The sequence below is a fragment of the Manis javanica genome, chromosome 5 (genome assembly GCF_040802235.1).
Source record: "Manis javanica isolate MJ-LG chromosome 5, MJ_LKY, whole genome shotgun sequence".
Lineage (NCBI taxonomy): Eukaryota > Metazoa > Chordata > Mammalia > Pholidota > Manidae > Manis > Manis javanica.
Window position 1 is genome coordinate 68,001,587 of NC_133160.1, and position 72,089 is coordinate 68,073,675.

The window sequence follows — 72,089 nt, forward strand, 5'->3', positions numbered from 1 at the left end:
GAGCATAGAGGGAGTAGGCTGAATGCTTTTGTACAGTGAACAGAGTCCTCTAAATTCGTGACATAATCTGAAAGTTTGCCAGCTATAACTATTTAAAGGAATTACTTTGTAACTAAACCTGAATGACCTGCACCAGTTAAACCAAAAGACTAAAATGAGTCCTCTGAATTTTCATAGCATTTCATTGAAAATCATCCTAACTGTAAAATCAAAGTTTTTTACTTTTGCAGCTTTTAGGTATATTAATTATTGAAAACAAATGTTGCAAATAGTAAGATACTGAAATTTACCTCTGCCGATCAAGGAAGGAACTGGATATACTCATGATGACAGCACAGTTATTGTAAAAGACCCAGTTTTCAAATATGTACTTGTACTTTGGAATACCTCAACATATGGCAAGAATATTCAATTGAATTGCTGTTTTGGGTTGTATAAAATCATATTTTGTATCCAAATGGATTAAAAATGAGAAGACCTATAATTTTGCATTATCTAAATTTGATTTGAACTATCAAAATAAACATAAAGGAAATTATATAATAAACTTTGCCTTGTGAAAATATTTGTTGAAGGATGTTACTCAGAGTGAGGTTAAAAAAAGGACACAATTATGCAAAGATTGGGGCTGAAAAATGTGTGTATTTCAGTATAAAGAAATTAAAATTGAGGCTATATTTTGTTTATCAGAGTTTGCTTTCAACTTACCAGTATGTTGGCACTTCTGGAAAAAATTTTCAATTAAAAATACCATGGTCTACAGAGAACCATTAGTTGAAGGTGTCAGTAATTTCAAATGTATGCAAATGTGAGGAAGATTTCAGGCAATCTTTATGAACAAATTGAAAAAAAGGAAAACCATGTTTAAGAAATGTGTTATTTGGAAAAATACCAGTATGTAATGTTGAAGAAAATATGCTAAAAAACTGATTAAAGTTTGTGAATATGTACCAAGAGTAAGTACATTGCTTATGCCAGTTTTAGAGTACACATAATTGATAAAAAGAAGTTTTGTAAAATTTGTTATCTAAATATACACTTATGTGTTAATATATATGTTATTATTGTTTTGGGGGAACTGATGCTTGAAAAAAGTATTCAATATTGCTACCAAATATAACAAAGTTTTCAGTCAATAAATATGTGCATCTAAGAATTACATAATTTTAATTATTTTTCTCTCTTTCTTGTTCTCAAAAAATGTACTGGTTTGGTCCATAAATAGGCCCACTAAGTGATAATATATGTGTGTGTGTGTGTGTGTGTGTGTGTGTATAGATGTATATGTATATATATTTACTATATAGTAATTTTTTTTTTCAACAGCAGAGATTTTAGACTTTTGGTGAGAGAGACTTAAAAGCAGCAGTCTGGTCATCTGGAAGTGGAAAGGACTTAAAAAATATAATTTCTTCATGTTAAACATTGGGAGATAGACATTCTGAAAAGAAAGGATGGCTAAAACAATCCCAAATTTCCTTTTGCCCTGTGATAGCCTACCAGACCTGAAGAAATTATGCTCATCGATCTTTATAACCTGCCACTATGCTCAGCATAATGCCATGTGCATAGAAGTTTCTAAGTAAATGATTGTGCAATGAAAGCAAAGAAGTGCTTTTGTGCAAGGAACCTTGCTTAATGTCGAGAACGCAAGATTGTTTAGGGCACAGTGTCTGCTCTTCAGAAGTTTTTCTATGAGGGAAAATAAAAAGCCAAAAATGAAATGTGAAATAAACTTTAAAGCAAAAATAAATAAATAAATATTCTAAATTAGTCTGAAAATTACAGCTTCATTATCACTGATGTTATTTCAAACAGCAGTGACTGTTAGTTATACAAGAAAAAATACTCCCCCTAAACCAAAAGTTTCTGTTTCTCTCTCTACTGGACACAAATTTTAATTATTATATTAGCAAATAATTTAATGGAAATGATAATATGATGTACATATTTATTTAAAATTTTTCTTTAAACATTATTTTACAACCATGAAACTGAAGGAATCAATGACTGTAAAGCTGCGTTGCAAAAAAGCTAAGTGGCAATTATATTGCTTAAACAAATGTAAATCAAAATTGTAGTGTTTCAAAAATCAATTTTCATTCCTAATTCTGTAGAATTTTGCTCGTGTTTTAGAAATTCTCAGAATTCACAGTAAATGAATTAAATGTCAAGATCAACAAGCCTCAAACGCCATGGATAGGCTGGGAATAAACAGAACGGAAGTGTGGGCACAAGCACAAATTATTTGGTTATTCATTTTTTAGTAAGGGGGTTAGCTATACTTTGAAATTTCTAAAACCAGGTGGGAGACTGGCTTAATATTTGGGAAATAAACACATTCAAATGAATGGAGCACGGGAGATGGAGAGCTCATGATTTTGGCATAAATAATAAAATAATATAGTACATTTTTTACTCTATCAGTTGACAGTACATTTACTTTCCCAGTAGAAATTTGTAATCTAAAGAATCCAGGTCCATGTGAGTGCAAACAACTGGGCTCTCCAGTTCAATAGTAACTGCCCATGGTCAGGCCCACTAGGGTAGTTCATCTGATTCTACCTTCTGATCTCGACCATGGACATCTTTCCCAACAGTGGCCTCTAAGGGTCATCAATCTGTCCAGAAGAGCAAGTGTCTGAGACCCAATCATGACTTCTTTGAAACTCCATCCGGTGGAGGCCAACTCTGCTTCATGAGGCGGGTGGGGAACGTTGCTCTACACTTTTTTTTCCCCCCTACTATTTTTATTTTTATAACATTCTGCCCAGACCTTTTCATGCTTCTTTCAGTGACAGGCTGAGAAAGTAAAAGCATCACCGGAATTCTACGGCTTGAGAGGGGACCCAGATGATCCTGTAGAATGGTCTCAAGTGGCCTTTGGGGCAAGAGGGTTAAAGGAGGGGCAAGGGGCAACTCTTCCAGCTCAACTGCCACTCCTAGGAGCGAGCGGATACTGCCCCAAAAGCCAGCGAGTCACTCCGGCCAGGAAGACAAAGAAAGGCTCAGGGCCGAGTGGTGACGGGGTGGGTGGGGGCAGCGACTCGCGTGAGCTCAGGGACGTGAGAACGCAGCCCCCGCCCCCTTCTCCGCCCCGATCCCCTAGAAAGGCGGGGCCCAAAGCCAACCCCAGAGGGTCTCCCCGCCGCTTGGGCAGCGGGTCGCAGGCGGCCACACACGCCCAGGCACCGGCGGGGACGGAGGGCGTGGGGGCGGAGCCTGCGTGCGAAGAAAGGCCAAGCGACTGGCTGGGGGCGCGGCTTGGCCCGGCGGGTGAGGCTGCGGAGTGGGCGGGGCGGAGCCGGCCGGGTCCGGGCTGCCCGAGACAGTCACTGCCCTGACGGCGGCGGCGGCAGCGGCGGCTGCCCGGTGGGGGCTGGGAGGAGCACGACCGAGGCTGCCGGAGCAACTGGAGCAGGCAGTTGCCGGGGGCCAGCAGGAGGGTTTGGAGCTGGGAGCATGCCCCAGGCCGGGCGGTGGAGGCGGCTGCAGCTGGACTCCGGGTATCGCTGGCGGCGGCGGCTTTTCGGCGAAACAAGTGTCTGAGGCTACGGGTCCGCAGAAGCGGCGGCAGGGGCTGAGGTAACCGAGGGGTGGCGGCGGCGGCGGCGGCGGCGGCGGCTGTGGAAACGAGGCCCCTCCCTCAGGTCGGAAGCTTGGGGATTGCGGCCAGGGCTCAGCCCCGACCCACCTCCTCACCATTCCAGTCTCGTCCCCAGACCCGACTTCTTCCCTCGCTCCGCCGCGGGCCGCGCCGGGGCAGGGAGCCGGACGCCGACCGGGAGGCGACCCCTCCTCAGGGATTGGCAAGGGCACCCCTCCCCCTTCAAAAGACACACCCCAGTCTCGGGGCGGAGCGGGCTGTCGAGGCGTTCCCAGACTTCTGGAAAGGAAAACCTCAGTGTGGTGGCGGCCTCTCTGCCCGTGGCCTCTCCGAGGTGGCCCCCCTGTGGCTCCTTGGAGCTGCTCAAATCGAAGGTGGTTCCTGCCGCCGGGAATCCCGGAGTCCCTTTTGTCTGTCAGCTGAAATTGGAGGCCGGAACTGTAGGCAAACACCCACCAGCCCTGAAGCACTCTGCTCCATCCCTTCTCCGCCTCGGAAGGAGCTCCCCCAGCAGCCTTTCTTCAGCCACAGTAGTAGATGCCATCCCTCAGCCCCGTCCGGAACCTTCCTCTTTTTGACTCAGAGAAAGGAAAGCCTCACGTTGTTTTTGTGTATGGATTTACTATTTGTGTAAAATCACCCCGCTGCTCCCCTTCTTTTTTCTTTTAACCCATTACTATCCAGCCGCAACCTTGGTACTCATTCCCTAGATTTTGCAAACTACCGACAAAGAAGTGTGGCTGGTTGATTAAAGAAGAGTCCTTGACTGGCTTAACTATTTTAAGTTAATAGAGCTTCCTTAACTGGCGCTGTTCTACCAAGCTAGTCCGAAAGACCTTTTTGGCTAGAGTTAAGGATGTTACTACATGTTCATAAAGCCTTTTTTTCTCCCTTCCACAGTAAGATTTAAAAATCTAGGGTAACTTGGTTAAAATGTAGCTGTTTGGGAAGTATAATTATAGAGGAAGGAAAATAAGGAAAGGAAAATGTAATTTTGATTCTGGGATAATTGTCCAACCATTTGAAAGTGCCAAAGATGAAATATATGGATTTTTGAGATTAAACTGGCAAATTGTATCCTTTGGTAAGTAAGCTTTTAACATGATATTTTGCACTAAGATATTTTTGTTTGTTTTATTTTAGTCACTTGTGGAAATTGTTGATTGCCCAGACATCTTAATAAGAGAAAATTATGAACAGGTTCATTCAGAATCTTCTATCTTGAAAAGTGCATTTTATGAATGCTTTGAATTCAGAAGGTGTTAACACTGAGTGGACTCACTTCCGCCACATGAAAGACCGTAATCTGAAACATTTCCCTCCCTGGCAGTTGCCCAGATGCCAGAAACTGACATGGTCTAGTGCTTTGAGTACTATCCTTCAACAAGAGATACAGAGCTACCTACCTACTGTGTACATGTAATCTCTGATGACATTTACTGTAATGGACACCTTTTCTGCATCTAATTTTCAGATACAGAATTAACACTTGGAATCTGGAGACGCATTTTGTACAAATTGAAAGATTGGACTTTCTCTTTAGTTTTCCAGATGTATTGTCTCATCCACATACTAGAAACATCCACAGTCACTTAAACTCTAGATACAACCATGGAGTTATGTGACCCATCAAGATATAGGAAAAGTGTTGCCAAGTTTTGGAACCAGGCAATTTTCTACCAGTTCAACAGTTAAACTAATATATTCTCTGCTGATGATCAAGAATAAAGAACTAAATAAAGTCATGCACATTCTTTTGGTAAATGGACTCTGTGGCAGTTGAATTTTACTGTAACTGGTTACTCTGTCATTCAAAGTCTCAACTTAATGGACAAGTTATGTCCTAATGGATAATAAAGACCTGTGTTGATGTATCCAGATTCTAGTAAATGTTGAAGATAAGGAATCTATTATGACTAATCCTTGGGAAGAGAAAATCTGCGAAATGGCTCAAACGAGTTTACTACAAGGGAAGCAGTTTTACTGTAGGGAGTGGGTTTTCCACAAGCTTCAGCACTGCCTGCAGGAGAAAACTAACTGCTGCAATAGTGCTGTCAACACACCATCCCTTGTAATGAATTCTGGGAATAATACTAGTGTTGTCTCTGGAAAAGGAGCTGCCTGGGGTGTGTTGTTGGTAGGAGGGCCTGGCAGTGGCAAGACAGCCCTGTGTACTGAGCTTTTGTGGCCAAGTTCACCTGCAAGCTTGCAGAGAGGCTTGCATCGCCAAGCTTTGGCCTTTCATTTCTGCAAAGCCCAGGACTCCGATACTTTGTGTGTTGGAAGGTTTGTTAGAGGTCTGGTTGCCCAGATCTGTCGCAGTGGACTACTCCAAGGATATGAGGACAAGCTAAGGGATCCAGCAGTCCAGAGCCTCTTACAGCCTGGGGAATGTGAGAGGAACCCAGCTGAAGCATTTAAAAGGTAACAATAACAGTGTAATAGTGTTCTGGTTTCTATGCAAAAATGAAAGTGTTTTTTATATTTTTTTAAGGTTTTCTGTTTGTTTGCTTTAACTTTGTAGGGTACCTGTACTACTACTGTACATGTAGGGATAGTCTGTCGTTGTGAATACACCTGTTTACTTTGAATATTTAAGGAAACAAAAATTAAGTTGTGTATTAACAGGATATTAATTAAAACTATGTCTTTTACTTGTTTAGTAACAGAATGTGAATCTGCAGAAACTTTTTTTTCAAGTTTATGACAATTATTTATTTAGTTTTCTCACATTATCTATAATTGGTAAGGAGTATTTGTTCTTATGTTAGAGAACATCATTTAGTTATCTGGAAACTAGGCTACTTTTTCAGTGAGGGCAAATGATACATGGTACTGAACTTAGAGGAACTCACCATAGACACTATCTTTTAGTATTTATAGTATTATTTCTTTAAATAAGAAAAGTTCTCTTTGAAAAAAGTCATTGGCCATTGAGAATCTGAAGAAAATCTGCTAATATGTTTTGGGATTTATTCCCCTCTCGTGAAAAATTGGGCAATACTTTGAAATATGAAATTTATAAAACAATTAATATTTGGTATCACTTTAATACATTTAGTGAGTGATATAAAAAAAAATTTTCCTAACCTCAGTTAAACATTTTCCATGGTAAATGGATTGGTTTAAGAGGTGAGCAAGTTGCTCTTCAGAGTGATTGCAGATTCAAAATGTGTTCAAGAAAAAATGGTTTTGAATGTCACTACTTTGCTCATTATAAAAGAAGCAAGTGGTTACTTTTCTCTACTTGCTATTGCATCATTGCTCCTTGCATTACTCATTTTACTATATACTTTTTTTCCATCCACAATAAGTAGCTTTTAGCAGGCAAAAGTTTGTTTCCTGAAGATTCAAGTATACTTTGTACTGGGAGTTGGTGTGTATGTTTTTGTATATGTGTGTGTGTAGAAGTCATTTTAGCAGGATTTGGAAATTGCTATGAAGAGTGATGTTTTTAAGATATCCTCAAATCTAATGATATGAAATCTATGAATTTTGAAGTTGTACTGAAATAATATTAGCAAGCACTGTTAGTAACTGTTCTAAGCGCTTTATAAATATTCAATCATTTAATCGTCAAAACAACCTTATGAGGTAGGTACTGTCATTATTCCCATTGTGCAGATGAGAAAATTGAGGCACAGAGAACCTAAGTTAACTTATGCAAGGTTACAGACTCTTAAGAGCCAGAGCTGGGATTTGAATACATTTGAAATACATGTGTATGTATACAGATTTGTAATCACAGGAATTCTAGAGGAGTTGAGGGAAAGAGGAGGAGTTTAGAAGTTTGTGGAAGACAGAGTCTGTCTCACTTGCGGTAAGTGTAATTTTCACACTCCCCAGGTAAGTGATAGAGTGGTAGTCTATAATGATCATTATGGATAGTGGTATAGAATTCAAAACGTGGGAGGAGGAGTTTATTAAAAGTCAGCACAAGGGAAGTATTTAGAGGTGTGATACTGCAGACTTCTTCATTTATAAGTGCAGTCCAGTAAAACTCAGAACAAATCTATTACCTTTTGCTGTTGGCCATCAAAAACAGGGTGGAATCTATTTTGTCATTCTTAAATTAACCAGGAAATCTGTTGGGCAATGCCTGTAGCACAACTATAGATACCAAGTTTGATAGGCAGTCTTCAATATGGAATTACTGTTCATGGAATCAATAATGTAGTTTAATATAAAACATTACTTTTTAAGAGACTTAAAGTCTGTACATAAACATCTGTTCCTCTTGATTTTCTGCACTTTCTGAAGAGACTATCTTTAGTTGAAGAGCTGAATTTTCATTCTTATAATTTCATAAGCTACTTGGAGTTTTTGACACCTTAGAAAATCAGTTTGAAAGAGCTTAGTCTAAATAGAACTTAGTCTTACTAAATTATGTAATTGTACAACTTATTGAAATTCGTATGTAAATTTTAAATACCTTTAAACATTTAAAATTATGTTTGATAAACTTTTAAAGTTATGTCTGATAACTGTATATTTTTATATATTCCAATGTTGAACAGATTGATTTTTGCAGTATGATAGATTTTCCTATAAAAAAAAATGCTTCTACTCAGATGCTCTTCCTATTTTTTGTTCCTGTGTGAATTTTAGTTATTCATTGAAGGGAAATAAGAGACAATTAGAGCTGTGTGTAAAATCCACACCAGTACTGATTTTCTGATTGACAGAGGAGCTCATCACTTTGTATTCCCATCTGTATTGTGGTAGAGAAAGCAGAATCTTTCTACTTGGACCATTTTGGTGCTCTTATTTTATCTACTGGATCTTCTAAAAACCTGGGTCACTTTTTTTCTTCACCATTAAAGCGGTTAAGCATTAAATAAATTAGGCACTTTAGTATTGGAACAACTGTTCCTGACAATTCATAGAGATAATTTTTCCTCTTAAGATGTGAAGCTGTAATATAACCATAGTCAAATGCGAATATGAGAATACAACTGAAAGTTTAAAATAAATATTTTTGAATAGTTAGTGGCATAGATCATGTAGACCTGAACTTTGGACAAGTTGTTAATATTTTATTGTAGGTTCTGCTAGTCACTGACTTGCTAGGTAAGTCCTTAAGATAATTTTAATAGGGATATATTTTATTTAGGCAGGGATAGATGTAATTCAACAAGTAGACAATGGAGCAGATGATTGATTTCAAGAAGTTAAAATATTTTTAAGAGGCACAGAAATCAGAATAGCTAATTATAACATGACTAATGAAATATAAGCAATAAGTAAAATCTTTTCAACTTTTGATAAAAAAAACAGTCTTGTGTTGTTACTTTCTTAACATCTAACACCTGATAATATTAATGGTTTTATATATTCATGTGTGAAACAATTTAATAGTATTAGAAAATTGGTAAAGAAAAATCTCAGTTGTTCACACATCCACAAAGTTGGGGAAATTGCAGAGAAGTGATTCAGTAGTGAATACTTTTTTTCCACTCCTCTTCAATTTTACTTCCTAATGTTTTTTTCCAATTTTGTCCTTAATGATAGTAAATAGAATATGTAGTATTGCAAACTAACTTCTTATGTGAAGTCATATACCTAAGTGGCAACTTGTTAATTACCAGTTTATTGCAATCACTTTTTCTTTGTGGTAATTAAAAAAGAGTAAAAGAAACTTCATATTCTGGTTAAGAATTGCTATTTTCTTTCCCTTCTGACGTGGTATAATATACTCATTTGAATCTTAGACTTACTTGTCACAAGATTTCTTCTGACATTCATTCATTCATTCATACAGCAAAGCCTTTTGTGTTTTAAGTGCAACTCAGCTATCGATATTTCCTTGAGAAAATTCTGTGTGTTAGGCATAATTTAGCTGTGCACAAATCAGTTACTAGAACAGACAAAATACTCTGCCTTCATGGACCTTAAGTTCTTATACTGATATTTAACTATAAAGAAAATAACAGAGTAAAAAGATGTTATAATGTTCATGTAACACCTGAACATTTTACTGCTAATAGATAATATTATAATTATTTAATAGTTCTATATAATTTACTAAATATATTTGTAAAGGGAATGATAAATGAAGAAGCACATTAATTTCTATAATTTTTTTCCTTTCCATGTTTCTTAACTGGGTAAAGTGCAAAGCTGTGATTACTTTGTTTAAATTTTTTTTTCCCCATTTCTATTGATGGAACTAAGTTAATGACATTTTTACTTGTTTTGAGACCCAAAGGCTAATTTCTTTGATTTTTTTTTTATTCTGCCTCCCCCTTCAGGCTTTTATTGCAAAACTTTGTATATAACTTTGTATATTTTCTGTTGATTTGTCCTTTCTAGAGTTAAGAGTTTCTCAGTAGCCCTATAACTGTAATGTAAATTCCACTTATTTTTTCACAGAAGGATCAAGTTGTCCAAGTTAGGGAATAAAGGGGGGAAAACTAGTTTTAGGTCTTTAAACTGGAAGATAGTTAGTTTATCCAACCAGAAACTCCTTTCTGAACCTTATTGTCATGGTCCTTAACCCCAAAGGTGTTCTTTGGAGATTAGGGTGTAGAGCTGGAAAATACACAATTTGTTCTTGGTTGATATCATTCTCTAACTTACATTTCTGGTTAACAATTTGCAGGACAGTTGTGAGTTTTCTGTGTGTGATGTCAATTTTCCCAAGATGAGTAAAAAGATTTTGTTCTGTGTAGTGTTGATAGGAATGAATTAAGTATCTTTAGAGGTACCACAAATTAAATGTAAATGGAACAAAATTGTGATGAACAATTAGGATTAATGACTCTAACATTTGTGGGTTTAGCAGAAAATTGTATTAATGCTGAAAGGCTGCAAGGCTAGTTAGAAAAGGATTGGAAACCTGGAGAACAAATTCTGACATTTGTTTTTTGTTAAATAAGGATCTTTGAATGGTTGAATCTTTTTTCTAATATTTTTATCTTCTTGACTGTTACAGTTCTTCACTTGTATCTCTTTAAATTTTTAGCTTCTGTTGTATTTATCTATGCATCTATCTTCTGTTATCTTCATTAGGCATATGCTTCTTTGTGACATTATTCATGACTTATTAATTTTTTATATTTACCATAGCATTTTGAACAATGCTTTTGCATATAATAAATGCTAAATGTTATCATTTGAAAGTGTAGATAATGCAACGTATCTATCTAGAATATGTTTGAACCTAATTGAAGAACAGCTGAAGCTCTTGCATAAGAAAAGAAATTGAAATGTTATATCATTTAAGTCAGTTGTAAGTGCAGACCAGACTGGTCTGTGATTATTAATTGATTAACCTGCTGTCTGCTCTTCAGCATATATGAATATGGCATTGGTCCAAATAATTTTAAGTGACCAGATGTCTATCTTCTGTCTCAAATGGATCCAAGTATTTTTGGCAAACTCAACAAAGGGGCTAAGAACAGAATGGAACTGGAATATGTGCTTTCTTTTACCCTAAGTTGTGGAGTATTTTTAAGTCAATATAATCCCTTCCATTCTCTGTCTTATATAACTAATACTATTTTAGATAACTGTAATTATCCATTCTTATATATTGTCAGATCAAAAGATCTTATAAAAGTATCTTTATTCACCTTTTGAATAAAATAAATAAATAAAAATAATTTTTATGATCAGAATTCTATATTTCTTTTAGTCTAAAACTGTCACTTTTTACTGACTGGGTTGTCTGTTGTATCCAACATTTAACTGTTATCTTTTAAGAAAGACTTCCATTCAAGTGCTCCTACCTTCTCCTCCTAAAATCTTTTCTTTCTACTCTAGATGGGTGCTCTCTTTTTTATACTTCATATCTAACTGCAGCTTCTGGTTCCTGGCCTTTCATTCGCTGGACCAGTCTTCAACCTTTAATCACCTCTGCTTTAATGGTGTTATTACTCCATTTTACACTGCTTAATGACAGCCACATTCTTGTTCTGCTTTGCCATCATCCTTTTGTTTATTCCTTGATAATTCTGACTTTTTTTTTAAGAGCAGATTATAAACTGGTACCCTACAGGTTGAATATATTTTTCACCCAGTTCAGGAAAGTTCACACTCCTATCCAGACTTTTGTTTTTTCTTTAAAAATTAAAGTTTCTGGCTGTATTATGTTTTTATTCTTTTGAAACAATACTCTTGTGGAGCTGAGTTAGTTACTGTCCCTTTAGATGGGACCTACACACTTTTAATTTGATTCAGTCCCCCACCTCTCTGTTACTTTATGCCAAGACTGCTTCATTTGTTTATATATGCCAGCCTGGCTTCCATAGGCATTTTCAAACATGACCATGTTTCCTGTTTCTCCACTGTGTTTTTTTTATCTCCCCCAAAATTTGCCTTCATATTATCTTGAATTTGTGTATGTAAGTGCTCAATTTTCAAGCTCATGTAATTCTTACCTATCACCTCATTTCTTCTTCACTTACTCTTGTCTCCACATATGCACAGAAAGATGTTTATGCAGAGTAGCTTCTGAACTCATTGTCCAGTCTGTCAAAGCCTTAGGTAGTGTATTTCAGAACTTTTTTCATTATTTGTACCTTCTTCTTTTCAGAATCCCCTGTCTAACTACATTGTTTGGTGGCTCTTCCTCTAGGTTTTCTTTGGGTGTTTGTCCAACAAAACTTACTAGATCTTCTCCCTTTATACATACTCCTTCAGTACTTTTATTTATTTACATGGCTACTACCAATGTTTATATCTAGTATGATAGCTGTCAAATTTGCATCAACAGCCTTTGTCTTTACCCTAGTATCTTTTCACTGCTGTGCTCCTCACTAACCTTCCTGTGGTCTTAAAACCAGCATTTCTAGTCATTGAAACATTCATTTCTTAAACACATACACTGTGCCTTCTAAGTGCCAAACATGTGCTAAGTGTCATGGGCTAAAGTTGTGAGCCAAAAAGGATGCTGAGTTAAGGGCTGGGAAATATCCTGAACAAATACACAAAAACAATTGTAAAAATGCAACTTTGATAGTGCTGAGAAGGAAGGACACAGGATGATAAGAAAGTGTGTATTATGAAGTTTTATCATCTGGAATTATAAGAAAACTGCCTCTTTTTATGAAAGTTAATTATTCTTATTTCCTAGACCTTTACTACATAAAGGTATGATTTTAAGATCAAGAATATTGGCATCAACTGGGAAGTTATTAGAAATGCAGAATCTCATGTCTACTGAATCTAAACCTGCCTTTTAATCAGATCCCTAAGTGAAGCCTATGAACATTGAAGTTTGAGAAACAGTACCCTAGGCTAGATTCTAGGGTTTTCTCTGTCACTTTTCTATTATATTACTCTATTCTAAAGTATTTAATCTTTTCCTTGGAATGTTTCTTGAATTCTTTTACCCTAATCTAGAATTTTTATTCCTTTATTCCTAGTTGGTCTACTTAATTTTAGCCTCTCTATAGTCTAATTCATTGTGCTCACAGCTGGTCCATTAACCATAGTGAAACAGTCCTTTCTTTAGGTCATGCCTCTGAGCGTGTTCTAACCTGTACAACAAATTTGAATTTCTCAGCTTAGCTTTAAAAGCTCTTGATAATTTGGTTCTGCTTCATCTAAAGTTTGTGTCATGTTTCCATAACTTCAGATCATGTTAAGCTCATTTATTCTTTCAAGAAATATATTGAGTATATGAGACAGTGTTAAAGCTAGGAGGGAATATGATTAAGTAAGAGTATTCTTTTTTTTCTTAGTATTTAATAAGAACTTCATATACATAATAAGACTTTTTTGTTAGTTACATATATTATAGATACTTTGTTTTTGCACTTTGATTTTTATCCCTTCACTTTATTTTTAGCAATTTTCCTGATTTATGAAATTTTAGAAGGAAAATGGTTTCTATACAATAAATAGTTTGATTTTGTGAAGAGCTTATTTTTCTGCTCTTAAAAAATCTGTAAAGTATATTCTGATAGGTTGCTTATCATTACCTTATAATTATAGTGGTGTCTTTGACCACACTATATATAGTTGTCTTAAATTTGAAACCAAATCCACTTCCATGTTATTCTAATCTCAGAAATATTCTAATGTCATTTTTTTCTACTATATACATATATAGTTAAATATATTCTTTGGAAATAAAACAGTATGAAAATAATTCACGTAATTGCTTAATAAAAGTAAGTATTAATTAAAAGAACTTATTATATCTTACATGTGTTTATCTTAAAGAACAATTTGGAGTTTTCCAGAAACTGGTGATCTTTTATAATTATGATTCATGATTTGAATACATAGAAACTGTGGTGGGTTGAATTATTTGCTTTTGTTCTTCATCTCTTCATGTATCCTGGGTCTTTGCCGCATGACATTGCAGGCCCTTCTACTAGGGGAGAAGTATACTTACCTGCTTCTTGATTTTGGCTTAGCCATGTAACTTGGCTTTGGCCAATGGGATGTTAGCAGACATGACCCAGACAGAGGCTTAAAATGTTTATGAGCAGTTGGCTTGTCCTCTTCGCTCCCACCACCATCATGAGAAGGACATTTTTTGGCTAGCTTCTTGGTCCAAGGAGGAGAAGGATGTGGAGCTGATCAGACCCCACCATAATTTGACTCCAAGTCTAGAGTAGATCAATAAATATACAAACACATAAGAAAATATAAGTGATTGTTATTTTAAGCCACTAGTTTTGGGGTGGTTTGTGATATACTACTGTTGTAAAAATAGCCAACAATACAAAAACTAAGGAAATAAAATTTAAAACAGGAAATCAGTAATTCTCATAAAAAACCTAGGAGTCATCATTGATTCCTCAATTTCACTCATTCCCTACACAGTCATCCATCAGCTACTTTTGTTGTCTTCACCATAAAACAAATGCCTCTACTTCTCTCCATCCCCATTGGTTGCTGCTACTCCTATTAACTCTTCTCTAGACTCCCAGAGTGGCCTCCTCACTGGTCTTGTTGCTCTTGTTAGCAATTCAGAGTGCCAGATCACATTCCTTCTCTGCTTAAAACCTGCCAGTGGCTTCTCACCACCTTTAGAATAATATCAAAGCTCTATGTGGTGTAGCCTTTGACCTCAGCTTGTACCTCTTTCACCCTTATTCATTGCTTTTCATCCACATCACCCTTGCTATGTTCTGAAATAGGTTAAGTTCCAACCAGCAAATTTTTGTATAGCTACTTGCTCTGCTCTCACTTAGGTACCAGCTTTAATGTGACCTCCTCAGAGAGCTTTCACCAGCCACAAAGTCTTTAGAAGTCTCTTCACTCAGTCATTTTCTTAAATTGTATCATCCTACCTTGTTTTCTTTATTTCTTAATTTTCAGTGTATATCATTATCTGTAATTATCTTGTACATTTGTTTACCTTGACTTTCTTCTTACCTCTAGAATGAGCAGAGTTCTTGCCTGTCTTATCCCCATTTATATCTCCAAGGCTTGGGATATAGTAGAGACTCAGTAACTATTTCTCAAATTAATGAATAATGGTATTTTAATTTAAAAATATTAAATTCGGTCACATTGATAATTTCTGTTGCTAATTTGTATTCAATTTTGAAATATCCCATGTTTTTCTGTGGAACATGGATAAAAATGGTACATTTCTTCTATAACTACCATCTGTCAAACCAGTATTTTTGATACTTTTGTCTATCTTTTACAATTCATGCTGAAGTCAATTTTTATTAAATGGAAAATCCCTTTAACAGCATCAGATTTATGTTGTGTGATGTGGAGCCATACAAGGTCATCTTTTACCACTCTTCTATAAACTCATAGTTTAATCTGTGTTTCACTTTCATCCCAATCACTCTTTCCAAGATTATCATTTAAATTCATTTTCACTTAGGAGAAAAAAACTTTTGTAGCTTAAATCTCAATTCATATGTTGTTCAGTTGCTTTTTTAGAGAGAGCAACAGCTTGCAAACCATAGACTTAAAGGAATTGGAAATGAAAAGTTAATGGCACCAAAAAGAAATAAATAGTTGTAGAAAAAATACTGTGGAAGAAAAAAATAGGTTTTCTTACCCCTGAAGAGTTTCAGTTATAAAAGGAAGATAAATAATATAGGAAAACAGACATGCATGTACATACCCATTTTGCTATGTTTGCTTTATATCTGAGTTTTCTATTGTTCACATTTGAAGCCCTCCCAGTTATAATTTCCTGATTCGGATCTACTCACGTACTATAGGTGACGTTTTCTGTGAATTTCCTTTTTATATCTATACACATTGTGTATATGTATCAAGTTTGACTAATGTATATGCAGTTTGACTATAAACAGAAATATATATGTATAAACATACTTGTTAAATGCTAGTTTTGTACATTTTTGGTTACATATCTGCGATTCTCAAACTTTTTAATTCTAGATCCCCTTTATATTTTTAAAAATTATTAAAGATCTCAAAGAACTTTTGTTTATGTGGGTTATATCTATCAATATTTGCTGTATTTGAAATTTAAGCTGATAGATTTTTTAAATTAAGGTGTCATTGATGTACAGTCTTATGAAGGTTTCACATGAGCAACATTGTGGTTACTACTTTCACCCATATTATCAAGTACCCCCCACACCCCATTGCAGTCACTGATAGTGACTTACTATCAGTATAGTAAGATGTTATAGAGTCACTACTTGTCTTCTCTGTGTTATTCTGCCTTCCCTGTGACCCCCTACATTACGTGTGTTAATCGTAATGCCCTTTAATCCCCTTCTCCCTGCCTCCCTATCGACCCTCCCCACCACCTTCCCTTTGGTAACCACTAGTTTCTTCTTGGAGTCTGTGAGTCTACTGCTGTTTTGTTCCTTCAGATTTGCTTTGTTGTTATACTCCACAAATGAGTGAAATCACTTGGTACTTGTCTTTCTCCACCTGGCTTATTTCACTGAGCATAATACCCTCTAGCTCTGTCCATTTTGTTGCAAATGGTAGGATTTATTTTCTTCTTATGACTGAATAATATTCCATTGTGTATATGTACCAATCTTTATCCATTCATCTACTGATGGACACTTAGGTTGTTTCCATTTCTTGGCTATTGTAAATAGTGCTGCAATAAACATAGGGGTGCATGTGTCTTTTTGAATCGGGGATCTTGTTTTCTTTGGGTAAATTCCTAGGAGTAGAATTCTTGGGTCAAATGATATTTATATTTTCAGCTTTTTGAGAAACCTCAATATTGCTTTCCACAGTGGTTGAACTAATTTACATTCCCACTAACAGTGTAAGAGGTTCCCCCTTTCTCCGCATCCTTGCCAGCATTTGTTGTTCCTTGTCTTTCATATGTTGTCCATACTAACTGGTGTGAGGTGATATCTCATTGTGGTTTTAATTTGTATTTCTCTGATAATTAGCGGTGTGCAGCATCTTTTCATGTGCCTGTTGACCATGTGAACTTCTTCTTTGGAGAAGTGTCTGTTCACATCCTCTGCCCATTTTTTAATTCGGTTATTTGCTTTTTGGGTGTTGAGGCATTTGAGTTCCTTAAATATTTTGTATGTTAACCCCTTGTTGGATGTCATTTATGAATATATTCTCCCATACTGTAGGATGAATTTTTGTTCTACTGATGGTGTCCTTTGCTGTAACGAAGCTTTTTAGTTTGATGTAGTCCCATTTCTTCATTTTTACTTTTGTTTCTGTTGCCTGAGGAAATGTGTTCAGGAAAAAGTTGCTCATATTTATATTCAAGAGATGTTTGCCTATGTTTTGTGGTTTCATGACTTACATTCAGGTCTTTGATCCATTTTGAATTTACTTTTGTGTATGGAGTTAGACAATAATCCAGTTTCCTTCTCTTACATGTAGCTGTACTGTTTTGCTAACACCAGTTGTTGAAGAGGCTGTCATTTCCCCATTGTATATCCATGGCTCTTTTATCATATAATAATTGACCATATATGCATGGGTTTATATCTGGGCTCTGTATTCTGTTCCATTGATCTGTGGGTCTGTTTTTGTGCCCATACCATATAGTCTTTATTACTGTGGCTTTGTAGTAGAGCTTGAAGTCGGGAAGTGTATCCCCCCAGCTTTATTATTCCTTCTCAGGATTGCTTTAGCTATTTGGGGTCTTTTGTGGTTCCACATGAATTTTAGAACTATTTTCTCTTGTTTGTTGAAGAATGCTGTTGGTATTTTGATAGGGATTGCATTGAGTTTATAGTTTGCTTTAGGCAGGATGGCCATTTTGACAATATTAATTCTTCCTATCCATGAGCACGGGATGTATTTCCATTTATTGGTGTCTTCTTTAATTTTTCTCATGAGTGTCTTGTAGTTTTCAGGGTATAGGTCTTTCACCTCCTTGGTTAGGTTTATTCCTAGGTATTTTATTCTTTTTGATGCAGTTCTAATTGGACTTGTTTTCCTGATGTTTCTTTCTGTTAGTTCATCATTAGTATATAGGAATGCAACAGATTTCTGTGCATTAATTTTGTATCCTGCAGCTTTGCTGAATTCATTTATTAGTTCTAATAGTTTTGGAGTGGATTCTTTAGTGTATTGCATGTGCAATATCATGTTGTCTGCAAACAGTAACAGTTTAACTTGTATCTTACGAACCTGGATACCTTTTATTTCTTTGTATTGTCTGATTGCCTTGGCTAGTACCTTCATACTATATTGAAAAGAAGTGGAGAGTGTGGGCATCCTTGCCTATTTCCCAATCTTAGAGAAAAAGCTTTCAGCTTTTCACTGGTAAGTAGATGTTGGCTGTAGGTTTGTCGTAGATGCCTTTTATTATGTTGAGGTACTGGCCCTCTGTACCCATTTTCTTGAAAGTTTTTATCATGAATGGATGTTGAGTTTTGTCAAATGCATTTTCAGCATCTATTGAGATGATGATGTGATTTTTGTCCTTTTTGTTGATGCTGTGAATGATGTTGATAGATTTTTGAATATTGTACCATCCTTGCATCCCTGGAATGAATTCCACTTGATCATGATGGGTGATCTTTTTGATGTGTTCTTTAATTCATTTTGCTAACATTTTGTTGAGTATTTTTGCATCTATGTTCATCAGGGATATTGGTCTGTAATTTTCTTTTTTTATGGTGTCTTTGATATTAGAGTGAAGCTGGCCTCAGAAAATGAGTTTGGAAGTATTCCCTCCTCTTTTACTATTTGGAAAACAGTAAGGAGGATGAGTATTAGGTCTCCTCTAAATGTTTGGTGAAATTCCACATTGAAGCCTTCTGGTACAGATGTTTTGTTCTAAGGTAGTCTTTTGATTACCGGTTCAATTTCATTGCTGGTAATTAGTCTGTTTAGATTTTCTGTTTCTTCCTGAGTCAGTCTTGGAAGGTTGCATTTTTCTAGAAAGTTGTCCATTTCTTCTAGGTTATCCAATTTGTTAGCATGTAATTTTTCATAGTATTCTCTAACAATTATTTGTATTTCTGTGGTGTCTGTAATGATTTTTGCTTTCTTATTTCTGATTCTGTTTATGTGTGTAGACTCTCTTTTTTTCTTGATAAGTCTGGCTAGGGGTTTATCTATTTTGTTTATATTCTCAAAGAACTGGCTCCTGGTTTCATTGATTTTTTTTCTGTTTTACTCTTCTCAATTTTATTTATTTCTGTGCTGATCTTTATTATTTCCCTCCTTCTACTGACTGTGGGCCTCATTTATTCTTCTTTTTCTAGTTTCATTAATTGTGAGTTTAGATTGTTCATTTGGGATTGTTCTTTCTTGAGGTAAGCCTGTATACTTCCATCTTAGAACAGCCTTCGGTGCATCACACAGATTTAGGGGTGTTGAGTTGTTTTAATTGATGTCCATATATTGCTTGATCTCCATTTTTATTTGGTCATTGATCCATTGATTATTTAAGAGTTTGTTGTTAAGTCTTCATGTGTTTGTGGGGGTTTTTTTTGTGTTGTTTTCTTTTGTTTTCTTGTTTCATACCTTTGTGGTCTGAGAAGCTGGTTGGCATAATTTCAGTCCTTTTGTATTTACTGATGTTCTTTTTGTGGCCTAGTATGTGATCTATTCTTGAAAACATGCCATGTGCACTTGAGAAGAATGCAGATCCTGCTGCTTTTGGGTGGAGAGTTCTGTAGATGACTGTTAGGTCCATCTGTTCTAATGTGTTGTTCAGTGCCTCTGTCTCCTTACTTATTTTTCTGTCTGGTTGATCTGTCCTTTGGACTGAGTGGTTTGTGAAGTTTCCTAAAATGAATGCATTGCATTCTGTTTCCCCCTTTAATTCTGTTAGTATTTGTTTCACATATGTAGGTGATCCTGTGTTGGGTACATAGATATTTATAATTGTTATATCCTCTTATTGGACTGATCCCTTTATCATTATATAATGTCCTTTGTCTCTTGTTATTTTCTTTGTTTTGAAGTCTATTTTGTATGATACAAGTACTGCAGCTCCTGCTCTTTCTCTTTGTTGTTTGCATGAAATATCTTTTTCCATCCTTTCACTTTTAGTCTGAGTATATATTTGGGTGTGAAGTGAGTCACTTGTAGGCAGCATATAGATGGGTCTTGTTTTTTTATCCATTCTGTAATTCTGTGTCTTCATTGGTGCATTTAGTGCATTTACATTTAGGGTGATTATCAATAAATATGTACTTATTACCATTGCAGGCTTGAGATTCGTGGTTACCAAAGTTTCAAAGGCAGCTTCTTTACTATCTAACAGTCTAACTTAACTGGCTTATTACACTATTTCAAACACAATCTTAAGTTTTTTTTCGTCCCTTCTTTTTCTTCCTCCTCCACTCTTTATATATTAGGTGTCATATTCTGTCCTCTTTGTGTATCTCTTGACTGACTTTGTAGGTAGTTGATTTAATTTTGCATTTAGTTAGTAATTGGTAGATATTGCCTTCATGGTGGTTTTATTTTCTCTAGTGACAGCCTTAGGAGCACCTCCATCTATAGCAGTCCCCCCAAAATACACTCTAGAGATGGTTTGTGGGAGGTAAATTCCCTCAACTTTTGCTTATCTAGAAATTGTTTAATCCCTGCTTAAAATTTAAATTATAATTTTGCTGGGTAGTGTATTGGGTTGAGACCCTTCTATTTCACTGCATTAAATATATCATGCCACTCTTCTGGTCTATAAGGTTTCTACTCAGAAGTCTGATGATATCCTGATGGGTTTTCCTTTGTATGTGATATTTTTCCTCTCTCTGGCTGCTTTTTATACTCTGTTCTTGCCCTTGATCTTTGCTATTTTAATTATTATATGTCTTGGTGTTGCCTTCGTTGGGTCCCCTGTGTTGGGAGGTCTGCACACTTCCAAAGCCTGAAATACTATTTCCTTCCCCAGATTGGGGAAGTTTTCAGCAATTATTTCCTCAGACTTTCAATACATTTTTCTCTCTCTTCATTTTCTGGTGCCCCTATAATGCAAATATTGTTCTGTTTGGATTGATCACACAGTTCTCTTATTATTATTTAATTCCTGAGATCCTTTTTTCTCTCTCTGCCTCAGCTTTGTATTCCTCTTCTCCAATTTCTAGTTCATTTACTGTTTACTCTACATCATCTAATCTGCTTTTAAATTCCTTCATTGTATGTTTCATTTCAGGTACTTTAATTTTCGAAGTTTCTATCTCTGTTGAAGTCCTCTCTGATAGGCTGAATATTTTTCTGTAGCTTTGTGAGTGTGTTTATCATTTTTATTTTAAAATCTTTATAAAGAAGATTTGTGATTTCAGTTTCACTTAGCCCTTTTTCTGGTGTTTGAGGGATTTTGGTTTGTACAAGATTGTTTTGCCATTTCATATTTCTAACTATTACTGTGGAATAACTTTGTGTCTGCAGTGCCCAGAAGCTCCACTCTCTGGAGCTGCCCAGCACCTGGAGGTATGGTGGTAGTTGCAGGTGAGTGGTGCTGGTGCCTGCTGGGAAGAAAGAGCTCTTTCCTGCTTCCTGGTCATGCTGTGGTGCCTGCCTCCACTGCCAGTGTCAGTGGGCTGAGAGTGCAGGGAGGAGGCTTTGTGTTAGCTCTTGTAGCTGCCATAGGTGGGGCTGCCCTCTGGCTGACCTGGCACAATGGTGGGTTTGCAAACTGGTGCTGTCCACAAGGAAGGAGCAATAGGCTGTGTATCGTGATGGGGGGCCTCTGTGCTGCTTTGCTAGTCAGTTGGATGGAGCACATAAAGCTCCTGAAAATTCCCAACCTGCTGGGCTGAGTGTGCTGGGATGACTTTGTCCACCTATCCTTTCTCCTGAGCATCAAGCTCTGTGTAATCCTTTCCCCTTTAGCAGCCCTCTTGCTATTGGGACGTCTTTCAAAGTACCTGCCTTTCTTTTTTACCAGAGTGGCCAGTTGTAGGTACCTGTTCTCCAAAAGCAGCTGGAATCTCAGTCTCTCCAAGTATTGTCCTATCTTTGCTTTCTAACCCTTCTAATCTCCAGAGCATCATGTAATGTGGGTTCATGCTCTGGGAGCAGATCTCCAGTTGTGGGTGTTTAGTAGTCCTGTGCTTCTACTCCCTCCCCACTTCGTTTCTCTTCATCCTGCCTGTGAGCTGGGGTGGGTACCTTTTCTTCACAAGCAGCTGGAACCTCCTCAGTCTCTCAGAGCATTCTGCCTGTCTTTGCTTTCCAATCCCTCTAATCTCCAGAGCACCATGTAATGTGGGGTAGTTCTCCTAGAGTGGGTATTTAGCATTCCTGGGCTTCTACTTACTTCCTGCTCCATTTCTCTTCCTCTGGCCGGTGATCTGTGGTGGGGGGAGGGCTTGGGTCCCACTGGATCCTAGCTTTACTACTTTACCCTTTTCTGTGAGGTCTTCTCTTTTCCCCAGATATAGGCTATCTGTTGCAGTCTTCTTTCCAGTCTCTCTGTCAGGATTAGTTGTATTTGCTATATTTTCATGTTATATGTGGTTTTGGGAGAAGGCTTCTGCCTCACTTTTAATGCCACCATCTTTTTCTGCCTCCAGATCTAAGCTGATATATTTTTCAAATATGTCTTAGTAATTAGTATATGGGCATACCTTAAAAATACTGCAAATATGGTTCCAGACCACCAAATAAAACAAATATCACAATAAAGCAAAGCAAATCCATTTTTTGGTTTCCCAATGTATATAAAACTTCTGTCTACACTATACTGTAGTCTGTGAAGTGTACAATATGTCTAAGCATTGTGTCTAAGAAAACAATGTTACATACCTTAATTAAAAATACTTTATTGCTAAAATATAAATATGGCCATCATCTGAGCTTTCAGCAAATAATAATCTTTTTTCTGGTGGAGGGTCTTGCTTGGATGTTGACGGCTGCTGACCAATAAGGGTGGTGGTTGCTTAAGGTTTGTTTGGCTATGGCAGTTTTTTAAAATAAGGCAACAATGAAGTCATCAATCTTACTTTCATGAGTAATTTCTCTGTAGCATGCGATACTGTTTGATAGCATCCTACCCATGTAGACCTTTCAAAGTTTGAGTCAGTCCTTTCAAATCCTGCCACTGCTTTATGTCCTGTTCTAAATTCTTAGTTGTCATTTCAACAGTCTTCACAGCATCTTTACCAGGAGCAGATTCTGTCTCAATAAACCACTTTCTTTGCTCAACCATAACAGGTAACTCCTCATCTGTTCAAATCTTACCATGAGATTGTAGCAATTCAATCACTTCTGCAAGCTCTACTTCTAATTATAGTTCTCTTGCTGTATTCTCCACATCTGCAGTTACTTCCTCCACTGAAGTCTTAAACACTCTCAAAATCATCCAGGAGTTTTGGAATCACTTTCCTACAGACTTCTCTGTCAATGATATTTTGATTCTTCCCTTGAATCATGAATGGTCTTAATGACATCTAGAATATAGTGAATTCTTTCCAGCAAGTCTTTGGTTCACTTTGCTCAGATCCAACAGAGGAATTACTATCTATGGTAGCTTTAACTTAACTAAAATGTTTTTCTTAAATAGCAAGACTTGCAAGTCAAAATTACTCCTTAATCCATGGGCTACAGAATAGTGGTTGTGTTAGCAGGCATGAAAACATTATTAATCTCATTGTCCATCTCCATCAGAGCTCTTGGGTGACCAGGTGCATTGTCAGTGAACTATCATGTTTTGAAAGGAATCTTTTTCTGAGCAGTAGGTCTCAACAGTGGGTTTAAAATATTTAGTAAACCATGTTGCAAACAGATGTGCTGTCATACAGGCTTTGTTGTTTTATTTATAGAGCACAGGCAGAGTAAATTTAACATGAATTCTTAAGGCCCTAGGATTTTCAGATTGGCAAATGGACATTGGCTTCAATTTAAAGTCACCAGCTAGCCTGTCTTTTGCAGCTTTGAAGCAGGCTTTGGCTTCTCTCTGAAAATTTTAGATAACATGTTGCAACAGAAGCCTCTTTCAGCTGCACTGAAAATCTGTTGTTTCTCCACCTTCATTAATTATCTTTGATCATCTGGATAACTTACTGCAGCTTCTACATCAGCACTTACAGATTCACCTTGCACTTGTCTGTTATGGAGATGGCTTCTTTCCTTAAACCTCATGAGCCAAACTAGCTTCAGACTTTTCTTGCACAACTTCCTCACTTCTTTCAGCCATCATAGAATTGAAGATAGTAAGGACCTTGCTCTGTATTAGGCTTTAGCTTAAAGGAATGTTGTGGTTGGTGTGATCTTCTATCCAGACCACTAAAACTTTCTCCATATCAACAATAAGGCTGTTTCCTGCCTAATTATTTGTGTGCTCACTGGAGTAGCACTTTTCATTTCCTTCAAGAACTTTTCCTTTGCATTCCCAACTTTGCTAACTGTTCTGCACAGAAGGCCTAGCTTTCGAGCTATCTCGGCTTTCCACATGCCTTCCTTCCTAAATAAGCTGAATAATTTCTGGCTTTCATTTAAAGTGAGAAACAGAGACATGTGATTCTTCATTTCATTTGAACACTTAAAGGCCCCTGGTAGGGTTGTTAACTGGCCTAATTTTGATAATCTGGTATCTTGGGGAATAGGGAGACTCAAAGAGAGGTAGAGAGAAGAATGGTCAATCAGTGGAGCTGGTAGAACACACAGAGCATTTATTAATTTAAATCTTATATGGGCAAGTATGTAGTGCCCCAAAATAATTACAATAGTAGCATCAACGATCACTGATCACAGATCACCATGAGGAATATTATAATAATAATGAAAAAATTGAAATATGAGAATTACCTAAGTGAAACACAGAGATGTGAAGAAAGCAAATGATATTTGAAAAATGGTGCCAATAGACTTGCTCAACCCAGGGTTGCCAGAAACCTTCCATTTGTTAAAAAAAAGTTATCTGTGAAGTGCAAGAAAATGAGGTTTGCCTGTATTTAATAATAATTAATCCATTGTTTATTAACATAAATAAGATTTTAATGAAAATATATTGTTTAAGAAAAAAAAAGACTGTTAAAAGACTGGCATTGTTTTATATTTCTTTTCTGTTCCATTGGTCTGTGCTTGTGCCAGTACCAAATTGTCTTGATTACTGTGGCTTTGTAGTAGAGCTTGAAGTTGGGGAGTGAGATCACCTCCACTTTTTTCTTCCTTCTCAGGATTGCTTTAGCTATTCGGGGTCTTTGGTTTTTCCATATGAATTTTTGAACTATTTGTTCGAGTTCATTGGAGAATGCTGTTGGTAGTTTGATAGGGATTGCATCAAATCTGTATATTGCTTTGGGCAGGATGGCCATTTTGACGATATTAATTCTTCCTAGCCAGGAGCATGGGATGAGTTTCCATTTGTTAGTGAACTCTTTAATTTCTCTTAAGAGTGTCTTGTAGTTTTCAGGGTATAGGTCTTTCAATTCCTTGGTTAGGTTTATTCCTAGGTATTTTATTCTTTTTGATGCAATTGTGAATGGAATTGTTTTCCTGATTTCTCTTTCTATTGGCTCATTGTTAGTGTATAGGAAAGCCACAGATTTCTGTGTGTTAATTTTGTATCCTGCATCTTTGCTGAATTCCGGTATTAGCTCTAGTAGTTTCAGAGTGGAATCTTTAGGGTTTTTTATGTACAATATCATGTCATCTGCACATAGTGACAGTTTAACTTATTCTTTCCCAATCTGGATTCCTTATATTTCTTTGTTTTGTCTAATTGCCGCTGCTAGGACCTCCAGTACTATGTTGAATAACAGTGGGGAGAGTGGGCAGCCCTGTCTTGTTCCCGATCTTAGAGGAAAAGCTTTCAGCTTCTCACTGTTCAGTATGATGTTGGCTGTGGGTTTATCATATATGGCCTTAATTATGTTGAACTACTTGCCCTCTATACCCATTTTGTTGAGAGTTTTTATCATGAATGGATGTTTGAATTTTGTCGAATGCTTTTTCAGCATCTATGGAGATGATCATGTGGTTTTTGTCTTTCTTTTTGTTTATGTGGTGGATGATGATGGATTTTCGATTGTTGTACCATCCTTGCATCCCTGGGATGAATCCCACTTGGTCATGGTGTATGATCCTTTTGATGTATTTTTGAATTCGGCTTGCTAATATTTTGTTGAGTATTTTTGCATCTACATTCATCAGGGATATTGGTCTGTAGTTTTCTTCTTTGGTGGGGTCTTTGCCTGGTTTTGGTATTAGGGTGATGTTGGCTTCATAGAATGAGTTTGGGAGTATTCCCTGCTCTTCTATTTTTTGGAAAACTTTAAGGAGAATGGGTATTATGTCTTCTCTGTATGTCTGATAAAATTCTGAGGTAAATCCATCTGGTACGGGAGTTTTGTTCTTTGGTAGTTTTTTGATTACTGCTTCAATTTCGTTGCTGGTAATTGGTCTGTTTAGATTTTCTGTTTCTTTCTGGGTCAGTCTTGGGAGGTTGTATTTTTCTAGGAAGTTGTCCATTTCTCCTAGGTTTCCTAGCTTGTTAGCATATAGGTTTTCATAGTACTCTCTAATTATTCTTTGTATTTCTGTGGGGTCCGTCGTGATTTTTCCTTTGTCATTTCTGATTCTGTTGATGTGTGTTGGCTCTCTTTTCCTCTTAATAAGTCTGGCTAGAGGCTTATCTATTTTGTTTATTTTCTCGAAGAATCAGCTCTTGGTTTCATTGATTTTTGCTATTGTTTTATTCTTCTCAATTTTATTTATTTCTTCTCTGATCTTTATTATGTCCCTCCTTCTACTGATCTTAGGCCTCATTTGTTCTTCTTTTTCCAATGTTAATAATTGTGACATTAGACCATTCATTTGGGATTGTTCTTCTTTCTTTAAATATGCCTGGATTGCTGTATACTTTCCTCTTAAGACTGCTTTAGCTGTATCCCACAGTAGTTGGGGCTTTGTGTTGTTTTCGTTTGTTTCCATATATTGCTGGATCTCCATTTTAATTTGGTGATTGATCCATTGATTATTTAGGAGCATGTTGTTAAGCCTCCATGTGTTTGTGAGCCTTTTTTGCTTTCTTTGTACAATTTATTTCTAGTTTTATACCTTTGTGGTCTGAAAAGTTGGTTGGTAGGATTTCAGTCTTTTGGAATTTACTGAGGCTCTTTTTGTGGCCTAGTTAGTATGTGGTCTATTGTGGAGAATGTTCCATGTGCACTTGAGAAGAATGTGTATCCTATTGCTTTTGGATGTAGAGTTCTGTAGATGTCTGTTAGGTCCATCTGTTCTAGTGTGTTGTTCAGTGCCTCTGTGTCCTTATTTTTTGTCTGGTGGATCTGTCCTTTGGAGTAAGTGGTGTGTTGAAGTTTCCTAAAATGAATGCATTGCATTCTATTTCCTCCTTTAATTCTGTTAGTATTTGTTTCAGATATGTTGGTGCTCCTGTATTGGGTGCATATATATTTATAATGGTTATATTCTCTTGTTGGACTGAGCCCTTTATCATTATGTAATGTCCTTCTTTATCTTTTGTTACCTTCTTTATTTTGAAGTCTATTTTGTTTGATACTAGTATTGCAACTCCTGCTTTTTTCTCTCTGTTGTTTGCATGAAATATCTTTTTCCATCCCTTGACTTTAAGTCTGTGCATGTCTTTGGGTTTGAGGTGAGTCTCTTGTAAGCAGCATATGGATGGGTCTTGCTTTTTTTTTTTTTTTTTTTTTTTTTTTTATTTTATTTTATTTTTTTTATTTTTTTTTGAGAGGGCATCTCTCATATTTATTGATCAAATGGTTGTTAACAACAATAAAATTCAGTATAGAGGGGTCAATGCTCAATGTACAATCATTAATCCATCTCAAGCCTAATTCTCGTCAGTCTCCAATCTTCTGAAGCATAACGAACAAGTTCTTACATGGTGAACGAATTCTTACAGAGTGAATCAATTCTTACATGGTGAACAGTACAAGGGCATTCATCACAGAAACTTTCGGTTTTGATCATGCAATATGACCTATAAACCATCAGGTCAAATATGAATATTCATTTGATTTTTGTACTTGATTTATATGTTGATCCCACATTTCTCCTATTATTATTATTATTTTTATTTTTAATAAAATGCTGAAGTGGTAGGTAGATGCAAGATAAAGGTAGAAAACATAGTTTAGTGCTGTAAGAAGGCAAATGTAGATGATCAGATGATCAGGTGTGTGCCTATGGACTAAGTATTAATCCAGGCTAGACAAGGGCAGCAAGACATCCACGGATGCAGAAGATTTCTCTCAAAGCAGGGGGGGTGAGGTTCTGAGCCTCACCTCTGTTGATCCCCAAATTCTCACCTGATGGCCCCCCTGCGACTGTGCCTGTCTTAGGTTGTTCCTCCCTTGAGGAATCTTACCGTCTCTGGCTAACCAGTCATCTTCCGGGGCCATACAGGGAAATGTAAAGTTGGTAAGTGAGAGAGAAGCCATATTGTTTGCAAAGGTTAGCTTTTTACTTCTTTGCAGATTTATGCCCTGTGGCTTCTATGCCCAGCACTTGTCTCGAGGTATCTTTACCACCTGGAGGAATTATGATACTCGGTAAATTCGATATGAGGCACGAATTCTATTTAAGGTTTGTAATTAGGAAGGAAGAAGAAAAGCTATAGATGTAGCATATGAAGGAAACTTGGGAGGATTGATTATTTCTTTGGCATATCTTCTTGTATAGTACCTTAAGTATGTATAGGTTTTAAACTACTAACTAATTTGCACACACATTAACATAATAGGAATACGGTGACATAAACAAAGCAAATCTATAATTACCAGCCATCTCCAGTGAAGCCAAGAAAACCATTTAGGCACCCTAGGCATTTGTGAAAATTTATCTATGATATGATGGATATTTTCCAACTGTACTTGAACCATCAGACAAATTAAAGCAGCCCATTTCTGGGATCTGTTCACATCCCATATGTTCTTTTAACCATAGATAGTCTATAGTCATGAGATTTTGGGGTGCTACAACTTGCACCCCTCCCAACTCCTGGTTGAGTTCCAACAGTACAGATCCAGTCAAATTCGTTGTCTCACTGTATGCACATGCCAGCCTAGACATCTCCCTCCTCCTTCTTATGGCAAGTCCAGGAGACGGTGGGCTGGATGCAGCCACAACCGCAGCATCGTCCGGATCCTTGTGGAGGCTTTTTGATGATCATCCCCCGGCACGAGTCCTCCAGAGAGTGCTGATGCCGGAAGCTCCTCCTCATATCGTATCTTAGTTCATTTTCTGGGTATCCAAGCTAGGCCTTGATCTTCTGCGTAGAAACAAACAGACCCTTTGCCCACACTTTGACATGCCCTCTATACCACTGTGCAGAACTCATTGGAGGTCAGCACACAGTAACTGCTTTTTTTTTTTTTTTTTAATTAAGAGAAAGGAATATTATCAGAAAAGAGTACCTCCATAGCTGATCATCTGACACCCTTTAAGTGATCAACATTAAGGATATTTAAAGCATGCGTTGATCTTTGATTTACCAATAGTTTTATTCTGTTAAGGAGTAATCCCCCTTTTCTTTCTTTCTTTCTTTTTTTTTTTTTTAATTTTTAATCTACACTTACCTGAAGAATACTATGTTTACTATGCTCTCCCCTATATCAGGTCCCCCCTAACAACCACATTACGGTTACTGTCCATCAGCTTACCAAAATGTTGTAGAGTCACTACTTGTCCTCTCTGTGTTGTGCAGCCCACCCTCCCCTTTCTCCCTCCCCCCCATGCATGCTAATCTTAATACCCCCCTTCTTCTTCCCCCCCCTTATCCCTCCCTGCCCACCCATCCTCCCCAGTTCCTTTCCCTTTGGTACCTGTTAGTCCATTTTTGGGTTCTGTAATTCTGCTGCTGTTTTGTTCCTTCAGTTTTTCCTTTGTTCCTATACTCCTCAGATGAGTGAAATCATTTGGTATTTCTCTTTCTCCGCTTGGCTTATTTCACTGAGCATAATACTCTCCAGCTCCATCCATGTTGCTGCAAATGGTTGGATTTTTCCACTTCTTATGGCTGAGTAGTATTCCATTGTGTATATGTACCACATCTTCTTTATCCATTCATCTACAGATGGACATTTAGGTTGCTTCCAATTCTTGGCTATTGTAAATAGTGCTGCGATAAACATAGGAGTGCATCTGTCTTTCTCAAACTTGATTGCTGCGTTCTTAGGGTAAATTCCTAGGAGTGGAATTCCTGGGTCAAATGGTAGGTCTGTTTTGAGCATTTTGATGCACCTCCATACTGCTTTCCACAATGGTTGAACTAATTTACATTCCCACCAGCAGTGTAGGAGGGTTCCCCTTTCTCCACAGCCTCGCCAACATTTGTTGTTGTTTGTCTTTTGGATGGCAGCTATCCTTACTGGTGTGAGGTGATACCTCATTGTAGTTTTAATTTGCATTTCTCTGATAATTAGCGATGTGGAGCATCTTTTCATGTGTCTCTTGGCCATCTGTATTTCTTTTTTGGAGAACTGTCTGTTCAGTTCCTCTGCCCATTTTTTAATTGGGTTATTTGTTTTTTGTTTGTTGAGGCGTGTGAGCTCTTTATATATTCTGGACGTCAAGCCTTTATCAGATCTGTCATTTTCAAATATATTCTCCCATACTGTAGGGTTCCTTTTTGTTCTATTGATGGTGTCTTTCGCTGTACAGAAGCTTTTCAGCTTAATGTAGTCCCACTTGCTCATTTTTGCTGTTGTTTTCCTTGCCCGGGGAGATATGTTCAAGAAGAGATCACTCATGTTTATGTCTAAGAGGTTTTTGCCTATGTTTTTTTCCAAGAGTTTAATGGTTTCGTGACTTACATTCAGGTCTTTGATCCATTTTGAGTTTACCTTTGTATATGGGGTTAGACAATGGTCCAGTTTCATTCTCCTACATGTAGCTGTCCAGTTTTGCCAGCACCATCTGTTGAAGAGACTGTCATTTTGCCATTGTATGTCCATGGCTCCTTTATCAAATATTAATTGACCATATATGTTTGGGTTAATTTCTGGGGTCTCTAATCTGTTCCACTGGTCTGTGGCTCTGTTCTTGTGCCAGTACCAAATTGTCTTGATTACTATGGCTTTGTAGTAGAGCTTGAAGTTGGGGAGTGAGATCCCCCCTACTTTATTCTTCTTTTTCAGGATTGCTTTGGCTATTCGGGGTCTTTGGTGTTTCCATATGAATTTTTGAATTATTTGTTCCAATTCATTGAAGAATGTTGCTGGTAATTTGAGAGGGATTGCATCAAATTTGTATATTGCTTTCGTCAGGATGGCCATTTTGACGATATTAATTCTTCCTAGCCATGAGCATGGGATGAGTTTCCATTTATTAGTGTCCCCTTTAATTTCTCTTAAGAGTGACTTGTAGTTTTCAGAGTATAAGTCTTTCACTTCCTTGGTTAGGTTTATTCCTAGGTATTTTATTCTTTTTGATGCAATGGTGAATGGAATTGTTTTCCTGATTTCTCTTTCTATTAATTCGTTGTTAGTGTATAGGAAAGCTACAGATTTCTGTGTGTTGATTTTGTATCCTGCAACTTTGCTGTATTCCGATATCAGTTCTAGTAGTTTTGGAGTGGAGTCTTTAGGGTTTTTTATGTACAGTATCATATCATCTGCAAATAGTGACAGTTTAACTTCTTCTTTACCAATCTGGATTCCTTGTATTTCTTTGTTTTGTCTGATTGCCGTGGCTAGGACCTCCAGTACTATGTTAAATAACAGTGGGGAGAGTGGGCATCCCTGTCTGGTTCCCAATCTCAGTGGAAATGCTTTCAGCTTCTCGCTGTTCAGTATAATGCTGGCTGTGGGTTTATCATATATGGCCTTTATTATGTTGAGGTACTTGCCCTCTATTCCCATTTTGCCGAGAGTTTTTATCATGAATGGATGTTGAATTTTGTCAAATGCTTTTTCAGCATCTATGGAGATGATCATGTGGTTTTTGTCTTTCTTTTTGTTGATGTGGTGGATGATGTTGATGGATTTTCGAATGTTGTACCATCCTTGCATCCCTGGGATGAACCCCACTTGGTCATGGTGTGTGATCCTTTTGATATACTGTTGAATTCTGTTTGCTAATATTTTATTGAGTATTTTTGCATCTACGTTCATCAGGGATATTGGTCTGTAATTTTCTTTTTTGGTGGGGTCTTTGCCTGGTTTTGGTATTAGGGTGATGTTGGCTTCATAGAATGAGTTTGGGAGTATTCCCTCTTCTTCTATTTTGTGGAACACTTTAAGGAGAATGGGTATTATGTCTTCTCTGTGTGTCTGATAAAATTCCGAGGTAAATCCGTCCGGCCCCGGGGTTTTGTTCTTGGGTAGTTTTTTGATTACTGTTTCAATTTCTTTGCTTGTAATTGGTTTGTTTAACTTTTGTGTTTCTTCCTTGGTCAGTCTTGGGAGGTTGTATTTTTCTAGGAAGTTGTCCATTTCTTCTAGGTTTTCCAGCTTGTTGGCATATAGGTTTTCATAGTAGTCTTTAATAATTCTTTGTATTTCTGTGGAGTCTGTCGTGATTTTTCCATTCTCATTTCTGATTATGTTGATTTGTGTTGACTCTCTTTTTCTCTTAATAAGTTGGGCTAGAGGCTTATCTATTTTGTTTATTTTCTCAAAGAACCAGCTCTTGGTTTCGTTGATTTTTGCTATTGTTTTATTCTTCTCAATTTTGTTTATTTCTTCTCTGATCTTTATTATGTCCCTCCTTCTGCTGACTTTAGGCCTCATTTGTTCTTCTTTTTCCAGTTTTAATAATTGTGATGTTAGACTATTCATTTGGGATTGTTCTTCCTTCTTCAAGTGTCCCTGGATTGCTATATACTTTCCTCTTAAGACTGCTTTCGCTGCATCCCACAGAAGTTGGGGCTTAGTGTTGTTGTTGTCATTTGTTTCTATATATTCCTTGATCTCTATTTTGATTTGTTCATTGATCCATTGATTATTTAGTAGCATGTTGTTAAGCCTCCATGTGTTTGTGAGCCTTTTTGTTTTCTTTGTAGAATTTATTTCTACTTTCATACCTTTGTGGTCTGAAAAATTGGTTGGTAGAATTTCAATATTGTGGAATTTACTGAGGCTCTTTTTGTGAGCTAGTATGTGGTCTATTGTGGAGAATGTTCCATGTGCACTTGAGAAGAATGTATATCCTGTTGCTTTTGGATGTAAAGTTCTATAGATGTCTATTAGGTCCATCTGTTCTAGCGTGTTGTTCAGTGCCTGTGTGTCTTTACTTATTTTCTGCCCGGTGGATCTATCCTTTGGGGTGAGTGGTGTGTTGAAGTCTCCTACAATGAATGCATTGCAGTCTATTTCCCTCTTTAGTTCTGTTAGTATTTGCTTCACATATGCTGGTGCTCCTGTATTGGGTGCATATATATTTAGAATGGTTATATCCTCTTGTTGGACTAAGCCCTTTATCATTATGTAGTGGCCTTCTGTATCTCTTGTTACTTTCTTTGTTTTGAAGTCTATTTTGTCTGATATTAGTACTGCAACCCCTGCTTTCTTCTCACTGTTGTTTGCCTGAAATATGTTTTTCCATCCCTTGACTTTTAGTCTATGCTTATCTTTGGGTTTAAGGTGAGTTTCTTGTAAGCAGCATATAGATGGGTCTTGCTTTTTTATCCATTCTATTACTCTATGTCTTTTGATTGGTGCATTAAGTCCATTTACATTTAGGGTGACTATTGAAAGATATGTACTTATTGCCATTGCAGGCTTTAGATTCGTGGTTACCAAAGGTTCAAGGTTAGCTTCTTTAGTATCTTACTGCCTAACTTAGCTCGCTTATTGAGCTGTTATATACACTGTCTGGAGAGTCTTTTCTTCTCTCCCTTCTTATTCCTCCTCCTCCATTCTTCATATGTTGTGTGTTTTGTTCTGTGCTCTTTTTAGGGGTGCTCCCATCTAGAGCAGTCCCTGTAGGATGCCCTGTAGAGGTGGTTTGTGGGAAGCAAATTCCCTCAGCTTTTGCTTGTCTGGGAATTGTTTGATCCCACCATCATATTTAAATGATAGTCGTGCTGGATACAGTATCCTTGGTTCAAGGCCCTTCTGTTTCATTGCATTAAGTATATCATGCCATTCTCTTCTGGCCTGTAGGGTTTCTGTTGAGAAGTCTGATGTTAGCCTGATTGGTTTTCCTTTATAGGTGACCTTTTTCTCTCTAGCTGCCTTTAAAACTCTTTCCTTGTCCTTGATCCTTGCCATTTTAATTATTATGTGTCTTGGTGTTGTCCTCCTTGGATCCTTTCTGTTGGGGGTTCTGTATAATTCCATGGTCTGTTCGATTATTTCCTCCCCCAGTTTGGGGAAGTTTTCAGCAATTATTTCTTCAAAGACACTTTCTATCCCTTTTCCTCTTTCTTCCTCTTCTGGTATCCCTATAATACGAATGTTTTTCCTTTTGTATTGGTCACATATTTCTCTTAGTGTTGTTTCATTCCTGGAGATCCTTTTATCTCTCTCTATGTCAGCTTCTATACGTTCCTGTTCTCTGGCTTCTATTCCTTCAATGGCCTCTTGCATCTTATCCATTCTGCTTATAAATCCTTCCAGGGATTGTTTCACTTCTGTGATCTCTTTCCTGACATCTGTGATCTCCTTCCGGACTTCATCCCACTGCTCTTGCATTTTTCTCTGCATCTCATCCCACTGCTCTTGCATTTTTCTCTGCATCTCATCCCATTGCTCTTGCATTTTTTTCTGCATCTCTGTCAGCATGTTCATGATTTTTATTTTGAATTCTGTTTCAGGAGGACTAGTTAGGTCTGTCTCCTTCTCAGGTGTTGTCTCTGTGATCTTTGTCTGCCTGTAGTTTTGCCTTTTCATGGTGATAGAGATAGTCTGCAGAGCTGGTACAAGTGACCGCTGGAAGAGCTTCCCTTCTTGTTGGTTTGTAGCCTTTTCCTGGGAGAATAGCGACCTCTAGTGGCTTGTGCTGGGCAGCTGTGCGCAGACAGGGCTTCTGCTTCCTGCCCAGTTGCTTTGGGGTTTATCTCCACTGTTGCTGTGGGCTTGGCCTGGCTGGGGCTGTTCCTCCAAAATGGTGGAGCCCCGTTGGAGGGGGAGCAGCCAGGAGACTATTTATCTCCGTAAGGGGCCTCTGTGCTCCCTGCTGCCCAGGGTGTTAGAGTGCCCAGAGATCCCCAGATTCCCTGCTTCTGGTCTAAGTGACCTGTCCTGCCCCTTTAAGATTTCCAAAAAGCACTCTCCAAACCAAAACAACAACAGCAACAATGAGAGAGGGAACAGAAAGGAAAAAAAAAAAAAAAAGAAAAAACACGCGATTTTTTTTTTTTTTTCCTCAGGTGCCGGTCCCAGGCACCCGCGCACTGGTCCTGCTGCCCTGTCTCCCTAGCACCAGGGTCCCTGTCCTTTCAAAGCTTCCAAAAAGCACCCACCCACCGGTCCCGCAGGGAAGGAACGCTCAATATTCTTGGTCCTCAGGCACTGGTCCCACGCACCCGCTCACCAGTCCCGCCGCCCTGCCTCCCTAGCACCGGGGTCCCTGTCCCTTCAAGGCTTCCAAAAAGCACTCGGCAAAAAGAGAGAAAAAAAAGGGGAAAAACGCGCGATTTCTTCCGTCCTCAGGTGCTGGTCTCAGGCACCCACCCACCGGTCCCACAGGGAAAAATGCGGGATATTCTTTGTCCTCAGGTGCCGGTCCCAGGCACCCGCTCACCAGTCCCGCCGCCCTGCCTCCCTAGCACCGGGGTCCCTGTCCCTTTTAGGCTTCCAAAAAGCACTCGCAGAAAAGAGAAAAAAAAAGGGGGAAAAACGCGCGATTTCCTCTGTCCTCAAGTGCCGGTCTCAGGCACCCGCCCACCGGTCCCGCAGGGAAAAACGGGGGATATTCTTTGTCCTCAGGCGCCGGTCCCAGCCACCCGCTCACCAGTCCCGCCACCGTGCCTCCCTAGCACTGGGGTCCCCGTCCCTTCAAGGCTTCCAAAAAGCACTCGCCAAAAAGAGAAAAAAAAAAAAGGGGAAAAACGCGCGACCTCCTCCGTCCTCAGGCACCGGTCTCAGGCACCCGCCCCCAGGTCTCGCAGGGAGAAACGCGGGATATTCTTTGTCCTCCGGCGCCGTTCCCAGGCACCTCCTCACCGGTCCCGCCACCCTGCCTCCCCAGCAACGGGGGCCCGTCCCTCTAAGGCTTCCAAAAAGCGCTCGCCAAAAAAAAAAAACAAAAACTGCTCCGGTTTCTCTCCACCCGCCGGGAGCCGGGGGGAGGGGCGCTCGGGTCCCGCAGGGCTGGGGCTTGTATCTTACCCCCTTCACAAGGCGCTGGGTTCTTGCAGGTGTGGATGTGGTCTGGATGTTGTCCTGTGTCCTGTGGTCTCTATTTTAGGAAGATTTTTCTTTGTTATATTTTCATAGCTCTATGTGTTTTTGGGAGGAGATTTCCACTGCTCTACTCACGCCGCCATCTTGGCTCCCACCTCGGTCTTGCTTTTTTATCCATTCTATTCCTCTGTGTCTTTTTCATTGGTGCATTCAGTCCATTTACATTTAGGGTGATTATTGAAAGATATGTACTTATTGCCATTGCAGGCTTTAAGTTTGTGGTTACCAAAGGTTCAAGGTTAGCTTCTTTACTATCTTACTGTCTAATTTAACTCGCTTATTGAGCTATTATAAACATGGTCTGATGATTCTTTATTTCTCTCCCTTCTTATTCCTCCTCCTCCATTCTGCATATGTTGGGTGTTTTGTTCTGTGCTCTTTTTAGGAGTGCTCCCATCTAGAGCAGTCCCTATAAGATGCCCTGTAGAGGTGGTTTGTGGGAGGCAAATTCCCTCAACTTTTGCTTGTCTGGGAATTGCTTAATCCCTCCTTCATATTTAAATGTTAATCGTGCTGGATACAGTAGTCTTGGTTTGAGGCCCTTCTGTTTCATTGCATTAAGTATATTCATGCCATTCTCTTCTGGCCTGTAAGGTTTCTGTTGAGAAGTCTGATGATAGCCTGATGGGTTTTCCTTTGTAGGTGACCTTTTTTTTCTCTCTGGCTGTCTTTAATACTTTGTCCTTATCTTGGTGTTGCCCTCCTTGGATCCCTTGTCATGGGAGTTCTGTGTACCTCTGTGGTCTGAGAGGCCATTTCCTCCTCTAGTTTGGGGAAGTTTTCAGCAATTATTTCTTCAAAGACACTTTCCATCCCTTTTTCTCTCTCTTCTTCTGGTACCCCTATAATGCAGATATTGTTCTGTTTCGATTGGTCACACAGTTCTCTTAAAATTCTTTCACTCGTGGAGATCCCTTTATCTCTCTCTGTATCAGCTTCTCTGTGCTCCTGTTCTCTGTTTTCTAGTCCATTAATGGTCTCTTGCATCTCGTCCATTCTGCTTTGAAGTCCTTCCAGAGATTGTTTTATTTCTGTATTCTCCTTCCTTAGTTCTTGCATATTTCTCTGCAAGTCCATCAGCATGGTTATGACTTTTGTTTTGAATTCTTTTTCAGGAAGACTGGTTAAATCTATCTCCCCAGGTTCCTTCTCAGGGGAAGATGTAGAAGATGTTGAAGCTGTCTGGGTTAGTCTTGTCTGGATCAAATTTTTTTGCCTTTTCATGTTTATAGGTGCAGTTGTATGCTATTGACTCATCTGTCAGCTGGGAGAGCCTAGACTTTTTCCAGTTGCTCCTGGCCTTTCTTTACTGGGACAACTGCGACCCTAGTGGCTTTGTTGGGTAATTGCATGTAGACTGGGTCTCTGTATCTTGCCGGGCAGGTATGGAGGAAGCTCCCTTGCTGTGGGCATGGCCAGCCTCAGGCAGCTGCTCTGCTATGGCGGGGCCCCAGAGGCTTAATGGACGGGGGGCTGTTTGGCTGTTTACCTCCGTGAGGGGTCTCAGAGCTGTTGCCCAGGGGGTTAGTGCGCCCGGATTTCCCTGGAATTTCCAGCCTCTGGACTGTGACCCGGGATGCTTCCGTCCAGCTGTGAGGTTCCTGTCCCTTTAAGACTTTCAAAAAGCACTCACTTTTCTTTGTCCTAGGAGCGCCGGCTGCAGGACCCGCTCACAGGTCTTACTGTCCTGCTTCCCTAGTTTCTGGCACCCCATGCATGCACTGTGTGTCTGCGCTCTGGTGCGAATGTCTAAGGCTGGGTGTTCAGCAGTCCTGGGCTCCCTCTCCCTCCCCGTTCCAACTCCTCTCCCGCCGGGAGCTGGGGTGAGGGCCTCGGGTCCCGCTGGGCTGCGGCTTGTATCTTACCCCTTTCACCAGGCGCTGGGTCTCGGAAGTGTGGATGTAGTCTGGCTGTTGTCCTGTGTCTTCTGGTCTCTCTTTTAGGGATAGTTGTATTTGTTGTATTTTCACAAATATATATGTTTTTGGGAAGAGATTCCCACTGTCCTACTCATAGGTGCAGTGGTATGCTATTGTCCTACTCACGCTGCCATCTTGGCTCCGCCCCTCTGTTTTATATTTCTTGCAAATCTTTTTAATATTAGGCTTCATAAAAGACAGCTGGATTATCATATCTGCTTCTGCATGTAGCCTCTGGAAAACTCCACTGTATCCTTGAAAGAGTACTACAGTGAAAAGGGCAAATAACATCTTTGTTTTGTTACGAGCCTGAGAGGGTCTAGGGTATAGAAGACTTTTAGGGAATCACTAGACCATACTTTGTAAACCAGTATCAGTGGTATTGTGTTGTAGCAGAATTCTTCATTTCTATGTAACATTGTTTTTTATATTTATCCATTTTGTTACATATGGATATGTGACTCACTTTAACTAATATACAGTATATAATTCCAGTCATAATACTGTAATTTGTTTGTTGTTACCATAAAATGAATTCAGCTTTTTTACTTTTGCAAAAAGGTGCTAAGAATATTCTTGGGTACCCTCATGGGTATCTGCCTAGGAGTGAAATAATGAAGGGTGATTCCAAATTGCATATTTTGAAGTGAAATTTGGGATTATCGTTATGTATATTCATCTTCAACTCTGTGAGATAGCACCAAACTACGTTTTAAAATTGAATCAGTGTATATACTCTTGTAGTTGTGTGTATTTGAGTTTCCATTATTCTAATAGGTCACTTGTTATGTTCTCAAAGTTTTTTGTTTTAGAAAGTGAATGTGAAGTAGTATCTTATTATCTTAAATATCATTGATACTGTGACTTGTAATTTGCTTATGAAATTTTTGTTTTCAAGTATAAAAAATGAATGTAATCAAATGTTAATTATATTTATGATTTTCTTTATGGTTTGCCCCTTTTTGGCAAACCTTGTGTTCTACCTTCTTATTCTAGCAACCATTCACTATTAATTTGTAGTACAACCACTGTGAGATACACACACGGAATAATGTATATCTGAGTTTTCTATTTTACCTGGGTTGATTCATTCATTTGTTGATCTGAATATAATTTGGATACCAGGAGTGTTCCAAGTGTCATCCATGCTTATTGAACTTGAATTTCAAGGGTTGGAGTGGGTGATTGATAGAAAAATAAAGTGTTAATAAGGCAATATAAAGCATATCACATGGCATAGAACATGTTATATGGAAAATCAAGCTAGAGAGTAAAGAGGATAAGAGTGATGTGCCAGGGTAGGTCTTTCACATAGAATAATAACATCATCTAACTTCAGGTTTTAAAGGATCACAATGGTTGCTTGCTGAGAGCTGGGATGGTGAGGCGGGCAGCAAGGAACCCAGAATGTGATGAGGGCAGTAATCTGGGGACGAGACATTGTTGATTAGACTTGGGGAAGTAATAGAGGCAATGAGAATTGTTGTATTCCTGTTATTTTTAAGACTGAGTTGATAACACATTGAATGTGGAGTATGAGAAAAATGGAAGAGTAAAGGATGCTTCTGAGATACTTAACCTGAGAAACAGGAAGGATAGAATTGCCATTTACTGAAAAGGAGAGGACTATGGGAGGAACAAGATGAGGGTTAGAGGTTGGAAGTTTAGTGTGCAAACATTCAACATTAGACATCTAAGCAGAGAAGTTGAATAAGCAATTAGGTTTACAAGTCTATATCCAGAAAAGAGGCACTGGCTTATGTATCAATTTGTTTTCAATTGAAAATAGATAGCACAGGTGTTTGCGAGCTTCTGTAAGAAGTAATGTAAATGGAGAAGAGAGAAGATCCAAGATCTGTACCCTAATGTATTTCAGAATTCAAAGGTTGGGAAGATAACAAAGAAAAAGCAACTAGTGTGATAGGAGGAGAGAACCAAGTCCTGGGGGAGGAGCTTTACTCCGTCCTTACAACAAAAACAGTCACCAGTAATGCAGTGCATTAATTTGAGAATATGGTAAAGGATATAAGGAAAGCAATTGGGAAGAGGTGTTAGAGTAATGATAATAAATGATGAACAAGGCTACTTTTTAGACACAGTGATCAGGGAAGGACTCTTTCAGGAGTAACATTTATGCTGAAACAAGATGGATATGAAGTTCTGCCTAGGGGAGCTTTCTAGGCAGAGGGAATAACAAGTGCATAGGCCCCGACTGGAAAAACCTTCGTGTTAGAACCTAAAGGAAACAGTGTGGCTGGAACGAAAGGGAAGACTCAAGAATACAACCTAGGATTTTGGCTGAAGAGAGTAGGGGATCATAGAATGCCATTAACTGACATGGGGAAGACAAAAGGGGAGGCACTTATAGTGGGAACAAATTGAAAGAGAGAATGCTTCTTTGAGCGTGTTAAATTTAAGATGCCTGTGAGACATCCACATGGTGATGGCAGATAGTTTTGGGGATTGTCAGTTTTCGAGTTTAGGAGTGAGATCAAGGCAAGAAAAAGTAGTACATTTTTAAAGCCACAGATTGGCTTTAGTTTTAATAAGACTAAGGCCTGGGAAATAGTTGGAAAGTAAAAAAGTGAAACTATAAGAGATGTATAAACCCAAACCTCAGTGTAATATGGAAGGTAATCTAGCAAACTGAAATGCAGACAAAACTAGAAGAACTTTTAGTCTTTAAAATAAGTGCATATACTGAATATCATCAAGAGCATCAAGTTTCTTATTTGGAACCATGGACACAGGATATAGACTTGCGCTCGAAGTTTTCCTAGACCCAAGTAAACAGGAAGGAAGAACAAAGAGGACAGGAAAATTGACTCACACAGATGAGCTACACACAAGAAAGAGTCAGCATTTGAGAGTACTGAGCGAAGGGTTCTGGTGAGAAGCCCTGCCTTTTGTACATCCCCACATCTTCTGATCTTAATTGGCTGGAGAGAAGTAGAAGCTCAAAGAAATTACTCCATGTCCTAAGGAGAATTCTTACTAGTCTGGACACTGGATGCAACTAACCTGCAATTGCTGGTCAGACAGAACTGTCACGAGATACATAAAAATATATCTCAAAAACAAAAGAGGGAATGAATCTGAAAAACGTAACGCAAGAAACACCAGAAAAATGTTGCCATAAACCAAAGGAAACCTTTGGCCAAACATGTTGCCTTAAATAAAAACATAATTAATGACCAATTGCATAAGTTGAACAGTGGCATGAAGCAGAGATACAAGTGCTTGGAGAAGAGATGATGAAACAACAACGTGAGATGAAACATACCATACCCAAGATAGATATGGGTATTTATTCTATGAAAAGAGAGATATTTCAAATCAATAGGAGAAATACAAATAGTTTAGTAAATAGTTTGGAATAACAGGGGAGCCATGTGGAAAGGAAAATTGGAATACTAGTTCACATTTTATGTCAGAATTAAAATTGGTTAAAAATAAAAATAAAATGTTCAAAGCTTCTGAAGAAAACAAGAGGAAATATTTTTAACCTTAGAGGTGGGAAGGCCCCTCAGAAATGTGACATGAAACTCAGGAGTCACAAAAGAGAAAGACAAATATGTTATTTATACAAAAAATTAAAAAGAAATTGTGTATGTCAAAAAACCTTAAAAATTCAAAACAAAACTAAATGGTGGAAAATACTAGCACTAAACTTTTCTTAATACTAAAGAGTACCAAAAAGAGAAAAATTAGCAGTCTTTTGGAAAAATGGCTAAAAGTTAGTAGATGTTTAAAGAAAAAGAAATATAACTCCTAGACATATTTAAACACTATTGACCTCATGATAAAAAATGTGAATTAAAACCATATGATGCAAGTTTTCACATAATCTATATAAAATTTAAGAATATTCATCACTGTTATGGAGGGTCTAAGGAAACAGGCAGTCCTACACAGCTGTTGGAAACGTATATTGCTATAATTTCTAAGGAGAGCATTTTGGCAATATCTATCAAAATATACAGAGAGATGCCCCTTAACCAACAATTCTAGTCTTAGTAGCATATCCTATAGATATACTTGTACATTGCAAAATGATTATGTGTAAGAACATCATAGATTTAAACTGAACCTTATCAATATTTGCTTTAAATGTAAATGGCAAATACCCTAATTAAATGGTAGGTAATTTGATTAGATAAAAATGCAAGATCTAATTCTGCTTCCTACAATAAATACACTTAATATATAAAGAGAGACATAGCTTAAACATGAAAGAATGAAAAATATATACCATGCTAACCCTAATTAAAAGACAAGTGTAAATGGCTACATTCACATCAGGCAAAGTAGATTTGGAGAAAAGAATATTACTAGGAAAGAAAAACAGTCATTTTATAAAGACAAAGGGACCAGTATCTCAAGGATATAACAGTCATAAATGTTTATTCCTCTAATAACAGAGTTTCAAAATATAGGAATCAAAACTAATACAATTGCAAGAAGACATAGAAAAATCCACACTTAAATTTGAATATTTTAACATTCTCCTTTCAATAATTGATAAAAAAATAAACAGAACAATTGAACAACACTATCACTGAATTGACCTGATTGACATTTATAGAATAATCCATCCAACAATAACAATGTACATTTTTCTTCAAGTGCCTTCACATTTGCTAAGTACATTCTGGGCCATAAAACACTTAGCAAATTTAAAGGTATGCAAATTATACAAAGTATGTTATATGATCACAGTTGAAATAAATAATGATAACACAGTAACACAGTAAATAATGACACAAAAACATAAAATACCTGGAAAATCCCAAATATTTGAAAGCTGTATACATAAACACTTTTAAGTAATGTGTTTGAAAGAAAAAATCAAAGCGAAATTCTTGTGAACTGGATGATACTGAAAATATGTAGAGGGAAATTCATATCATTAAAGGATTATATTAGAAGAGATGAAGTGTGAAAGAATGATTTCAGTTTCTGTTGTAGGAAACTAGAAAAAAAAGAGCAAACAACCTGAAACAAACAAAAGGAAAGAAGTAATTAATTATCAGATCCTAACAATTTCACCCACCAAATTTGTCTACTTTATTCTGACCCCACTTCTACTACCTTATTCATGATGTTGGTTATAGATGTCAGTAGATTACAGTGGATAAGAGTGTAGCCTGGACCACACACTGCCCTGGTTTGCTTAGGACTTGGGGGAGAGGATGGGGAGGCAGGGAGAAGAGAGGGGCAGCCAGTTCTTGGGGCTCAGAACTGGGAAGGTCTCAGACAAAACCGGCTGAGTTGTCCACCCTGGCGTAGGTTCTGGAGCCACACCTCAGACTTGAAGCCCTTTAATATTAGACAAGTAACTTATTCTCTTGTGCCTTCATTTCTTCCTCTGGGAAAATGAGTATTGTAATAGCCCCCATTCTCTCACTCTTGGTCTCACTCTCTTTGTTGTTCAATTCTAAGTAGCAGCTTTTTATCTCACTCTTTCCTTCTAGACAGACCCAGCTTCAGGCTTTCCTTCAAATGCAGCAGTTATCTTTCTAAACACAAATATAAACATATCAGTTTCCTGCTTAAAACACTTAAGTGGCTCCTTAGTACCCTAGGTCAAAGTCCAACTTTCATAATAAGTTTATAGAGCTCAGTGTTTACTCATTTTCGTAATTATTTTTTTCCATACTTCACTCACTGGTCTTTCTCTTCCCCAAGCCTTGTGTAGTCTAGCTTTTTGTTGTTATTGTTTTGTTTTATTTTGTTCCCCTGTGTGTTCTCACCAGAGCTTTTTCTCCTAAGCTCCTCTTGGCTTTCCAGACCTCTCCCCACACCCCATTGCTATCAAAACTAGGTTAGTTGGCCTTCTGTTTACCCCCACGGTACTGCGTGTTCTCTCTCAGGTGGTACTGGCTATACAGTATGTTACTATGGTTTTATATATATTAATGTATATAGTATATTATATATAGTGTATTATATGTATTGTATATAGTATATGTGTATAATATATGATATAACTTTTTCATCAGCTTTCTTTGTTCTCATAGTAGAGGAAATATATGCATAAGGTACAATAAAGTAAATTTTCCCAGATTTAGCATTTTCTTTCTTCCAGGGTTGCCCTGCTTTCCCTTTGTTACAATTGGTTCTTAAAAACTTATCTCATGTTAAGCATCTAATATTTGAATATTTCTCTGACAGCCTCTGCCTTCCCTATCTAGTTCCCTTGAGTTGATCATTTCTTATTTACCATGTTAGTAATTTTACACCTTTTTATCATAGCACTGAGCACATTGCATTGAAATTGTTTTCCATTCTGTATGATGATAATGTCAAATCCTTATTTAGGATCTACGATAGGCACAGAACTCCAAATCCTTATTTAGGATCTACTGTGGGTAGTACACTCATGAGCAAACTGACAAAAATCCCTGTTCTTGTGATGCTAACAGTCCAAAGGAGAAATAAAATTGATGACATTCAATAAGTAAATATGACATTGAGAATTTGATAGTGCTGTGAAGGAGAAATATGTGATGTTATGAAAGCAGGATTTAACCTTGAGAAAGTGACTAAACTTACAATCAAAGATCAAGGAGTACTTAATTACATGAAAAGAGAAGGGAAGCACATACCAGGAAGAGAAAACTGGAAATAAAAAGGCCCTTGTGTCATGGGATCTAATAAAAGTCACAGAAAGAAAGCTGGGGTGGCTAGAGTAGCATTGTGGAGAGGTCTCTCTCACAGCAGTAGGAACTTGGAGGTGAGCTGCTGGAGGCACATAGGTCATTATGTTAGCCTAGGTAAAAGAGAGGATGGTAATTTGGACTAGGGTGACAAAGCTACAGACTGCGGCGGTGAGTTTGAGATATTTTTATGAAGAAATCTTGATAGGAACTAGTGATAAACTGGATCGTGGTTACTGTGAAACTGTAAGATTAAGAAGAAAGATGTACAAAGGACTATTTGTAAATTTTCAGTATTAAGAACTAAATGGATTATGTCCTCTTTACTGTTGTATCATTCAGTGCCTTATTAGCACATGGCATCCTCAAATGAATATTTGTTGCAAATGAATGCATATTGTTTTAGTAATGAAAAAATCATATTCAACTGCAATATAAATTATGTCAGTAGAAAATGGATTATTAAGTGGAATTTAACCTAATAATTTATTCTTTACATTGAAATTTGAACATCCATAAAATGCGACTTAGACTATAGTTTATCTTCATAACAGTCTTAAAATAAAATTTGAATGTAACAAGCTAGTACAGCCATTTTGTAAGAGAAATGATGATAAAACAATTCCAAATTTTGTAGCACCCTTGATATTTTTCTTCATATTAAAGTAGTCCCCAAAGTTTGTTTTTCTTCCTTGAAACACATTTTATCTTTGTTATAAACAGTTCAAGCTTTTTTATTGATGATTCAAAAAATCAAGAAGGGATATTGAAATCTAGTTTCTTAAGTTACTACTGCTCTTCTTAATTATGTTGAATTACTAATACACACACACAAGCACTCTCACTTTATTATGGAAAAAGTTATTAGAAATGTGAACTATTTAGGACCAGTATTCATTCTCCTTAAAGTGATTAATTAAAACTTGTACAGTATTTTTGTTCTAAAATGTTAAATTTATTTCTTTTTAAAAAGTGTTTATAACCTGCAATACTGTTTGAATAATAAATCCTAACATTGTAGGCTGTAGAATTCAGAATGCTCTTGTGGTTGTGTTTTACAGATGTGTTCTGCTCCCTCTTTTGGGAATGAAGCCTCCCCAGCAAAGCCTGTATCTGCTGGTCGATTCTATTGATGAAGGCTGTAACATCGCCGAAGGAGAGCAAACATCCACCAGCTTAGCCGGGACAGTTGCCGAGCTTTTAGCTGGTCACCATGAGTTCTTCCCACCATGGCTATTGCTGTTCTGTTCTGCCCGGAAGCAGAGTAAGGCTGTTACTAAAATGTTTACCGGTAAGCATAATTCCTGCCGTCCTCAAATGTTTTCCTTTGATGAACCATCATATGTGTTACTTTCTTAAGAGGAGAATGCGCAGCCGGAAATCCGCTTGCTGCTTCTGCTCTTCTGTCATCTGTTCTACCTGTTCTGTCTGCTGTTCTCAGCCATACCATTTTAATGTTATATTAAAAACAAGCTTATATTAAAAACAAGTAAAATGACTTAAGAGTATTTACTATTACTTTTCTTACTAGATCCTTTTCCTGCTTCGTTAGTAAAGATTAGGAGTATTCCGTGCCATGTTAGCTGCTAGATATATCTGTAGAGCTGCATTTATTATGCTGTTGTGTCATGTTCAGTTTACAGTATTTCTTCCAACTAGACTAAGCATTCTGAGAGTAGTGAATATGCCTTTTTAAAAATCACTGGTAGTTACTCTGAGATGTTTTTCTTGGTATAAGAGGAGAAACAGAGTCAACAGCCTTTTAGGATACCTCTGGAAGTATGTTCTTTTTTAAACCCCTTCCTGAGAAGATCATCTATATAATACATAAAATTAAATGATTAGTGTTTTTTCTTCTTTTGCTTTTGTTTTCTGACTCTACATTCTACTTTTCATTTTTTTACTACCACAATAAAGTTGTGGTTACTTGTCTTAGATCATGTAAAACACTCTTTCTTTGTGCTGTAGGAAATGAAAGGAGTGTAAAACAAAGACCACTCACAGTATTTATAGTGTAATTTGGAGAGATAATAATTAAGTTATTGGTTAACTAGCCATGTCACTTTTAAATAATTTTATGTATTTTGCAGAATAGTGATACTTTATTAATTTGTTAAAAGATTTCCTGTAATTCACTTTATTCTCACTATCAGGTTGTCTCTTTTAGATTCCCTTGCTACTAATGCAGCACTTTGGTTTCCATCACAGTATTCTATTTTGTTGTTAGTGATAAAAATCTTGTTGATAGAAGTTTGCAGATTAAACTGGTAAGAGCTGATACTTATGTAGGACTTACTATGTCAGGCACAGATAAAAGCTGAAACCCCTTTTGGTCAGTGTCATCCCGTTCTTCATTGGAACATCAGTAGTATCATTATTTTATATCCTTTCAACTCATATTTATATTTTGTGTATTTTTTATAGTTTGCATAAATGAAACACTGTATGTACCATCTTAGCTCTCACCATTCACTGGCCATGTGACCTGATACAGATTACTTAACTATCTGTGCCTCAGTGTCCTGACCTATGAAATGGAGATTGTACTTTCCTATTACTTTCCTCATAGGATTTTGTGAGGTTAAGTGACAAATTCATTTTTCAGGCTTTTCTTGTAAAATTGTTTTAAAGTGACTTGGTAGCAATGTATTAAATTTTGTATTTTTATAATAACGGAATTACATGTACAGTGATTAGAAGTTGCAATTTTTTAAAAACGGTTAATTTCAGTAGCTTTGAAGATACTCAAATTGTTGATTAACAGGTATTCTTAGTTCTGTCTTAATGAATAATAGAAAGCTATCCTTAATGACATAATTGCTCTATCTAAATTTATAATACTAAGCATTTCAATTTGGGAGAGCTTTATTTTTTAAATTGTAGACTGTATCTGTTCTTTATAAAACTTTCCCTACTTGCTTTTAGAATTAATCCTGTGTCCATACCTTCTACCCCAACTTCTCCCACCAAACACTTGCATTTTATTTCACAACTTTCTGCACATATTCCCATCTTGAAATGAAAAGAGCAAACTTCGTAGTCATCCAGGATCCTGGATCTATAATTTGCTTGCTGTGTTACTTTGGGCAGTTTACCCAACCTTCCTGAATTTTAGCATCTTCATTTTCAAAGTGGGGCAAGTTACCTCACAGACTTGACGTAAGAAGAAGTTAGGTTTGTATAGTACTTAATGTGCTGCTTTAGAGGTGGGGAGCTCTCAGTGAATATTGATCGCTGTCATTTCCTTCACTAGAACGGAACCTGTTATGTGAAGGTTAGGTTTGGCCTAGATTCTGGATTAATTATCTCAAGTTTCAACTGTGATATCTTAGTTAAGTAGGTTTAAATTATAGATTTATTTATTACAGTAGGTAATATGCTCTTTCGTGTAAATCAGTTACAAGATCACACTGTATAATATAAAATAATATTTCTAAAAATGTTTTTTATTAGCAACAGTCCAAGTACTTTCCATCTTAAATTGTTTCCATCTTAAATTGGCTTAAATAAAGCCAAAAGCAAATGAATGCACAGAAGAAGGTTTGAAGGTATTATCTCATATCACTGGTAAATGTAGATTGTTATAAATTTCTGAGCATGCATTAAACTCTCCTGAAATCAGGACTTTTTTCATGATTAGAATTTATCTTTCAAAATGAACTCTGTTGAGGATAATTATTATGTATAATCAATTAGCAATCATATGTATATATATATATATATATAATTACAGATTGCATCATACATGTCTGTGATATGATTACTGATTATATTTTTATATAGATTTAGAGTTACACAAATTTGTTATTTCTTCATGTGTCTTTTTTGGTAAGTTGTGTTTTCCAATAAATTTTTCCATTTCATTTACTTAAGTACTTTGCAGTATCATAAAACTAAATTTATCAACTTTTTCTCCAAACCTATTATTCATCTTTCAGTGATCTCTTTTTGCAACCTGTTGGCCTAGCCAGAAATTAATAACAATTTTGGCTCCTCCTCCTCTTTCCTTCTCCACATTAACTAATGTAATCTACTTCTTATTAAGAATTCCCAAACCATCTTTTACTTTCATCTTCGCTGCTGTAGTTGAGACTCTTAGTGATTCATATCTAGACTGTTACAGCCTTTTTAGAAAATTTTACTTTGGTATTGACTCACTCCAGCACTTCCTCTTTAGGGATGGTAAAATGATCTTTCAAATGCAAACCTGGTCACATTATTGCCTTGTCCAAAATTTCTCACTGAATTCCCATCACAAAATAAGTTTCATCTCCTCACATAGTACCTAACATATAGTAGGAGATATATATATATTTGTTCTATTCAGTTGAAGAGTAAAAGAGTATTTTACTCAGTATTAATTGACCATCACTAATCTTTTCTGAATTTTTGGATTTTTATTCCTTAAGAGATTCATTCACTTAGCTATTTTTCCTTCTGTAAGATGAATACACAGTTTTCTAGTAAATTCATGTCTATAAATCAGCATATATTCTCCTTTCAGAAAATGAAATTATTGTTCCCTTTAAAGAACATTGTTTCCAGCAGATGTAACTAATATATTTTTAGGTTTGAATTTTATTAAGTTGCTTATTTTTACAATGCTGAACTTCTGTTTGTATAATTTGATTTAAGTTTCATCTTAAGGTCAAGCTATTTATTGACAGTGTGAGGTTTAATTATTTAATTTGATGACATGTAAAATAATGTAGTGTAAAGGCAATGATGGATGATATTCTGATTGGATGTAAATATTCAATCTCATGATTATGACTAGTGTACATTCAGGTATGTGGATGGAAATATATCATTTTTTTGTATGAAAAAGGTCAGCTTGTAAAAACAAACAAACCTTATTTTTTGTATCTCCTACAACTTTTTTTCCTAGTCATTTGGGAATTCAGAAAATCCTAATAAGGTGCCTTCATAGATATGTATGTAAGACTGTTCTAATGCTTAGTTTAGTATCTTTTATCATTGAAGTTGAGGAACACTAAGCCATTAAAAAAATAAGAAATAATTTCATTTGTAGATAGGAAAATAAAATTGTTTATCTGTCATCAGTGTGTTTTTCAGAAGGAAAAGAAAACCTTTATATACTAAGTATTATTTAGTATTTTATCAGTATTGATTTATTATTGATTTATGTGCCTATTAGTTTATTATATATTAAAGACATTCTCTTTGAATATATGGCAGCTTCCATAGTCTTTTCAACTGATGACATATACTTTTTTGTCTCTCTTCTAGGTTTTCGAAAAATAAGTTTAGATGACCTTCGGAAGGCATATATTGTTAAGGATGTTCAACAGTACATTCTTCATCGTTTAGATCAAGAAGAAGCTTTGCGACAACACCTCACAAAAGAAACTGCAGAAATGTTAAATCAACTGCACATTAAGAGCAGTGGATGCTTTCTTTATCTAGAACGAGTTCTAGATGGAGTTGTAGAAAATTTTATTATGTTAAGAGAGATTCGTGACATTCCTGGAACTCTAAATGGTCTATATCTCTGGCTGTGTCAAAGACTTTTTGTAAGAAAACAGTTTGCAAAGGTTCAACCCATTTTGAATGTGATTCTTGCAGCCTGCCGACCTTTGACCATAACAGAATTATATCATGCAGTATGGACCAAAAATATGTCATTAACCTTGGAAGACTTTCAACGCAAGCTAGATGTCCTCTCTAAACTTCTTGTTGATGGACTGGGAAATACTAAAATACTGTTTCACTATAGTTTTGCAGAGTGGCTTCTGGACGTGAAACACTGCACTCAGAAATATTTATGTAATGCTGCAGAAGGACACAGAATGTTGGCTATGAGTTATACCTGTCAAGCCAAGAATTTAACACCATTGGAAGCACAAGAATTTGCATTGCATTTAATTAATTCAAACTTGCAGTTAGAGACAGCTGAGTTAGCTCTGTGGATGATATGGAATGGTACACCTGTCAGAGACTCCCTGTCTACTTTAATACCCAAGGAACAAGAAGTGCTACAGCTGTTAGTTAAAGCTGGTGCTCATGTCAACAGTGAAGATGATCGCACATCTTGCATAGTCCGACAAGCTCTAGAAAGAGAGGATTCCATTCGGACATTATTAGATAATGGAGCATCAGTGAATCAGTGTGATTCAAATGGGAGAACATTGTTGGCTAATGCTGCATACAGTGGCAATCTTGATGTAGTGAATTTACTTGTCTCTAGGGGAGCAGATTTAGAGATAGAAGATGCTCATGGGCATACACCACTTACCCTAGCTGCTAGACAAGGACATACCAAGGTGGTTAATTGTCTGATTGGGTGTGGAGCAAATATTAATCATACTGACCAAGATGGTTGGACAGCCCTGAGATCTGCTGCTTGGGGTGGCCATACTGAAGTAGTTTCCGCACTCCTTTATGCTGGTGTCAAAGTGGACTGTGCAGATGCTGATAGCCGCACAGCTTTGAGAGCAGCAGCATGGGGAGGACATGAGGATATTGTACTGAATTTGCTACAACATGGTGCTGAAGTCAACAAAGCTGATAATGAAGGCAGAACTGCGTTGATAGCCGCAGCATACATGGGACACAGAGAAATTGTGGAACACCTACTGGACCATGGAGCAGAAGTGAACCATGAGGATGTTGATGGCAGGACTGCACTCTCAGTAGCTGCACTTTGTGTGCCTGCCAGTAAAGGGCATGCATCGGTTGTTAGCCTTTTAATTGATCGAGGCGCTGAAGTAGATCATTGTGATAAAGATGGCATGACTCCTCTGCTGGTAGCTGCCTATGAAGGACATGTTGACGTGGTTGACTTGCTGCTAGAAGGCGGAGCAGATGTAGACCACACGGATAACAACGGTCGCACACCCCTCTTAGCAGCAGCGTCTATGGGCCATGCTTCTGTTGTAAACACGCTTTTGTTCTGGGGTGCAGCTGTGGATAGCATTGATAGTGAAGGTAGGACAGTGCTCAGCATAGCTTCAGCCCAAGGAAATGTTGAGGTGGTACGTACTCTGCTGGATAGAGGGTTGGATGAAAATCACAGAGATGATGCTGGGTGGACACCTTTGCACATGGCAGCTTTTGAAGGTCACAGATTAATCTGTGAAGCACTTATTGAACAAGGTGCTAGAACAAATGAGATTGATAATGATGGACGAATACCTTTCATATTAGCTTCACAAGAAGGTCATTATGATTGTGTTCAAATATTATTGGAAAATAAATCCAACATTGATCAAAGAGGTTATGATGGAAGAAATGCACTACGAGTTGCTGCATTAGAAGGACACAGGGACATTGTTGAACTACTTTTTAGTCATGGAGCTGATGTTAACTACAAAGATGCTGATGGTAGGCCTACACTTTATATTTTGGCCTTAGAAAACCAACTAACAATGGCCGAGTATTTTTTAGAAAATGGTGCAAATGTAGAAGCCAGTGATGCTGAAGGAAGGACAGCACTTCATGTTTCCTGCTGGCAAGGCCATTTGGAAATGGTGCAGGTTCTGATTACCTACCATGCTGACATCAATGCTGCAGACAATGAGAAGCGATCTGCTTTGCAGTCTGCAGCTTGGCAGGGCCATGTAAAAGTTGTTCAGCTTCTGATCGAGCATGGTGCCATAGTTGACCATACATGTAATCAAGGTGCAACTGCACTCTGTATTGCAGCCCAGGAAGGGCACATTGATGTGGTCCAGGTTTTATTAGAGCATAGTGCTGATCCAAACCATGCTGATCAATTTGGACGCACTGCTATGCGTGTTGCCGCTAAAAACGGACATTCTCAAATAATTAAATTATTAGAAAAGTATGGTGCATCTAGTTTGAATGGCTGTTCCCCATCACCTGTTCACACAATGGAGCAAAAACCACTACAATCAATGTCTTCAAAAGTGCAGTCATTAACAATTAAATCAAATAGCTCTGGCAGCACTGGTGGAGGAGATACACAGCCTTCATTGCGTGGTTTACCTAACGGTCCAGCTCACGCATTTAGTTCTCCTTCAGAATCTCCAGATTCCACAGTTGATCGTCAGAAATCATCATTGTCAAATAATTCCCTGAAAAGTTCAAAAAATTCATCTTTGAGAACTACTTCGTCTACAGCCACAGCTCAAACAGTGCCAATGGATAGCTTTCAAAATTTGTCCTTTACAGAACAAATTCAGCAGCATTCATTGCCACGCAGCAGAAGCCGACAGTCCATTGTTTCCCCATCTTCCACAACACAGTCCTTGGGACAGAGCCATAATTCACCAAGTAGTGAGTTTGAGTGGAGTCAAGTAAAGCCTAGTTTGAAGTCAACGAAAACAAATAAAGGGGGGAAATCAGAAAATTCCAGCAAATCTGGGTCAGCTGGGAAAAAAGCTAAACAAAATAATTCTTCACAGCCAAAGGTTTTGGAATATGAAATGACTCAGTTTGATAAAAGAGGGCCTCCAGCCAAATCTGGGACTAGTGTACCACCTAAACAAATGTCAGCAGAACCTCACTGCAAAATCATACCTTCAACTCAGCAAGAAATCGGTCGATCTCAACAGCAATTTCTTATTCACCAACAGACTGGGGAACAAAAGAAGAGAAATGGAATAATGACAAATCCAAATTATCATCTGCAGAGCAACCAGGTTTTTCTTAGTAGGGTTTCTGTTCCACGAACAATGCAAGACCGAGGGCATCAAGAAGTATTAGAAGGATATCCTTCCTCAGAGACGGAATTGAGCCTTAAACAAGCTCTGAAGCTTCAGATTGAAGGTTCTGACCCTAGCTTCAATTATAAAAAGGAAACTCCATTATAAAAGGTAATATTTCATTAACATAAAGACTAAAATATCAAAAGTATGGTCCCTTCTACTTAGGATACTCTTTCCCTGATACTTACTTGGCTAATTCCCTTACCTAATCACCATTCAAATGCCATCTTCTCAGCAAGACCTTCTATTACCACTCTTGAATTTGAATTTTCCCACTCCAGCACTAGCTTTTCCAAGTCTTTCCTGCTTTTTGTAATCCAAAGTATCTATTATTTAACATACCTGAATACATACAGAATAAAAACATGTTTATCATTACATTTTATTTATCATTACGTTTACTATTATTTGTCTCTTCCCAAAAAAATATAAGCTTTGTTGAGGGCAGGGGATTTTATCCGTTTTGATTACCACTGTCTTGCATGTAGTTGGAATACCACTAGACCTATATTAGTTTCTCAGCAAGAAATTTTGAGTCAGTAGATGGAAGAATGTACTATTTATGGATCTTAGATCAAGAGTTCCTTCTATATGGTCATTTCCACTCTTAAAAGTTCTTTGGTGGTAACAGAGGGAGAGGCTATTTCTATATCACTCTTGGATTTGAATGAAATAGTGTATGTAGTTCTTAGTAAATGGTAAATATTAATTTCCTTCCTTTCACCCTGGAAGAAGTCAAAGATTTAATCAGCAAAAGATAATGTTTATTATAACAGATCTCTTAAAAATCTTCCAAGTAAAGTTTGCACACACTGAAAATAGGTATAGAAAGATGAGAAATGGATGATTTGGCAAGAGGGTATTTAGGGCCCAGTATACTTAGACATAAGAATTAAGTGCTTCAACCTCTAAGGCATATTTATTAAACAAACACATTTTTCTCTTTTCCCCCACAATGGATGCTTTACTAATTATAAGTGGGAAAAAATGATATTTAATTTTATAGTATGGTTACATTTTCAGAAGCACACATCTCATATTGGAGACAAACCTGAAGATTACATTGAGTTTTTGCTAATTTATACTACAAGTATACTTATCCCACTTTGCTTATTCATCCATCCTTTTTCATTCTCTAATAAAATTGCACTCTTTTATTTAATGAACTGAAATATCTTGCTTTTGCTTTTTTTTTTCTCTTTGGAGATATATATTAGAGTAATTGTAGGTGAAACATTATTATAAATAACCCTCTAAGAATAAACACCCTTAAATGTGAATCTGTGGATGACTGGTCAAATCTCCTTCAGAAATAATTTGAATAAAGTAGTTAATTCATTCTCCGGTATGATTTGTTTTAAAAATAATTAGTTTTGATGGCACAACCCTCCAACTTTTGATGTATAATAATGAATCTCTAATGGATAAGTCTACTTTGTGCTTTGCAGAGTAAATATATTCTGTAGGATTATAATACTATAGTTATTAGTAAGTATAATGTAGACATTAATTCTTTTTTTAACTTTTGTATTAGTTTCCTATTCTGTGAAACAGAAGACATTGTGATTGGAGTTGTTCTTCAGCTACTGGATGAAAACATAATATGCCTGTTGATTTGCTGAAAAAAAAATGAAGAATGTGATATCTACAGTACAGTTACCTTAATTACTGTAATGTGCCTAAATAGTAAGGCTGCCTTCTCAATGTAACCTTCTGTGCTTAAAATTTTCATTTCATGTGCTTTGTATTCACTACAAAAGAATAAGCACTTTTAAAAAAAATGCAATTATATACTGCAGTTCCCTGATAAAAACTGAAAAGAATTTAAAGTGTTTTAAGTTAAGATTTGATAAATATGCATGTGCCATGATCAAGTATATAAGAAAGGCAGTGTTCCTTGTATTTATTTTTTTCTTTTTTGTGGCAAATGAAACTTAAGCATCTGTTTCAGTCACATTTGCATTGTTGTAGTGTATGGCTTGTTTCTTGTATCTTTAAAAATGTTGCTCAATAAAATAAATAATGCAACTATTTCATGTTCACTACACCTTCAGCATTGGTTAAAAATGAGTTTCTAATTAATGCCACATTGAGGTAAAAGGTTTCTTGACAGATTTTTAAAAAGTAAATAATTTTAGTATTTTAGGCAGCTGCTCTAAGTAGTTTAAAGTTGGATTTCCTATCAGAATCCTAATCTCTGACTAAAGGTGTAAAAAAAAAAAAAGGCAGCAGCAGCCCAGACTATAGGCAGAACAAAGTTCTGTTTCATTGACTGGGATGCAGTTTCATCTTCCACTCCTTTATTGTTCCACCTCCAAGAAGACAGACTATCATTCCTGAGGCATGAAAATTCTCAGGGACAAGCCATGCCTCACTGGCATGTGTAAGTAGAGGAAAATGCATCTATCTGAGGGTAGATTGTTTATCCCTGAACAATTAATTGACTATGCTTATCTCATTCACCCAGTTAAATAAAATGTAATTTACCAGTGGAAATGTTAATGCTGGCTTCTCTTTCAGTTGCTTTGATTCTGTAAATCACTGCATCACCAAATTAGCCCCCACTCAAAATTAATTGTATCAGTTTTAATGGATGAATATTCTTGGTGAATGTAATATGTGCTGTCCTTCACAGATGATGCCACTAACCTGTCAGTCATAGCACATGTGTATTTTTTAATTGGTATTTGATAAAGAATAGTGATGGATTTTCACTTTTCTGTCCACATACTCTTTCCTGTTTTCTTCTTTGGATAGTAGATCACATGACTGGATGCCAGGGTTAAGGGTGAAGCCTTTGACTAAGGAAAGCAAAGCTGACTGACTCAAATGACCCACAGCCTTGGTCTGAATAGATCCTAAACAAGTGGAGTTAGTTTAGATGGTCTGTGTGGATGTCAGGTAAGATTAAAATTTAATGTTCAGGATCCAAGGCTGTGGGTTTGATCTTTGAATAGCCCTGAGAATGTTACAAAACCCAGAAATTCTATTCTTTCCATGTGTCGTTGATAAAAGGAGGAATGAGGAAAGAGAATTTGGAGATTCAGCACAAAACCATTGCTACTGCCAAAAAAAATCTTTAGCAACTGTCTTAGTAACAGAGGTCAATAATGTCATCGTCATATATGAAGGACATATATATATGATGCATTAATCACAGAACTAGAAGTGTGTGATTGGATGTGATAAATGTACCACTTGAGTTTCCATGTAAGACTTTATTTTTGCTTTTGTTTTTTAAAGTCAGCAAAATACATTTTTTTTTTTGTCATCAATAAGTCACAATCAGGAATAGGAGATAAGTTAATAAGTTCAATTGATATTAAGGTGACATGGCAATACTGATAACTCTAATGTGAATGTTTCAAGTACTGAATTTTTGTCCCTATGGGACATTTATTAAATACACTTAATGGAACTCTTGCAATGTAGCCTTAAAAGTATTAATGATTCTATTAATAAATATGAACACATACTATCATTAGAACCGATGTTACTCATATCTCAAATACAGTACATTTACATTACTGTAGAAGATGAAGCTCTAATTTCTTACTAGGTGTATTTTTCTTTAGAAAGAACTCTGAAAGCCTCCAGTTTTTCTATTGACCTTGAATTATTGGAATTGTATTTATTTAATTTTATTGTTTTTTACAAAAACGCACCTTGTGGCCAAAGGGCAAAGATAATGACTCATTACATAGGGGATTTATGTTTTTCAAAGAGCTAAATGTTTTCATATCCACATTATATACACTTGAAACAGTAGGAAGAGAACTTGTGAGAAAAATATTATTTTCAAAATAAGCATTCCCTTGGATGCTTTTATATTATGTTTTGGAGTAGGACAAAAATGGCTTTTAGTTAGGATAAGGATGGTTAGAGTGCTGGAGATGCCCTGCTTTGACTTTGTGTGGAGGATTTAATACCATGAGTGAAAATGGCTTTTGCTCCATTAAAAAAGTAAAAAAGTCTCCCAAATATAAAACTCCTAGATAGCTATTTTAAAAACTCAAATGTTTAAATTTTATAAATCAGCTAATGCCACAACATACCTATGATGTCATGTGCTCATAACACTTTTATAACATTCCATCTGTGCCCATTCCCTAAAAGTCATGAGTTGATAAGAAGGGAAATGATAGAAAATACAGTCATGAAAAACAAAAATCTGAATGTAAGAAAGGTTTTAGAAGGAAAACTTACCAGAACTCAGTGAGTACTGCAGAGGATAGCCAGTATCTTTTGTCCCTCACCCTCATCCCCATCCCTACTGGAATCCTCACCAAAAACAGTTCACTACTTGAAAAACAGTCAATACTTTTCTCAATATTGTTTGGCTATTCAGATATTTGTTTTGCTTTTTAATTTCCTCCATTTATACTTCTCAGCAAATGTAGCTGCAGACAAATACTTTCTTTTTATTTTTCCCTTGGTTTGGGGTGTGTAAATAGCCTAAAATGTACATTGAATTTCACATTGTAAAAGTTTTATTTTATTCCTTGTATTATATTAAGCAAAAATCCCTATGTATATGAAAGTGCATAATAAATATATTTGCTTTACAGAGGAGATCTTGTTTTAATTTTATCCTTGAACCAATAGAAAATGAATGATGTGTACAGTAAAAACAGCTGTTAGTTTTAGATTACTTATTTAAATACTGAGAAGGTGAATTTGGAAACATTTTACAAAGAGATACAAAAACTTCACAAAGGAAGGTAGACAAAAAGATCTAGTCTTTAATATCTTCCTCAAGCTTCTATAAAGATTTAATGTTCTTTTTTTCTGATAGCATACTATAATATCTTACCATGTCATTTTCTAAATAAATTTCTTTGTATTCTTTACTCAACTTGAGTCACTTCTTCATGAACTTCTGCTTTCCCAACCAGAAAGCAACATATGTATATGTGTGTGTATTCTATCATGTTCAAAGAGGTTTCTAAAAAGGCCAGCAAGGTATTTTCTTCCTGTTAGGTGATTTTTTTTTAATAATGACAGGGTTCAGTAATTACCTTATATTCTTTACAAATTTATTGCACTAATAGAAATACCAAATATTAATGTTTCAACAATAACTTTAATAACAGTGTTTTAACACAAATGGGTGATATACATAGGAGAATTTTAAACAGACTGGTTCACTAAATAAACATGGAGATTGCTAGATGGTGGCCCAAATATACTGTGAGAACTTGACAATAACTAATGGTTTTCACTTCTCTGCCCCAGCAGTTGAAAGGGTTCCAATAGATACACGCTGAAGGCTTAGATTCCTGAATTTCTGGGAAAACTTCATGTAAATATATATATGCATATTATTTTCAGATAGGGTCTCTGCCTGTCATGCTACTATAGGATAGTAAAATATTCAATATTAAAATGTCATTTTCACTGCATGTTTAGATTTCTGCTCTTAAATACACACTGTCATTACTACACTGACAAAATTTAGCTAAGTTCTGAGAACCATATTCTTAGAATATATTTGTAATGTTTAGCAGAAGCCCCATATACATGTGTACTTACAGCTTTTTCTTACTCTTGGTCTGCATGTGTGAGAACTGATACAAAGGTATGTTCCCAAAAGAACTGATGTTACATTTTTAATGAATGTCTTTTACATCCCTTTTTGTCTGTGAACTTACATTGAACTATAACATTCAGGCAAATATAGAAATCCTGTTACTGTCCTATAAATTTTTACAAATTGGACATACCTTTTAATCGTCACCCTGATCAAGATGTAGGCCATAACCACACTCCCAGAAACCTCCCTTTCCATTTCCCAGACATTACCCCCAACAAAAAAAAACACTATTCTTCCATCACCATAGACTAATACTATTATTTTGAACTTCATATAAATAGGATCAAACCATATGTCCTTTTTGTGCTGGTTTCTCTACCTAAACATTGTTTGTGAAATATATCTACACTGTATAACAGCGGTTTGTCCTTTTTCATTGCAGTATCGTATTGTTTTGTTGGCCATTTTTTTTAATTGCTATATTCCATTGTTTGAAAATATCGTATTTTCAAAATCCATTTTACTACCTGTGGGTATTTGGATTATTTCCAATTTTTGTCTCAAGAATACTGCAGGCAATAACATTTTTGTACATATCTTCAGTTTCTATATGTAGGCATTTCTTTTTAATATGAGTGAAATTACTGGATCTTAGGGCATGTGTATGATTAGCTTTAACAGATATGTGTCAGTCTTCCCACTGGTTGTCTCAACTTCTATTCAGAGCTGTGTACAAGACTCTCTTACTGCTTTACATCTTTGCCAAGGCTTGGTGTTGTTTAATTTTCTTCTTCCTTCTTTTCTGTTTGTTATTCTTTGATGGTATATATTGCATTGAGGTTTTAATTTGCATTTCCATGACAAATGAAATTAAGCACTTTTACGTAGGATTTTTGTCTGTCTGTGTATCTTGACCTGTGAAGGAAGTTGCCCTTTTTTCCCCTTGGTTTCTTGACTTCTAGAAATTCTTTTATATTTTGGATATAAGTCCTTTTTATAATATATACAAAGCAAATATCTTCTCAGATTCTGTGCTTTGCCCTTTCACTCTTATAATGGTATTTTGATATTTAATGAAATCTTATCTTTTATAGTAGTTGTGCTTTCTTGTGTCTTTTACATAAATATTTGCCTATCCCAAAGTCATGATACGATAGTCTGTGTTTTCCTCTAATATCTTTATTGTTTTACCTAGGTTATCAAATTAATCTAACATTATCTATTTCTCAGTATATTTTAGTATCAATTTTGTCATAAGTCAGATGACCTTATATTTGTGGGTCCTTTTGTCCATCCTTGAGACAGTATCAGACCTACTTAACTTCTGTGGCCTTAAAATAAATTTTGCTATCTGGTAGTATAAATCTTCCCACTTTTCTTCAAGACTGCCTTTGATCTACTTAGTGTTCCATAGCACTTTTAAAATTGGCTCCTCAATTTTCATTAAAAAAAAGAACTTGCCGAGATTTTGCTTCAGATTGCATTGAAACTATAGATCAAATTATAGTTCGGAGAATGGATTCACTTATACATTTAGTCTTCCAATCAATGAACTTATTATAGCTTTCATTTATTTAGTTCTTTATTTTCAGTAATGTTACTTAGTTTTCTGTGTAGAGATGTATGCATCTATTAAATGTACTCCTAGGTAAATTGTTGCTTATTGACACTGTTGTTAATGGTATTTTTATTTCATTTTCTGTTACTATATAGAGAAATAATTTATTTCACTATATTGATCATGTTTTCAGAAGTCTTGCTAAATTTTTTAAGCAATGTATAACTTACACAATAGAATTCATCATTTTTAAGGATATTTTATGAGTTTTGACAAGTGTATGTAATATAAACATCATCGCAACTGAGATATAGACTATTTCTGTCACCTCAGAAAGTTCCTTTGTGCATGCCCCTTTGAAACAAATTTTTCCTCTCACCCCCAGCCTCTGGCAATCACTGTTCTAATTTTAAATAATTTTGCCCTTTTATAAGTGACTTACAAATAATATAGGCATTGTTGTAGCTTATGTGAGTAGCATGGCTTTTAATGCTGAATAGTGCTCAGTATTGCACCATGAAGTACCACAGTTTGTATATCTGTTCACAGCTGATAAACATTTTTGAGTGGTTTGCAGTCGTTGGCTGTTAATGGATAATGCTTTTATGAGCATTTGTTTTTAGATATATATGTCAACTTAGATTTCTTTTTTGTCTTGGGTAAATACCTAGGAATGGGACTGCTGGGTTTTAAGGAAAGTATTATGTATACATTGATAAGGAAGTGATGAAACACTATACATGGTGGCTGTACTACTTTATGTTCTCACCAACAATGGATGAAATTTCCAGTTTCTCCACATTTTTACTCAAAGTTGGTATTGCCAGTCATTTAAAAAATTTTTATGGGTATGTTTTTAGATTCATGCAGTTGTAAGAAATAATACAGATAGATCCTATGTGCCCTTTCTCCAAATTCCTCCCATGGTAGCATCTTGTGAAACTATAAAACAATATCACAGGCAGCATATTAACATTGATACGATCCACCAATCTTACTCAGATATTCTGAGTTTTGGTTTTATGCTTTTGCATTCGTTTGTGTGTGTGTGTGTGTGTGCATGCACATGTATTTAGTTCCATCCCATTTTATCACGTGTATATGTTCCTCTATCTACCACAATAGTCAAAATACAAAACAGTTCCACACTACAAGAATCCCTCATATTGTCCTTTGGTAACTGCAACTACCTACTGTTAACTCAGCCCTCCATTGCTGACTCCTGGTAATGACTAATCTAGTTGCCATTTTCATAGTTTTTTATTGCAAAGTTGATATATAAACAGTATCATGGAGTACGCAACCTTTTTAGGATTGGCTTTTTTTTTACTCAGCTGAATTCTCTTGACATTTATTCAAGTTGTATCAGTAGTTGTTTTCTTTCTATTGCGAGTAGTATTCCATGGTATGCATGTACCACAGTTTATTTAACTATTCACCCATTAATGGACATGGGGACTGTTTCTAGCTTTGAGCTATTATAAATAAAGTTGCTATCAATACCTTTATGTGGGTTTTGTGTGAACATGAGGGGTCATTTTCCAGGAGCGCAGTTGTTGGGTCACATGGTAATTGCATGCTTAGTTTTATAAGAAACAGCCAAACTTCCCCCAAAGTAACTATCATTTTACATTTTCTTCAGCAATGCATGAATGCTTTTATTTCTTCACTTCCTTGCCATAATTTGGTGTTGTCACTTATTTCAGCCATTCTGATAAGTGTGTAGTAGTATCTCATTATGTTTTAATTTCAATTTTCCTAATGATTAATGATGTTAGCTCTCTTCATGTGTCTGTTTGCAATCTGTTTATCCTCTTTAGTGAAATTTTTGTATCATTTGTCCATAAGTCTTTAGTTGAGAGTTTGAATGTTCTAGATACTATTAGTCTTTTGTTAGATAAACGGTTTGCAAAGAGTTTTTCGTAAGTGGGTAGTTTGTCTTCATTTTTTTCATACAGTCTTTTGCATAGCAAAAGTTTTAAATTTTGATGCAGTCAAATTTATCATTTTTTTTATGGATTGTGCTTTCTGTGTCAAATCTAAGAACTCTGCCTGGACCTAGTCTTTAGTTTCTTTTTTTAGTTTTTACATTTTACATTTGTGTCCTTGATCTATTTTGCATTGATTTTGTACCAGGCATGCGTATTTTGTTTTTGTTTTTCTTTCTTTTGCCTATGAAAGTCTAAATGCTTCAGCACCATTTGTTGAAAAGTTTATCCTGCCTTCACTAATTTATTTTTGCACCTTCGTCAAAAAAAGAGTTGAGCATATTTCTGTGGGTCTGTTTCTAAGTTCTCTATTCTGTTCTTTTGAACTGTGTGTCTCTCCTTCTGCCAATACTACACTGTCTCAATGACAGTAGATATATATATATAGGAAGCCTTAATAGCAGGTAGAGTGATTTTTTTTTTTGATGTTTCAGCTATTTTAGAGCCTGTGCCCCTCCATGGAAACTTTAGAACAGGCTACCTGAAACAAAAAAAAAAACTTGCTGATATTTTGATAGAAATTGCATAAACCTATAGATCAATTTGGGGAGAATATAGAGATCTTTATTGTGTGGAGGCTGCCAATCCATGAATATGATTATGTCTCCCTATTTATTTCTTTCATCAGCATCTTTTAATTTTTGTATACAGATCCTGTGAATGTTTTTAAGCGGTTCATTTTCTGTGTAGCAATTGTAAATTGTTTTTAATTTCAATTTCTACATGTTCATTATTAGTATTTTGATTTTTTTTTGTAATCTTGCAAAATTCACTTGTTTGTTTTTGTTTTTGTTTTGTTTGCTAGAGCCTTTGGAATATTCCATATAGAGAATCAGACCTTCTGCAAATAGGAATAATATTATTTCTTCCCAATCTGTATACCTTTTCTTTTTTTCTTGCTTCATTGCAGTGGTTTAATGTTCTAGTACTGTTCTAAGAGAGATGAAGGCAGATATTTTTGTCTTGTTTCCAATTCTAACAGGAAAGAAGTCTTTCACCATTAAGTGTGATATTAGCTGTAGGTATTCTGTAAATGCTCTTTACAAGTCAATTCCCTTTTATTCCTAACTTACTGAATAGGGTTTTTTTTTTCTTTTAATCATGAATAAATATTGGAGTTTGTCCAATGCTTTGTAAACCTGGAATAAATTCCACTTGATCACGATGTATAAATATTGTTATACATTATTAGATTCAGTTTGCTCTTATTTTGTTAAGAATCTTACACCTGAGTTCATGAGAGGTATTGGTATATTTTTTGTGTGTATTAGCTTTGTTTAATTTTGGTATCAGGGTAATACCTCATAAAATGAGTTGGCCCATGTTCCCTCCTCTTCTATTTTCTGGAAGCTATTGTATAAAACTGATGTTAATTTTTCTTTGAATGTTTTATAGAATTATATCACAGAACCATCCCAGATTGGAAATATCTTATTCAAGAGCTCTTGAATTGTGAATTGTAATTGTATAATCATTACAGGTCTCTCCAGATTATCTAATTCATTTTGTAGTTTTCAGTTTTTAGGAATTGATCCAATTGATCCATTTATTCTAAGTTGTTGATTTTATATGTGTAAACTTGTTCTTAATATTTCCTTATTATCTTTTTAATGGTTGCAGATCTATAGAGGGTCCCCCTATGTTATTCCTAATATTGATAATTTGTGAAAATCTCATTTTTTTTGTCATTCCTGCTAAAGGTTTGTCAATTTATTTTATTGATTTTAGGAGAAGAATTGACTCTCTTTTTCATTAATTTATTGTTAACCTATTTTAACCTCATTGATTTCTATCTTGTATTTATTCTCTTCTTCCTTCTGCTTGCTTTTGGTTTACTTTTCTTTACTTTTCCTATTTTCTTGAGCCTGCTGGAGTTCCTATTTCAATTGCATTGATTTCTGCTCTTATCTTTATTTCCTTCCTTCTACTTCCTTCCAGTTAGTTTTCTTTACTTTTGCTAGTTTACTAGTTCCGCAAAGTAACCCTGCCAGGATTCCCATTGATCTCCATTGGTGCTGCCTGAGGGGTGGGAAGGGTTTTCCCCTGGCCATTGTGCCCCTCTACCACTATGAGTCTCTGGGGGGGAGAAGAAAAAAAGCTTCCTTAGGAGGGTTGGGTTGTGTGACGCATACCTCAGAGAGGGAGAGAAGTCTCAAGACCATGGAAAAGGGGAGCCCCTCTCTTGGTTAGTGGGGCTCAGGATGAATCCCCCTTAACCCTTGAATATAGCCGGTAGGGTTTATTGACTGATCTGGTAATAAATCTAAGTGATAGTGATGATAAGCAGAAAATTCATCATTCTTGCTAGTCTTTTAACCACATCTAGCCTTTGTGATTTAGCCTAGCTCAGTAGTTTAGGACTTGGAGCATTTTCGTTTTTGCACTTTACTTTGAAACTGAATTCTCTGAAATTTGAGGATGGAATCTACAATGGACACATATAATACTATTTTTACCTGTCATGTTAACTTTATGTGCAACTGAGCTAGACTATGGTGCCAATAAATTCAGTCAAACACCAGTCTATATTTTGCTATAAAAGTGTTTTTTAGATATATGATTAACACTCAAATCAGTGGACTTTGAGAAAAGCAGATTACTCTCTATAATGTGGTGGGCCTTATCTAATCAGTTGAAGGACATAAGAGAAAAACAATGATGTTCTCCAGCGGAAGAATTTCTGCCTATAGACTGCTTTTGGACTCAAGCTGCACCATCAATCTTTCCTTTTTTCCACCCTGCCAACCAGATCTGCAGAATTCAGACTTTTCAACCCCCACAGTCATGTGAGACAATTTATTAAAATAGCTGGTTCCCTATATCTTTGGTTTTGTTTTTTCTTTTTCTCCCTCTTTCTCTCTCTAGGTAGAGAGATAAAGATATAGATATATTTACCACCTCCACACAGGACATGCACCAAACCCTCTGCTCCACACCCCTCATAGAAATATTCGCTATTGCCAGAACACTCCATACTCCTTTACAGCCATATTTCTCTGCTCATGTTGATCTTGGTCTCCATCACCCAGCCAAAGAGAACTTCTTTTTCATTACTGTTGTATTTTGTATTTGCCTCTTATGATTCTTTTTCTGTTATGCTGTCCTTTTCTCCCACTGTAATCTTTTAGATAGGAATTAAGTCTTACCTTTGTATCTTTTGGATTGCCTTGTACATAATAAATGTTCAGTTACTATCCTTTTATTGCACTTTCTTTTCATTCAGAAATAGCTGTGTGGTAGTAAGAAACATTTAAATTCTGCTGTTTTAGGTCACTTGTTAAAACATACTCTTGGCTTAACCAAGCTCAAAGAAGGCTCAAACTCAGTGTATACTCTCTTTTCTTTTTAATTTTTTATTATTGAAATATCATTGCTATACAATCATATATTGGTTTTAAGTATATATTTTCTTATTCCTGTTTTCCCATCTATTCTATTCACTCAGTTTGTATTGAATATAACAGAAAAAGAAGGCAATTATTCATCACTTTTTAGTTTGACCATATGAAATTGACCACTTGAATGCTTTCAGCTGATAACCTGAACTGACTCTTGATACTGGAGACAATGAAGTTGAATTCAGCTGATTCTTTTAAGAACTTAGTAGCTATCACTGAAGTAAAAAAAACATTGATTGTCCTTTAGTTATACAGCAAGCTTGGAAAACCAGCAGTTTTCAGGGATAAAAAAGAGATTAAGTGTAGGCTGCCAGCACTGCTCCATATCAGACACAAACATCATTTTCCTGGCTGGCCAGTCCTTTCTCTGACAACCTACTGTAAGTTCTTCTGGTGCAAGAGTGGTGCAAGAGTAGTAAACCTTTGATCTGAGACTTGGTAATACCTCTTTGCATGAAGATTTTAATAGAAGCTGAAATGGAAATTGTGGAATTCATGGAAAAATTTATTTAAAATAAAATTTCATTTAAAATGAAATAAAATTGCTGAAAAAATGAAATATGTATCAGGATGAAAAATAAAAGAAAATTTATTCTTAAAGCAAACCTAGAAGCTCTAAAAGAAAAGGCAAGATGAGATAAAAATATCAATCAGTGAAGACAATGATTTTTGCCTTAGTTGGAAGTTCTGGATTGCATTTCACTTGATTGGTGCAAAACATAATTTCATTACACTGTGAATTAAATTTATACATTTTTATTTATAAAATTGTCACATTTATTTTTTCTATTATCATCATATTTACTCTAAATTCTTACTTAATAAAGAATGATTTTTAGTGTCCATTGGACATTGGAAAATCATTAATCATATTGATGCTAATTAAAAACTATTAGATTGGTCTCTTTTAAATACAAAGAGAACTTTATCTCTTCATCCTCTTGGGTTCTAATGATTTTAATCTCTGTCTTGGACAATTGTTCATGACCAATAATGCAGATATTTCAGTGCCAGAAACTTTCCATTGAAAGTGAGATTTGTTTATTTAGTAATATTTGAATATTTAATATCTACTAGTCACCATGATAGAATATGATGAACAAGAAAAGCAAGGTTTTGCCCACAAAGGATTTATATTTAGCAGTCTCTTTTTTAAGGAAGAGTAGAAATATGATATAGAATAGAATAAGAGTGTAAACGCTGTGAGAGAAGAGACATTTTCTCTTCTATTCACTGCCATATTCCCAGCAGATCTTGGTATAAAGAAGGGACTCAATACATATTAAATTAATGAATGGGCACTTTGAAATAGGTTAGTAACCACAGAATAGATCTACAAAATCTAGAAATATAGGTTATTTTATCATTTTGTTTATTTATTAATGTCTTGTTTCTAATCCCCAAGCTGTAGAGAAGGATAACCATGCTATATGAAAAGACAACCCACAATACACATGGAACACATTATGACTTGTGAGGTGCTAGACCTAGGCTGGTTATGTTAGAATTCTTTGGTTGAAGGAAACAAATGTGAACTCAAGCCAAAGGAAATATCTTCTGTGGTTATTAGAAGTTTACAAAATTCATGGGAAATGTGAGGAAACTAGCCTAGACACTCGCACAGAGTTCAAGTTATCTATAGATTCTAGAAAAAGGATGTGCAGAAATAGCAGGAAATATTTGTTTAGTGAGCTGGGATGAATGAATGTCAATTGTTTTCATTGTCTTTGTCATTCTGTTTAAATTCCAGTGAGGTTAACTTGGGTCATGACCCCATCTCTTCAGTAGAGAGAATAGAATGTCTACTTGCATTCTTGAGATAGTATCCAGTAGGGAGTACAGAATTTTCAAGAGGGAATCAGTGGGTCATTTGGAAAGAGCAAAATGTGTTAGGAAGCCCCAGATAGAAAATGTCAGCTATACTGTTTATGTCAACTAAGGTATATCAGAAATTGTGATGGCTCTAATCTTACAAGCTCACAAGTCAACCTGACAGTTTCACAGATACTAGCAGAAGACACAAAACTTTTGGTTCAGCAACAAAGGACCTTACAACTCATAGTGCAGCAGGCAGCATGAGCTTCATATCTGCACTGGTTCTCCTTGTCCCCAAGCTCTGCAGGGATGATGTAGAAGCAAGCCCAGAAGGTTGCTTACAATATAATGAGTCATAAGAAATACATATTTTGTCATTCATATGACCAAATATTTATTTCCCAGGTATATTTGATCTTCATCCACAGTTCCTGAAAACACTGCAGAGTCTTAAAGGTGAAATGCATGTTTTGTCATACTAATGAGAAGCTTTTGGACCCCCTCACACCTCCCACCAAGGGCAGGGGCTGGATATTGAATCAGCCAATGGCCAGTGATTTAGTCATTAGTGACTATGCAAGAAGCCCTCACAAAAACCGTTGAGAATAGCTTTATTGCTCTATGCTCTCTTGGATCCTGCTTCTCAGTCGGAGAGAGCTTCTACACTTGGGGAACCGGAATGCCTCCATGTGCCACTGAGCCAGTCCCATGCTCCACAAGGACAGAAGCTCCTTTATTTGGGACCTTGCCCTAGACATCTCTTCATCTGGCTGTTAACTTGTATCCTTTATAGTATCCTTTATTAAACTGGTAAACGTAAGAGTTTTCCTGAGTTCTGGGAGCCATTCTAGCAAATTAATTGAACTTAAGCGAGAGGTCATGGGAACCTCCAATATGTAGCTGGTAGGTTAGAAGCACAGGCAAACTGCCTGGGGCTTCTGACCAGCATCTGAGTGGGAGGGTAGGGGATAGTCTTGTATGATGGAGCCCTTAACCTGGGGAATTTGATGCTGTCTCCAGGCAGATAGCATTACAGTTGAGTTCTCAGATACCCTGCTAGTGTTCAAGAATTGCTTGGTGTTTTGTGTGTGGGAAAACCCCTCTCCTCTCCACCCCCCCAAAATAGATTGAAATTGGGGTTCAGAAACTCAGAAGGAGTTAAGCATGTCATCATACTGCTACATGCACAGTGGTTGAGCATTACAGCTAAGGAACCCTGAACCCGGGAATCCCTCAGTTGTATAAAGTAAATGGGTTGCTAGCAAACTTGCCCAAACTTTGCCCCAGAAAGAGCCATTGCTTTTATAATCTTGGAAAGCAAAGAAATCTACCTTCCACAGTGAAAGAAAATACTATATTTCCAAGGTTATTTGCTATACAAACATCCTTGAAAAGCTATTCCAGGACAAAAGATTTCACACGATGAGCAAAATCTTGAGACATCCAAGAAGAATTGTCTACCACAAGGTTAGAGGATGAGTTAAGAGGGGTAAAAAGACATTGAGAGATGAATATCTGATTCAAATAAAAGAGGAAGGGAAAACCTATGTCCAAAACATTAGAGCTCAAATTCAAAGGGAGGAATGCCTAAGATAAGATTAGAGACACATAGCCGAGAGCTTGGGATTTTGTAGGTTCATAGAGAAACAGGCAATGGTGCTAGGGAGGATGTTGGAGGTATCCTCAAACCCTGATTGTTGCTCATTGGTGGTATGGGTTAGACAAGCTTACAACACCAAGAATAGGATGGGCATTTTGTCAGTTTGTGCCCCTATCTGGTAGAACTTGAAGAATTATATAAATGCATTTATGAAGAAGATACAGGAACATGTAGAAATTAGGCAGAGCTCAGCTTGAGATTCAACTAAGAGGTCAGCTTCATGCCATTGACTTAGTGACAAAGGACATACAGTGAACTGTTCTTTGCTACTAATTCCAAGAGCAGCACCTAAATTTTTCATAGTTTCCTAAGAAGACTGTGGCCATTATGCTTTGAAATATTTTCCCCATTGAGTATTACTATATATGATACAGGCGTTTTCCCTTTCCAAGCTTCCTGGAAGTAAATACTCCCTTGGAGAAAAGAAACCAATTCTGTCAGTGTAGGTTCCAGCCCTTCCCCCGGGGCAGTGATGAGAGCACAACTATGGGACCTGAACCATGAGTGACACCCTAGAATCTTACTGGGAGATGATGGGCAAGTGTGGACAATGTCCCTAGTTATCCTGTCTGTATCTATTTCTCCTGCATTGTGCGTCTCAAGAATATTTGAAGAAACAGTTCTTTATTTCTGCTTCAAAAACATACCAATGGCTTAAGGGTAAAAATTAGTATTAGAGGGAAAAAAAACAAAACAGAACAGTCTTGAATTAGTATTAAAGAAATAATCTTTTTATTTTTTTAACTGAAAATAGTAATATAGATTAAAGGGAGAGTCAGGACTCTGAGCAGTCAACCCTATGCAGGTGGATGCTTCTACTTAAACAATTTTTTAAAAGAAAAACTGCTCAGTCATTTTTGAAAACTAAGCAATGGAAATCTAGTGAAAATATAAAACTTATATTAAGCATGGTATGTGCTATTACTTATAAAGTCATATAAAAGCTTTATCTGAAGTATTGTTTCCTTTTGTAACCTTATTCAAATCTTGACTAATGAATTACTTCATAATACTGAAGTACTCCATAATACCGCAAAGAAAATTTTGACTTCATTACACTAAATCTGCTAATGAGGATATACTTCAATTGAATACACTTTCAGGGAATATTTAAGAGTAAAGATTTGAAGGTGATCTTAAATTTCCAATGGATAAAAACAATTTTAAATAAGAATGACTTTTCTAATGTCTAAAAATGTATATGTGGGCTGTTTTAAGAGCTCTCATTTTTTCAGTCAATTGGTTGTTGTTTGGGAAGATCACTTACTTCATTTATATCTGCAATGGATGCTGTTACAGTCCTGCTTAAAACAACAACTTTTGATGTGAAAATTATTTTGGACCAGTGGATTGCCAAACCCAGCTGACCATCAGAGTCATCGTACCAGCTTTCCAGTATTTTCTGAAAAACAGCCATGCTTGTGAGCACTCATTGCCGTGGGTCATCCAGTTCACCTTCTTCCTTTAACAGAATGACTCAGAAAACATAGTCACAGCCATGTGACAGATCTTCTTAATCCAAGCCGAATGATTTCCCACCCCTCCCCTGACAGCCTCTAAGATTTTACTTTCCACTTTTCACACTAATTATTCTGACATTTTTCCTTCCCCACAGGGAATACCCAGTGAAGTTTGATCATCTCAAAGCAGAGCGGATTGTACTTCCTTCTTTAGCTTTTCACACTACTGAACAGAGATTCTTCTGTTTTCTCATCAGAGATCAGTGCAGGGAACATTGGCATATATCGCAGTTGTGAGAAATTTTTTCATCCAGTTTTCAAATGGAGAGAGATAATGAGGCTCTGTGAAAATACAATCATGACACAGATGAAACACAGATGAACCTTGAATGTGTACAGACTGAACAACATTATTGAGTTTCCTAGAACTTGTAGGAATCTATAAATATCTAAGAGATCTAAATTTCCACGTGAAGAAACTGACCTGAGAATTAAAGCAAGAATTGGCTCAAATGCAAGCCAACTTTTTGTTTTTCTTGCAAAAATGGTTTAGGGTTCTCCTGTATACTTTAACCTGGATTCTCTAAGTAAAAACACATTACATAATGATAGCACGTTTACTGAAACTAGGAAATTGTTATTGAAACACTACTATCTATATATGTTACCATGTCCAGGCTCATACCATTTGCTGTGCAACATGCCAAGGTGGATGGGCAAGCAAAATCACTTGATTCAGAAAGCCAGCAGACTGAGAAGTTGACAGACTAATGTCCTGAAGAATCATATAAACTCAGGATTGTTTATAAGCTTCTTTCATGCTAGGGAAAGGGAAGCAGGAGGAGGAGCAGGTTAGGGGTAACTGAAGGCTGCAGCCATCTGGGCACCAATGAGGATCCAAGGAGAGCCGAGAAACTCCATGCCCTTGGCTAATTGACTCTTGCTGACCTAGGTCTGCTCACGATATTCCTATAAATCTTTGCCAGCACAATCATTATTTTCATACATATTCTCCTATCTCCTAGGGGAAGGCAAACTTTGGGTAAGGAGATATTTGCAGAAATCACAAACTGTCAGCAAAATTCCCCTTTTGATGATCAGTGTGTCTATGCGCAGGGCTGCAGGGCTGAGCAGAAGCCATTTTCTTTTTTTTTTTTTCCATTTGGCCCAAA

The 72,089-nt window shown here is 36.7% G+C and overlaps 1 protein-coding gene across 3 annotated transcripts; it reads left to right on the forward strand.

The window, feature by feature from the left end:
* Positions 1-3,445: 3,445 nt before the first annotated feature.
* On the forward strand, positions 3,446-58,075 carry ANKRD50 (ankyrin repeat domain containing 50). 3 transcript variants are annotated; one of them, XM_036997903.2, is made up of 5 exons: positions 3,446-3,585; positions 4,751-6,031; positions 45,877-46,106; positions 50,066-53,613; positions 55,040-58,075. In XM_036997903.2, the coding sequence occupies exons 2-4, from the start codon at positions 5,520-5,522 to the stop codon at positions 53,608-53,610; spliced, it is 4,287 nt and encodes a 1,428-aa protein (XP_036853798.2). In that variant the 5' UTR covers positions 3,446-3,585; positions 4,751-5,519; the 3' UTR covers positions 53,611-53,613; positions 55,040-58,075. The 3 variants fall into 3 exon arrangements, with proteins under 3 accessions (XP_036853798.2, XP_036853799.2, XP_073093161.1); XM_073237060.1 differs by having other exon boundaries at positions 3,486-3,585; positions 5,082-6,031; XM_036997904.2 differs by lacking the exon at positions 4,751-6,031 and having other exon boundaries at positions 3,453-3,585.
* The last annotated feature ends 14,014 nt before the right edge of the window (positions 58,076-72,089 follow it).

Coding starts and splice junctions, on each gene's coding strand:
- ANKRD50 (XM_036997903.2), top strand. CDS start 5,520: ATGACTAATCCTTGGGAAGAGAAAATCTGCGAAATGGCTCAAACGAGT. Junction 6,032..45,876: donor CCAGCTGAAGCATTTAAAAG/GTAACAATAACA, acceptor TGTGTTTTACAG/ATGTGTTCTGCTCCCTCTTT. Junction 46,107..50,065: donor TGTTACTAAAATGTTTACCG/GTAAGCATAATT, acceptor TCTCTCTTCTAG/GTTTTCGAAAAATAAGTTTA.